The sequence below is a fragment of the Tinamus guttatus genome, unplaced genomic scaffold (assembly GCF_059628265.1).
Source record: "Tinamus guttatus ecotype Peru unplaced genomic scaffold, ASM5962826v1 Tinamus_guttatus_pri_ptg000045l, whole genome shotgun sequence".
Lineage (NCBI taxonomy): Eukaryota > Metazoa > Chordata > Aves > Tinamiformes > Tinamidae > Tinamus > Tinamus guttatus.
This window is the reverse complement of record NW_028288579.1, coordinates 1,208,491-1,272,987: the sequence shown is the minus strand read 5'-3', so window position 1 is coordinate 1,272,987 and position 64,497 is coordinate 1,208,491. Positions and strand designations below refer to the sequence as shown.

Genomic DNA, 64,497 nt, shown 5'->3' with positions numbered 1-64,497 from the left:
TCTCTCCAAGGGCGGGGGGGCCCGGACACCTGCCTCCTTACAGGCGGGCCGGGAAGGGGTCACTCCTCGTGGCTGGCTAGAGCAGCAGGCCCCTCCACCCTGCTTACAGGGAGGCCAGGCTGCTCCTGGGGACAACGGGCTCCACACCTCCGCACGCCCGCCCTGACTACAGGGCCGTCACGCCGGCCCCGCGGCCAGCAGGGCAGGCAGCCACACGGGCACAGACCTGGGCCCCCGGCTGCAGGTAGGTCTGCTTGCCCACACCATTACCTAGTGGCTTCGCTCTGCCCGAGGACGGAAGGGGCAAGGCGGAACTCCCCACCTCGAACCTGGCTCACGGAGGAGTCCCCGTCTGCTGCTTCGCAGGGCTCGTCTTTCCGTTCTGGGAAGCCATAGCTAATACGCTGCAGCGCTTTGTACAGGGGCCTAAAGCTCACACACTTCCTCACTCATTCGCACCAGGGCAGGAAAGGGGCACACACACGCATGGCTTTCCAGGAGGGAAAGGGAGCCGAGGGCAGTCAAAGTCAGGGCCCCTGTCCCGAGCCAGGGGAGGAGGAGAGCTTCCATCCTGTCCCCAGGCTGCATGGAGGGGCTCAACAGGCCTAGGAGCTTCTCGTGTTGCCAAAATGCTACTGCTGTGACACGCCCCGAGGACAGGGGGTCACGCTGGCCAATTGCCAGCAGGGAAAAAGTGGTTTTTTGTTGTTGTCGGTTGCTTGGGTTTTGTTTTATTTTTATTTTTTTATTTTTATTTTTATTTTTATTTTTTATCTTTTTTTTTTTTTTTGATGGGGGGAATTGCCCTGCCCTGCTTACGGGGCTGGCATGGGTTCCGGGGAGCTCCCCGTGGCCCTGAGGTGTGGAGAAAGGGACTCTCACCCTCCTTACAGGGTCGCCCCTCTCTCCAGGCAGCCAAGGAGCAAGGTGGCAAAAGGCCAAGAATAACAAAGCAAAGACCTGAGCCCTGCTTACAGGGAGGTCGCCCAGCACAAGGGGAGCAAGGCCACCAAAGGCCAGCTGTGCTCCTCTGTGACCGCAAACCTGCTTGCAGGTTGGTCCCTTTGCCCAGAGTGCCTTTCTCTTTCCTCCTCTTCTGTCTTCCTCATCCTCTCTTCCTGCTTGCTCTTGACTCGCAGGTGCTCAGGAGTCCTCCGCTTTCTTCTCTGGGAGTTGCTGCAAAGCCAAGCAGAAACGCTTAGGAAGAACTGCTCTGCCTTTGTCCTACCTGAAGGACAGAGTCTCATGGAGGAGTTCTCCCCCTTCATAGGGCCCACAGTCCCTCTCCCTCGCTGGAAACCCAATTCCAATCCTACGTGTAGGTTCTCCCCGCCCACCACCCCTCCTCGCCTAAAACCTCAGAGGTAGGTACTCTGGGCAAACTTCTGCCACATAAGCCAGACACATTTAGGGCCAAGACTGGTCACCACCATCCCTCATTAAGGACCAATGCGCTTCTGGGTACTGCCTCCCTTCTTCTCTGGCTTCCTTCTTATAGGCCATCCCCTTCATAGCAAGAAAACCCCTTGCTTAACTCACCAAGTGCTACTGCTTTTCCTCTGTCTTCCTCTAGGAGAGAGGGCATGCAGGAGTGTTTTGTTTGGTTTTTGATTAAAAAGCTCTGAAAGAAAAAAAAATATATAACATTAGTCAGGTATTAGAATATATTCTTTTGTTGGAAGTTACCTTTATTTCTACCATCATTTGGAAATCTGCTCTTTCAGCACAATTACATATTAGTACCAGGAACAAAGAAGCAGCACAGAATCTATAACTGTTCACTCAGCCTGTCCTCTTAAGAGCTTCATCCTACTACTTCCAGTATCCTCATTTTGCCTCCAAGGTTCCCTAAGTGACCCCTCTTAAGAGCCTTCCATTTTGCCTCTGGGGTCCTTCAACTTCTTCAAAAACACCATCTCCCTCCCTTCACAATTACCTCAGGCTTTCCCTGCAGAATTGCTCACTCTGCCCCCTCTAAGCTACCACATCTTCATGCCATGAAAATACCAGCCCTTTTCCTTCTCAAGTATTTTCACCTTTCCCTCCAAAATGGCCACCTTGTCCCCAAAAAGTACCCCAGGTTTCTTGTGAAAATTATCACCCTCTTTTCTCTGACGTACCTCAACTTTTCACTCTCCTCTGAGCTACCGCACCTTTTCCCACCCAAAATCTCACTCACTCTCCTTCAAGTTACCTCAAGATTTCCCCTCCAAAAATAGTTGCCCTGTCTCCTCTAAAGTTACCTCTTTTTCCCTCAGAAATCTTCATTGCCCCAATCTCAACTTCACCTCAACTTTCCCACCAAAAACCTCAGTCTCTCCTGTTAGCTCACTTTCTCCGTACAAAATATTTGCTGTGATGCCTAAATTTTACCTCAGGTTTTCCCTCAAAAAATCTCTCTCAGTCCCCATCTCAAGTTCTCTGCTTTTCCCACTTAAATTCTTGACCTCTCTCCTTCAAGTTAGAATTTACCTCAGAATTTACCTCATAAAAGTTCACCCTCTCCCCTCTGAGCTATCCTGACTTCTCCCTTCTAAGTTCTTGACTCCCTATCACAGTGTTCTCAGCTTTCTTTCTAAATGTCTCCTCTTTACCCATTCTATGTTATTTCATTATCTCCTTTCAAAATCTTCATCATCTTCTTTCGATGATGCCTCAGCTTTTTACTCAAAAATTCTGCTTCATTCCCTATTCAGGTACCTCAGCCTTTTTTCTTTTCTTTTTTTTTTTTTCTTTCCATAATGCTCCTCCTCTCCACTCTGGTAATACGTTTCCACTACCCTCCACAATGCCTGCTCTTTTCCAATTCAAGTTGACACCACTTTAGGGCCAAGTCTAATTGACATCGCTTTTCTTTCTGAAATGCTCATACGTTCCCCACTAAGGTGTCACGGTTTTATCATTCATCTCTCCCTAAAGGTCTCCCCAGGGTCCCCTCGCCATCCCTCAACCTCCCTCCATTCCCCCACCCTCACTTCAGCCCGCGCTGCGCAGCGCCGCCGCCCTGCCCTGACTGGAACTGCGCCTCCGACGGCGCGAGCCCGGCTACGCGCGCGGTGCCTGAGGCGAGAGGCGGCTGCTGCGCGACGGCCGTTTGGGCGGGAAGAGCCGCGCGCACCGTCCTGAGGCGAGAGGCGGCTGCTGCGCAGCGCCCGACGGCCGTTTGGGCGGGAAGAGCCGCGCGCTCGCCGCGCACCCCCGCCCCTCATCAAGACCACAATGAAGCGCAGTTGTCAAACACCAGCCCTTGTCGGCATGTCCCTATGCTACCCCAGAGCATGTCCCCAAGACACAAGTCGCCCATTAGCCATTTTTTAAAATCTAATAAGCATTATTTGCTCCAATACAATTCCCTATTTTTTTCTACCATATGCACCTACTTAGGCTGATATATATATATACTTTTTACATTAAAACATCCTCTTTAATCTTTTCCACATTTGTTCTGCTGCCTTCTGAGAACAAATGCTGCAGCAATATCATTTCTCTGCCAGTAATGATTCCAAAGGGAGTATGCTATTTTGCATTGGAAAAAGTAGCTGGAAATAGCTATAAAAATTGAGGAAATAAGGCTGTTCCTTATGCATCTTAAAATATCTACTTTTATAGATCTCTCTGGTCTTTCCACCTGTACAGAGGTCCTCATTGTTAGCAAGCAATTTTTTGTGCATTTTCCTTCAAACAAAATTCTGCCTTGTAAATCTGTCAGTAATACACCCCTCCACTACCACCTTCCTGCAAATGCCTAGCTGGTTTGCTCAGGCAGCTACAGAAAGGAAAATTTCCTATGAGCATTGAGAGTTTGAGCACACTACCCATATAGAGATGACATTTTACTGTCCCCTATGCTCTCAAATCCCCCTTAGCACAGTTAGTGGGAAAAGGAATTTTGTGTGTGTCCTGCAGGTAGGCTGTCGAGACAGCCCAAGAGCACATAGGATGGTACTACAGACACACCACTGAAGCACTAAATATTTAGCAACTCCAATGCTAGGTGGGATGGAGCCTTGCAATGCAGCATTCACGAGCCAGCAAAAAGTTTTTTTTTTACATGACAGCAAATTGGACAGAAAGAAAAAAAAAAAAGTCCACATGTCTGGATAACATCTTTGTTAGCTGGTGATCAACTAATGCGCAACTCCAGTACTAATCAATCTGTAACTGTGCTCTACTACAGCTATACTCTAACAAAACACCAGCAATTTTACTGTAAGGGAACAATCCACAGCAGGGAGAGCACTTTGTTGTGTTTTATTTGTGGACGCCAGCAAGCATATGTGATGCCAGCATAGAGAAGTGCCTCTCCCTCAAGAGTTATTTTACTAGGTTTTCATTTCTATTACTTGATGACTAGTGAACCCTTGGAAGACACAAAATGACAAACAGGCCTGACACCTAGTGATTTGTCCCTGTGCAAACAAGGTAGCTCAAACCCAGCTAAGACACTCAGTGCACTCCTTTGATTTGTTCACATCTCACTAAAGAAAATTGTGAGATTTACCCCAGTGTAAATATATTAACTGGTAGCCTAATTAAAATAAATAAATAAAATTGCTAACACAGGTTTAACCACCCAGCCACAGCCTCTTCACTCTCCTACCCACCCCAGAAGACTACTTTAATTAAATCACTGTTTGCCAAAAAAACTCCATGCCCCCTCAAATAAAATAAAGACTTTTATAATGTCAGAATATGTTGACATCTCCTATTCACCCAGATACTTGTATCTACCTTTCTCTCTGAAGCTCTGATCATGAACACATAAAGAACTACTGCAGCACACCTCAGCTCGCTGGCATCAAACTGCAGACTGCCCAATTAATTGCTTATATAGGGTTCCCAGCTGCAGTCCCAAGCTCTTGGGCAGATGCCCTCATTGGCAACACCTGTGGGACAGGTAACAAGGCACAGCTTGTTTTCTAGGACAAAGCCTTTTACCCTTGATTTACACAATCTAGAGCTGAACTCTAAACAAAATATCCTCTTTCTTTTTTTTTTTTTTTCCTTTTTCTTTTTCCACATGTAAACATTATCATGATGCAGTACATGACCAGGAAGTTTTTTATATTTTTCAGTGTTTTCCTTGGTGTTTCGTAAAATAATAGTAACTTGTTACAAAACCCCTCTTCTCTAGACTTCCTGTGCAAAAGTAGGAAAAAATGTGATATATATACACGTGTATATATATATATACATATATATATATGTGCTGTCTGTCTCTACCTCTGCTTCTCATGCCTGCATCCTTCTTTTCTCCGCAATTGGATTTGTACTTTTCCACAGGCTATGAAAATCCTGGATTCAGAGCATTGGCTGGTCTTATTATCACCATTTTCTCATGAATTGCTAAAACTAGGCCCTCTGAAATATCCCAAGTCTCAAAATAAGCTTAAAAGTCATGAGCTCGTAAGGGAAATACATGAACCATCTATTTAAGCACAGATGATACCTTAGGAACCTTTTTAAAAGGTTACATTTTTCAGCTCTTTGTTACCAAGTGAATCAAGGTAGTTTCTTTGTTACAAGTGTAGCTGGGGGTGTTTGGTAGGATCCAGCCATAGTATGTTACATGTTGGTTTACTGTTTCTATATTTGTATTTGTTGTTGTTGTCAGTGTGTTTCAAGGAGAGTCAAATTTCAGTTAAAAGGAACTTTGGATAAGAGGCTTGGTAATGATTAGGAAATGACAGCCTGCCATCTATGCTAAGGGAAATAGAGAAAATGGACTCAAGGTACACATCATTAGGTTCTATGTAACTGTTACCAAAGAGAAATACCTTTAATACATTTCTTTCTTGGCTTTTGATAAAATAAGACCTCTCCATTCTCCTGGTATTTCTAAGCTCGAAGCAAGTATTTGTAGGTATGCTCAAGACCACACATGAGCCAATTCAAAAACTCTAGAGAATAAGTTGGCAAAATTCAAAGAAAACAAGAAAAGCTTAGTTAATAGAACTCAGAATCAGGGGGAAAAAAAGACAAGCAAAGTAGGAAACGTAGCAAGAAAAATAGGTGGAAACCACATATTATTAGAAGAAAGTGTTATTATTTATAAACATGCCTCCATACAAACACAGGGGAAAAGCTTAACTTAAATGCAAGCATACGCCTAAAAATATTTTAAAAAAAAATAAATTAAATTAAGCAGTCACTTATTTACTACAGCCTTGCAGAGAAGATGAACACAAGTATCACAACCCAATGGTCTTTCCAAACTGCTCCTAACTGATGTAAAACGCAGCTGAACGGACAAGGTGAGGCCTCTTCCTTGCTTGCACCCGTAGCAGAGCAGAAGCAGAGCTGGCCTTTCAGCACCACCCTCCCTTGGAGAGCACCCCTTGAGCCCAGCTCTGCGGCCGCTCTGCGGTGACAAGCGCAGCGATGGCAGAGCCCCAACAGAGCTCGTTGCACCCCAGGGCCCACATGCCCACAGTGGACATGGGAGTTGGACTTGGCCCCTCGGAGGCGGGGCTTCCACCTCGGGTTGGGGGCTGCCCTTCTTTCTTACTTTTGCCCAGTTCTTCCAAGCCTCAAGATCAAAATTGAAATTGTCAATTTGCGTTGCTCTACCGGTTAAGTAGAGATAGGATCACAAAAAAGCCTTTTTTTTCTTTTATTTTTTTTTCCTTTCTCTCTCTCCTTTTTAGTTCCTTTTCTATTTTACCCACAAACATAACATTGAAAAACATACCACTGATACCTACACCCAACAAGGGCAGTGAAAACACTTTTTCCCCCCCCATTTTAACCAGAAAAAGGAGAAAAATACCACCATCCTTTTTTTTCCTTCTTGTGCAAAAGTAGAACATGAAAACCTCAATTTCTGTCTTTTTCTGCTTGGCATAGCTAGGAGCTTGTGAAAACAGGAATTTCAATGTTTTCTGACATTAACCCACACACAGAATAATGAAAATGACATTTGATTTCAAAAAGTTTGCTTTATCAAGAACCAAACCCTTAAACACCCTTTTCTTTCTCTTTCCTAGTAAAAAATTATTATATATTCAGGGTTTTTGCCTCATTTCACCTACAGCCCGCAGTCGCACAGCATTGGGGCACCCACCACAGTGCCCTCAAGGCCCACAGCCCTGGGTGATGCCCTCATGTGTCAGGACTGCAATTAGGTGTGTGCTGAAGGCATTGCAGCCCAGCCAGCCCTAGCAGTAAAGCTGCAACAACCCAAGTTTCATTTGCTGAAGGTAATCTCAGTCTCGACCAAGCTACCGTGCTAACTGTACCCCCTGCAGCTGTGACTAGCTGTATCAGAGCTACCCTGCTCTCCTAGTTCTTGAATCTATGTGCAAGGACAGATGTGGACCTTTATGTCACAGAATTATAGAAGTGGCTTGAAGGTTTTGAGGGTAGGACTGGAAAGGTCTTGCTCACTGAGCTGTTACCTGAAAGCCCCAGATCTCCTGACCCCCATCATCAGCATCATCCTGATTCTGCTTGTGCTGGAACCAACTCTGAAAAGCTTGGAGGCAGCAGGGAAAATAAAAACCAATGGGCAGAATGTGTTTATGGCAGAGTTACCAGCAGACTGGCTTTTCTTGCTAATTTGGCTGGACAGACATTGATGCAGCAGATGTTTGGTGGGACAAAAGGGCTGCACGGCGACAGCGCAGGCCGTGTGTAGGTGTGCGCTGTGCACACACGGTCTCACTGCACTCTGTTTGGGTACAGGCACCATGAAAGCAGCACTGAGTCCTCGAGAGCCATCTGCCGGCACTTGCATCCGTCTGGGTGACAGCAGGACATGAGCAGAGCTGTGTCCTGTCCCCCAGCCAGCCTGAATGTCACTGAAGTTTTCTGAAATTTGCTCCAATTAGTCTTTTCTTTTCAGTTTTTGATTCTGACTCTGAGCCAGCTGCTGCCATTTAACAAGCTGTTGTTTGTGAGCAGCCCTCTCAGAAGAGCTTGCCAAGGTCAGGGAAGAGCTTGCAAACGAACGCTCTGCTTCCTCCCAAGTTGGATTAATGCTCCTTATCTTGTCATTCTCACTCTGGCAGACATCCCATTTCCTTGACTAGGATTAGCGATCACACTTACCCTGGTAACAGATCGCTCACTGCAGGCATTCACAGGCTGCTCTGCCACATGTTCTGGCTAGGGAGGCTGCTCTTGCTGCCTCCTTGAGGCATATGGGAGTCTTTAAATTCTTTGCAGTCGGTCTCTTCAGCTAAGAACCACAGACCTGCATCACAGAGAGCAGAGGGATTAAAATTGGAAGGGAGAAGGGAGACGTTTTTGCCATGCCTTTATGAGATGCAGCACTAACAGCAATTCCTCTGTAATTAACTAAAGATCAAAGCATATTCTGATGTGAGAGATCAGAACAACCCAATGTGGTGAGGAGGAGACCTGGTGGTGGGGAGGGTGGGTTCCTGCACAGCCTGGTGTGTGATCAGTCCACAGAAGCAGCTCTCCTTGGGGACCCTGTGGAGGGATAACATCCAGCAATGCAGGCTCCTCCAGCTCCTGGCCTGTTAGCTGTCTACCCTTTCATGCTAGAGGAAGGGCTTTGAGGAGAAGTGAAACAAAATATTACTATAATAAATACACTCTCAGCAGTGAAAACTTGGTTCTCATTCAAACAGAGAATGCAGGAAGGCACCCACACCACTTATGGGACTGGAGTGAACTCAAGGCCAAGGTAACATTAGCTACTGCAATCAATAACCTCAGCGTGGATGCCCCTTCTTGACTTCTTTGACAAAGCATGCTAAATTGGGGCTGGCTCCCAACTTTTTCAAGTAATTTAAATAGTGATTCCCATTACTGGAGCACATGAACGTCTCAAAGTTTGCATTCAGTCTCAGCCCAGAAAGTGTTCCTCCTTCTCCTGCTGATGGGAAGCTGAGGCAAAGGCAGGCTACGTGACTTGCCACACGAGAGGTGGGAAATCAGTAGCACAGCAGCAAACAAGAGCTACATCTCCCAATATCTTGCTGTTTCAGCTTCAAGGGTTAGAGCATGAGAATTAAAAAGCCTATATTGCACTGATGCAACAGACAGCACACACCAAGGAAAACTTTGACATTTCAAAGACCTTTTGTTTTTAAAGTGGGTTCTTTCCATCTGGGAAAATGTTCTATTATCTTGAGGCAGAAGCAGTGTTTAGAGGAGGAGGGGAGCACAAACTTGCATCAGAAATCACTTGATTCTCTGGCTGGTTTGTTGGATGTCAGTCCAGGCATTGTTTGGATGTCAGTCCAGACCAAGAATAGTGGATCTGACTGACTGTGTGACGTGTTTACTTCACCACCTGCTTTCAGAGAGGAGCACACAAGTCAATGGTTTTTTTCAATGCTTTTATGTGTCTATTTAACTCGCGACAGAACTATGTCACAGATGATGCTGTAAGAAGCAGTTTTTCCCAGACTGCCAGTATGTTAAAAGCCAGGGAACTTAGGCTACTTCTCAATGAAAGTATTTACATTCTGTTGCAAAACAAACACTGATTGTGTTTCACATGTGTTCCCGGAAAAGAAGTCAGCAGTAGCTGCACACTGTCTCATTGCTCTTTAAAATTAGTTTGCGTCAGAGAGATCTTACAAGTCAGAAGACTAACGTTTGCAGATGCCGGGGCAGTTCATGAACTGCTGGAGCTGCCCAGAGGTTGTGTGAAGTCAGCGACACAAAACCAAGAAGGTTTGCATACGAACTGCAGGCAGTGGCAAAGACCTGCTGCTCTCCCATCTCCTTTTCTCTCCCCAAGGACTGGTCTCCAGAGAGTCTTTTGTGCACGAATGCAGAGGCAGCCCAGAGCCACCATCCATAACCTCCTGCATTTATTCCTATTCCCACTCAGAGTCCCCTAAATTCTTTTGGACTCATGCATGGATATCTAAGCAGAATGCTGACAAAAAATATGATCAGGACTGGGTCTTTAGATCTAGGAAGGCTGTTTGTGGAGCAATTCCCTCACTCCTTAGGTCAGAAGAAAGGAAGACACTGAGTTCAGCTGAAACAGATGGCTGGATGGCAGTCAGGGGCAAATATCCACGTTAGAATTTGCTTAGGGCACTGTGGCTTTTTCAAAGTGCGGCTGGGCTCTTCCTTAATAAATCCAGGAGAGCTCCGTGATGTACCTGAGATAACCACAGCACGTTGGCTGCGCTGCCTCACACTACGGGCTGGTTCAGCAGTTACTCCGGAGGCAAAATATTCCCAGCGTCGCTCCTTGGGAGTTGGACGCTTTCCTCTGGGAACCACGCTGAGCGCAGGGAGGCCGTGTTCAAGCAGGCACGTCTTGCAGATGTAAATGGATTCCCCGACCGGCCTATCTCTAAGATCTGGGCACTTCAGGGCATTGTTTCTTGGCTCTTGGTTGCTCTCTTTGAGACTCACCAGTCCTTTTCTTCTTCAAAGTAGCATATGGAAATGATTTGAGATCTGCTGCTCAAAGCAAACTTGTTCTACTCTGGGGAACCTTTCACACAGCTGTCAGCCCCACTGATGTGTGGCAGGACCAAAATGGGCTTCCACACACCATCTTCTCAGGGACCAAACATATTTTATCTGGATATTTAGTCCAGATATTTTAACTTATGGCACAAGCCATAGTGGGAAGCCCAGACTGTATCTGTCAGATTGTTTGGTTATCACTAATACCGACTCTTTTCTGTCTTCCTCTATCACCCAAATTATTCTTTCATGTGGCAAAATTACAGATGTTGATACCAGACTTCTTTACACTTCGTCTCACCCGGAAGCTCAAACTACATGGCAAATATTGTGCCCTGCTGTGCAGTGTGCAGCAGGCACCGTGTTTCTCTCTGTACGCACAGGTAAGCACTAAAATCTGCCAAGTTCACAGAGAGAGTCAAGTCCAGAGCTTGGCATGAAACCCAGGAGCCCTCACCAAGTAATCTGCTGCTAAACTGTCTAATGTTTTCTCTGCCTTTTTGGCAGCTAATCTATGCATCTGCCTATGATCGCACCATACTGTCTCAGTGGGACATGATGTGCAGCAGTGATAGACAGTTATAGCTCTACTAGTTAAAGCCTGAGCAAAATTACTAGAAATATGCTCAGAGCACACAGCACAGATTCTGCTGTGAGCTTGCCACTGTGTGCTGTGAGCTCATGGATTTTTCTTCCATCGACTCTGATTTCTGGTAGATGTGGGTTGTATATTCAGGGTGATAGATTTACATGATTTAACATGTAAAGTGTTCGGCTCAGGTGCTTTTAACCACAGCAGCTTGTCTGAGATGGTGGTTCTTCACGAACAGAAAATGATGCCAGGTTAGGATGGTATCTTTAGCAGAAAAACTCACTTCCGTAACTACTGTGCAGCACTCGAGATAGCCAGCAGCCCTGCTAATTCTGTTGCCTCCAAAATACCTATGGGGATCCTTTTCTATTTCCTCTGTCCACACAGCAGGGGACTCGACTTGTAAAACTGTCTCTTCCGTGGCCTCCCCAGCAGTGCCCACTATTATTTCTGGACGAATATTTTGGATGCTTCTAAAGGCAAATGTATTGGTCTTTCATGAGACCAAGAATGTCCTGCATTGCCTTAATGTAGAATGAAGATGAGCCAGGTGCCTAGGAATGGTGATGTTATCACTCAGTTGATGAAAGAATTGTGATGATCTTGGGGAAGGCTTCTAATCTTGAAAATAGTTATGCTGAACCCCTTTTTATGAAGGCTGAAACAAAAGCGGACCAGCTACATAAACCTAACAGTAGTTAAAAAAAATGGGTGGACATGTTGGACCAGGTACTCCAAGGTACGTATGTAACCAGCACTTGACTTGCAGGGACCTAAATATCCTTGGATGTTCTGAATCAAAGATTGCAACACATCTGCAATATCTGTCACCTTGTGTCCTGCTTTAAGGGAATGTGAGAAAAATGTAACTGCTGTGTAAACCCGACTCTAGGCTTGTCGGAACTGCTGATTTCTGTGGACTCTGTCCCAGAATCAGTTTGGCCTGTGACATTTGCCTTTGCTGTATTCTCGCAGAATTCTGGTATCCGCCTAGAAATATCCTACCTCAGGCAACGTTTCTTGTTTAAAAAATGAGAGCAATCAGCGTGCTAAAATCTAGAAGGTCCCAGGCGAGGAGGCCGAATGCTCCACCACTGAGGACACGCAATGGATGTTGCCTCCATAAGAACCAGCCATCCTTGGTGGTTGCCACTGGGCTTGGAAATGACAACCTAATTGTAGGTTTGCCTAAAAAGCAACTTATAAAAGTAGCTTCTCTGCACTACAATGTTCTCATTGAGCAGCGAGAGCCGAGGCAGCCCCATGGAGCTGCGGCCGGGAGCTCCTGGCAGGTCCTCGGCAGCCTGGGGCAACCACTTCCCTCATGAGAAACTGCAGCGCCTGGGATTGAAAGCTGTGGGAATGGTGCTGAGGGTAACTGCATTATTGACTTAGGAATGTAGCACTTAATGTTTAGTACTTAATGCGGCAGTTAAGGCTTGGGCTTGACAGTCACTTAGGCCCAACGCAGCGGGTTTTGTTTTTCACCCTTCTCTCTTTTAGCAAACAGTAAAAAGACCAGCACGTGGCAATGAATCACTGTGGGCTCATGGGGTGGGTGATCTTTTTGGTTTTATTTATATTTATTTATATTTTTCTCCCACTTTTGGTAGTTTTCAAATTTTGCCTGGTACTTCAACACGTCACCTCAGGAGTGGGCAGACATGGCGCTGCCTGCAGCTGCCCCGGACTCTGTGGACAAGTCACTAAAACTGAGGATTCCTTGGGATTGCTACCCAGATGGGGCTGACTTTTGGTGAAAATATCCATTTTCGCTCTGAGTTGGAAAACTGCAGACCTTGGCTGCCAATTCACCCCAAAGGGAGGACACGCCATCAGCTCACGATTCCCTGCATGGCCAGGCACAAGGGGCCTCACCAATCTGGGGCATTTAGGTGGTTTTTGGTCACTTTGCTGCATCAAATCATCTCTGCTGCAGGCGCTACCTAAGATAGAACCCTCCATTCTAATTTCCTTTTTACAGTGAAGGACCCGAGTTTGCCTCGCTGTATTGAAACCCACTGGCTTACCCCAAATAGACCGTGTCCTAGCGGAAGAATATGCCTGTTTACTGAGGCTCGGAGCAGCCTAACTCCCCCCACAGTCGCCCCACACGCGGCCCCTTTAAGGGCACTCGCACTCCTTAAAGGCCAAGGCGCCTCTGCCTTGCTTTAAAGCCGCGCCGGGAGGGCGTTGCCCTCTTAAGTTCCGGTGGCCCCACCCCCTGCTCCGAGTTGGAAGGGGTCGGCGCCTCCTGCAGCCGCTTTAAGTGGGGCGGCCGCGCCCACTGTCTCCCTCCCTCGGCGCTTGCCCCTTTAAGGTTACCGCGGCGACGGCTCTGAGCGAGAGCGAGGCCCATTGACGTCACGCGGCGCGGCCATTGGCCGGGCCTGCTGGTTTCCGGTGGGAGCCGCCGTTGCCGCTGAGGCCGGAGCCGGGAGGGGCGCGCGGAGCCGCCGCGGTGAGTGGGGCCGGGCCGGACCGGACCGGACCGGACCGGGGCTCAGGGAGCGGCCCGGTCCCCGGCACCGCGCCGGGACTGAGGCACCAGAGGAGGCTGGGCTACCGCTTCCCTTCCCCGCCGGGCCCTGCGCCCCCTGCGTCCCGGGGCTCGGCCGGGGGCTGGGGAGGGCGGCCGGGGAAAGGGGCCCCGTTTCTTGGGAAATCCTGGAAATGGAGACACGCAGGAAAAATCACCCTGCAAAAATACTATGTTTGTGGGGGCAGAATCTCTCTGCGTAAATACTGTATTTTTGAGAACATTTTTTTTTCCGTAAAGCCCCCCATCTGGGGGTTTGCGCTTATTTCGTACCCGTCTTGCCCGTCTCGTGAGCTGTAGCAGCTCCTACCTGTGCTCTGTCAGCACGATGGCTCTTCGTCAGGCTGTGGGTTCCATTTTATTGTCGTGATGACTTTCTCTTTCTGGACTGTAATTTACAGGCTGCTGTGGAGCCCCTGAGCCCCCCTGGGGCTGCTAATTAGTGTTGACCTTCGCTGTGCGAGTTGCCAAAACAAAAGGAGTAACCAGAGAGCTCCAAGGCAGTGTTTGGGCCCCTGTGAGCCCCATACTTGGTGTTTGCAGAGCACATAATACAGCTGTGGCTGGGCATGCTTAGGCAGGGATTAGCTGGGACAAGAATGAAGCCTCTTTGAAGTGTTGGCAATTTAGTATTAACGCCAGGCCTCCTGTAATCTCTCGCAACATAACTCGAAGGGGCACAACGTTATGCTGCCTGCGTGGCCCTCCGTGCTGCCTAAATAGGGTAAAAATGGTCAATGTGACCATGCTGCTTGACTCTTCGGTGACTTGTCATCTCCCAGGCTTGTTTTATCTAATTTCTTATCTCTTTTCACTTTTTAAAAGCTGATCCTGGGATCGACGCATCTTGCTGCTTATTCATAGCTGTTGCCACCACCCTTGGCCCAGGTAACTTTCTTTCGATTTCATTGAAAAAGCCCTGAGAAATTCCTGCCTGCTTCTTTAGCCATCTCAGTGTTGAGTGTTTTATGAAGAAAAATGAGTGAAATGGATTTCTGAGTGTGTATATAAATATATACAGATGGCTGTCTATGTACACATACATGTAATGGTTTTATCCTCTAAAAGAGAAAAGGGGACTGCTTAATTCCCCCCCCCAAAAAAAACAGGTTTCTGTTGCTGACACTGTAAAGTTTCTTGAAAATTTGGCATTAAAAGATGAACATTTAAATAGGTACTCTTGCTTATGAACAACTGGAGATATATTTGGGGGGATTGCAGTGTATTCGCCAAAATGATGTGAAACACAGGTCAATTTAGAGAAGCTTTTCAGAAGTAACACCTCTAATTCCACAGCTTGTTACTGGACACTGCCTGGGTATTTGGGGAGCTGCCTTTAACTTTGTCCCTAATGTTTCTGTTATTCTGAGTATTTGCCTTTCTGATTCCCAGCTTTTACCTGTCTTTTGGTTGTCATATTGCTGGCACCACAGAGCACACAGTTCTGCCTATGAAGTGAACTTCCGATCTGTGAAGTCTTAAGCGGAGAGCTGAGCTGGAAACATGTGATAAGCATCTCATTCCCTGACTTAGAGTGCTCACACAGCATAAATTGCTGAGGCCTTTCCAGCTCAATCAGGTGCTTTTCCTCGTGGGCTTGTGGAATAGTCTGTAAAGCATCCCAACTTCTTATTTCTTTCCTCACACTAAGTAAGCTTTTCCATAGCCCTGGTAAGCTGAAGATGAAACTGCAGGATGTAGTGTCTCTCACTGGGTAGTTCATAGCTTTACCAGTTTAGCTTGGTTACTAGTCTTACAGCATAGAGATGGGTTTATGCTGTGATATTATTAAAATGACAAAGCAACCTAAATTTCTTATTAGTCCGCTGACATACCTGAGTACATCAGGCAGCAGCATCTTCATTTCCACTGGTTTATTTAACCCTCTCTCTTTCCAGCAATGGCAGCTTCCAGCAGCAGCAGTGAGGAGGAGCGTAGCCTTCGAGAATGTGAACTCTATGTCCAAAAACACAACATCCAGCAACTCCTGAAGGATTGCATTGTGCAGCTGTGCACCGTGCGGCCTGAACGACCCATGGGATTCCTCAGGGAATACTTTGAAAGGCTGGAGAAGGTAAAAATAAGTGCTGAGAGGGAAGAAGAATGGAACAACCTCAGTTTACAATTTCTCTATGGGATTTTAGAGGCTGACCTTCAAATATGGCCAGTGTTCGTGTTGGTTGTTTGAAAATGTAACTAAGGGAAATAGCTGAGTTTGGTGGTTTTTCTTCTTTGTTGTTCCGGCTGCGGTTGTCTTCACTTTTTTCTTTTATTTTTTTCCTTGAAATTGGTAGAAGCATCCTGAGATCTTGAGGGTGGAAAGAGTTTTGTCAATATACGACAGTCATCTCAATGCTTGCGTTTGAAATAATGATTTCATGTTCATATGGACAATTAATTTTTAACTCCCAGTATATCTAAGCAGACAAGAAAAGCAGCTGTTGTGAAGGTGTGAGGAATTTGAAGACTAATGCAGAGGAAAGGTTAGATAGAACTACCGTAACTGTGCCATTATACAGCAGTCATTTGTAGGTATTTCTTGCCTTATGTCAGGTGTGTGTTTGCCTTTCCTTCTAGGTAGATAACAGAAATCAGAAACGTGTAGTGAGAATTGTCTTCTAATGGTTCACACTAGGTACTGGGGTAGAAATCAGCGGATTCTGTAGATTGATCTTCCTTTTAGTGATGACCTTAATAAATTATTTCAGAATACCAGCAGCAAGCCAGGTAGTACTCAGGTTTTTGAAATCCTTGTCCCTTCCTGTTGTGCTGCTTTCTTTCCCAGCTTGGTTTCTCAAGTTTTGAAGTACTAATAGATTGCCAACACTTACGCTGTTACTGTTTCAATAATTATCAAAGTAAATTACCTGCACATTCCTGCACATGGAATAAATTTTTAGCCCATTCATGTGCAGGTTTAAAGTGGGAATGGTCAGATATTTTCCTTTGGTGAGCCTGACATGCAGCATGTAATATTTCATCTCAAAACTTGGTTTATCTTTAGCAAGAGAATGAACCTAGTTCAGAACTTGATTACGTGTATTTCAGGCTTTAATAACTAGTGGTACTTTTGGTACAAACAGCTGTCTGAGTGCTCTGTCAGCCAATAGGAAAGCTGAAAAAAAAATTCTTTTGGTACCTTTTTTACTCCTAAATTACTCCTGTATTTTTTGGTCAAGATCTTTCATTATCAGGCATGTTGGCAGAGATTACATGCATGAGTCATTGCAGTTGTGTCTAGAAGGAAAAGAATTGCATTCGTCTCACCTTTTGAATTCAAAAATGGCTGCAGCTTTCTTTTTAAGGTGTAATTTCACCGTTCAGTCTAATGGATTGGTCTTAGTTCAGCTAGTTAAGATAATGCCTTAGTATCTGTTTAATAAGAGCTGTGGATTCCTGCGTTACCGGAGCAAACTTTGACATCTGTGTCTGGAAAGAATAAATGCTAAGCACTGTTATTAACCCATTCTACCCTGGAACTTAACTCTGGCTGAGGATAAGAAATGTGTGAAAAGGAAATTGTCCCTTTCAACTCCCAAGGATAATGTCTTTTGCATCTTTAATGAAACAAAACTGCTTTTCAGTAACCTGCTGCATCTGTTCCATGGAGTGAAACTGGGGCTGCATTACTGTTTTGTTTGAAGGAACATAATTTAAAACTGAAACTTGGTTGTTTTTCTCTAGTTATCATGGCAGGTCATCTCTCCCCAAAATGCATACAGTGGTGACTCACTATGTCATGTTGCTGAAATGCATTGAACATATTTAAAAATGCTTCTGTTTTTTGTTCAGAAACACTAAAATTACTGCCTCTGAAACAGTTATAGCTCCTTTAGTAATTCAGATGTGCCCTCTCCTGAGTTATGACAGCTTTTGTGTGAATCTGATTACTCTGCATTAGTTGTATAAATGTTCATATTTTTTTTTTCCTCTTTGTGGAAGACTAAGGCTTCTATTATTCTTGCTGTGCAAAGATATCTGGTAACACAGTGCATGCTAAAAGCTAATAACTATGCAGTTCTGTGCCTGGCTACATAATTTGGTTTGAGCTATGGAAACCCAATGTAGAGATCATTGTTACAGCCTGCAAGATAAAAATTAGATATTGGCCATGGCTGTCCACTGCAATAGATAAAACTATTACACACATAACAAAATCACATACAATATTTCAAAAGTTTAATAGAAAAGTGCAACTAGGTTTGATCAACACCTTTACTTGACTTCTCTCTCACTGCGTGTAGCTTTCTCTTAGGAATCTCTTTAGGATAGCTGGTAAATTGCAAGTTAATATCCTAACTTAGCCACATGTAGCTTGTTTGTGTATCTATGTCCTGTCTTAATCTCTGTGTCTGTGATGGTGCTTTATTTAGTTAGACCCCAGGTGTTACCAGCTGTATTTTTTTTCGGTAAATTTCTGTTACTTGAATAGACCTACTTGGAGTCATTAGCTGAGCACTCCTCTTTGGTATCCAGCTCCCTAGCTAAATGTCACTAAAGTGCTTCTGTCTTTCAAATTTACATGTTTTGAAACAGTGTTTTTTATATTTAATCTTGGAACAAATAGGGCAGCTGATGTTCACTTAAAATAGCATTATTTTGTGAGTTGTGTCAAGAAGTCTGTGAATGGAGAGTATGTTTCTGCAGTCGGTGCCATTACCTGCTATGTAGAACAGTGGTTTCACCACTGCTCAAGCTATTTTTTAACAAGATCTTGTGCAATAGATTTCTTTCTTTAAAATAAAAAGAGCAACAAGGCTTTAAATATCTCTTGCCCATACCATTTTGAAATGTAGCGCTATTTTATTAATGGCCAAGAATCAGGAAGTGAAACATAACTCACCCTAGCAGGGCAGCTTCCTTGGCTATCTGAGAAGTACAAAATGTGACCCGCAGGAGTGCTTGTCTGATGGTCCCTTCCCCAAACCCTTTCCTGTTCCACACAGAGTCTCCCTATCTCCGGAGCGGAGTGTGGCAGCCAAGCAGCCTGCTGCCCACAGCGGAGGGAACAGTTTGATCAAGGACACAAGGACAAACTCGGCTCTTGAAAGTGCTTGGAGTTCTCCTAAAGAGATAATTCCTTGTTCTTTTAGGGCATGTCCCAAAACCCTATTCCTGTAACGCTGGGAGAAGTGGCTCTTAGCTGTCATGATTCAAATGCTTTGGCACTAGGATTTTTGCTTTTGATCAAAGTCTTAGTTAAATATGGTGAATCTCCAGGAATGCAAAAGAATACAACTTCTGTGTGTGAGGTTAGTTGGACTTAGTTTTATTGCAAGTACACCAGTCTTCTATAATATTAGTAGGAACACAACACAGAAGGTAATTGAGGGAAATTCTGAAAATGGGTGACATTGTGTGAAGGTGACAAATCTGGCTTGGTCCTAAACGATTTGGCCTCTAGCATCCTTATATGGTGCTCTAGTAAGCAGTATTCATATTTCTTTCTCCTAAAATAATTGATGGTTATTAAATATCTAGTTGGTTTCTGACTTGCTCTTGTCTGAAAAGCCTCTCATATAGCATGGTTTTCTCAGGAGTCACTCTTCTGTCTTTCAAATCGAGAAGGCTTAACACCTCACAGCTGAGGGGAGGCACTTCTGAATCTTGATCATCTCTAGAACTTTTTTTGCCTGTTGAATACACTAATGGACAGTGTCTGCTTATACTTCTAATTAATTCAGTTATTAATGTAACTTAATAAATGTCAATGCGGTGTGAATGTTATGAAAGGCTTACCTACTATGTGCTTTAAAAGGCCTTTGATCTCGACTGCTGCAGTCTCCCGTTTGGCTCGATTTGGGTGTAACAGTACGCAGGAAGCTCTCTTGCGCTGGCAGGCTCACTTGGAATGTGATATGTGACTTCTTCTCACTTTCCTGGCTTTGGTGACACAGGCATCCCTTCCTTCCTGTTTAGGAGGAAACAAAACAGTTGTTGAATCAACAGAAGTCTGGGTCACGCTCGGACTCGCGGGAGGATGAAATCTCCCCTCCTCCTCCTATGAACCCGGTGGTGAAGGGCCGAAGAAGGCGCGGGGCCATCAGTGCTGAAGTCTACACGGAAGAGGATGCTGCGTCCTATGTTAGAAAGGTCTCAGCTACATCTCAACTATTCATAAAAACTGTGTCTGTGATTCAAGAGTTGGTCTAAGACCTTCTGCTATCCCATATGTTAAATAACATTAAGATTGTGTGGATCATGATAGCTGTAGACAGCAGGCCTGTATATATAGCTCTTAGGAGAGTAAAGAACTGTCATGACTTTAAACTGTTTTTTCATAACTTGCACTTGTAAATATATATAAACATACACACACACATATAGTATTTCTGATTATCTCATAGCTGGAACAACATCATGTTTAGCCTAGTGGCTAAGCATATTGGCCCCTTTTCATAGGGAGGTGTGGGTTGAACAGATACTGGCACATTATTGAAAAAATATTCCAAACTTACCTTGGAATAATGTTTTCAATGTTGTATAAAATAATACAAGATTTTGCTTTCAATAGCCTGTTGTAAACATTGCTTATACTTGTTTCTAGATTAACAGTGCTCCAAAAACTGGAAAATGTCACCTTATATTTTGTGGCAATTTTAGTAATTTATTTGGTCTGGGGAATGGAGAAGTCTTTCTCCAAATTTATACCCATTACTTTTTTGTTTGTCCTAGGTTATTCCAAAGGATTACAAGACTATGGCTGCTTTGGCAAAAGCTATTGAGAAGAATGTGTTGTTTGCCCATCTCGATGATAATGAGAGGAGGTAGGAAGGGGTCTTTAGTCTTAAAGTACCCTACAAAGTGCAGACTTCAGAAGAGCTCCATATGTCATAATGTCCAAAGGTGCACAACCTCTTTACAGTCTTTTTAACTGGGGAGCGATTACAGGAAAAATATTTATTTGCAGACTGCAGATACAGATGTGTATGAAGGCCTGCATGCATGGCAGGTGACCAAGCAGTGGTCTAATTTTGATATCCTTCTTTCAGTGACATCTTTGATGCAATGTTCCCTGTCACCTACATTGCAGGCGAGACTGTGATACAGCAAGGTGAGTGGCGGTGACAGCTAAGTTAGGGATGAGCAAGCTGTGACCTAGTGCTCTTGTTAGTACCCTGCTCTGAAAATAAAACACTGTCTGGGTCCAGTGACCCTTTCTTGTCATGTTATGTGAAGCAGTGGTCACACTCAAGTGTGAGGATTGGAGCCCTTGTATGGAGTTGAAGTTTCTTTGTATATATCATCTGTTTGAAGGCTGCTGGCTTAGTGGCTATGTGAAACATGCTATGAGAGTTTATGGGTCTGATGCTCCTTTTAAGTAACCATGCAAATGTTGCTGATCTCCTGTGTACCAGCAAATGTTGTCTTTCACAAGATTAAAATATGGAGTTGGCAGAATATGAGGTTTCCCCCTGCAAGCAGTGCAAAACTTGTCTTTGACAACCATGTTATTACAAATACCAAAGCTGATTCCAGTTTTGTGAAACATAGATAGTTGGATAAATGCTCTCCTCCTTGGTGTGCATTAAATTTTTGGGTTTTCCCTCTTTTTCTTTTTTAGGTGATGAAGGTGATAACTTCTATGTTGTTGATCAAGGAGAAATGGATGTAAGCACTTCAGGCCTTCCTTAACTGGTTACCTCAAGTTCTTGCTTGTAGAAATTTATTTTTTTAGCTGCTTTGCTCCGTATTGGCAGTTCAGTCTGCACAGAGTTGCACAGTTTCAAAATGAAACAACACAAATGAACACAAACAGAAGATTTTAATGCTTTGCAAGTGAGAAGTTGAGTGTGGGATAGACTTTCTACATCAAATAATTCATATTTCATTCTTTTTCTTCTGAAAACATCTTCTCAGTCCTTCTAGTTCTGTGTTGCATAGAGACTTTTATAATGGTATTTTATTTCTCATCCAAGAGTTTCTTGGGAACACATGCACAGCCTCTCTTGTGTGTGATGCAGGCAAGATTTCTTTTGCCAATGAATGTAAAACTGGCCAGCATTGGCCCTGCAACCCTGCAGTGCTGAAATGGTCCAGTTGGACTGTACAGATGCTGGGATTTCTCCCTGGAAAGGAAAGGGGTAGCAGGATCTTTGCAGTCTGTCACCAGCTCACCATGGGCTTGGGCTCACCACCATGCACTGTCTTTCAGGTTTATGTGAACAACGAGTGGGCAACTGGTGTTGGTGAAGGTGGCAGCTTTGGGGAGCTCGCCCTGATCTATGGAACTCCCCGAGCTGCCACTGTCAAAGCAAAGACCAATGTGAAGCTGTGGGGTATCGACAGAGACAGCTACAGAAGGATCCTGATGGTAAGTGTTTTTCTGGCTGATGCTGTGGACTCAAGTAGCTATTGAGCTAACCTGGGTTGTGGTTTTACTGTTCGCTCAATTTCTGCTGGTTATTTGACCTTCTATCAACTCTTGTCTATTTTTGGAGATATTTATTATAATTCCTGCCGTTCACCACGAATAGTGGATGGGGGTAAGCCTTGGGTTAGCAGAGCAACAATTCCAACTTTACAAATGCAATGTTAAATTGAACTACAAATATCATGCTTGCTGGTTAGCTTCTGTCAGATGTTTCAGTTCTGCTCTGTGTTTTACCCTGCTAAGTTTAAGTGATCTGTGTGAATGACAATTGTAAGTAGCGTGGGCAGGTGCTGGGAATTTGGTAAGGTTATACAGTAAGAATGCACTTCATAAACACCAGGGTCATAACAAATGCTCAAGTGCTTTGTGAAGATTGCTGAAATCTTAAGCAATGGAATTTGAAAGCCCTTGATCTTGTGGATTAGTGTGTGACACAGGATGCAGTAAGTCTGGTTAAACTGTATTTTTGCCCTTGAATTTTAGTTGAAAGACTGTTGTCAAACATGAAGTTTGAGAAACTTACTTTGCTATGTGTTTGTGTGTGTTTTTAATAGGGAAGTACTTTAAGAAAGAGAAAAATGTATGAGGAATTCCTTAGTAAAGTATCTATACTGGGTAAGTGAGAAGGTTTTTTTTTTTTTTTTTTTTTTTTAATGGGCTAAATTAGCATAATAATGCTGGATAAGAGCATTATTGTTACTTGTTGTGGGGAATTGTTTAAACAGACTGAAAAAATGTGTATTGCTTTCCTGGACCATTCCAAGATAATTCCTAACAAGCTCTTGGTGTTTGTGCACATGTTGCTGGAATCACAAAATAGGCTGATTTCTGTATGAGAACAAAAATGGGTTTTATGCCTCCAAGAAAATCTATTAATGAATTGGTGGCTCTCTAGAATCTTTGGACAAGTGGGAGCGTCTCACCGTAGCTGATGCATTGGAACCGGTACAATTTGAGGATGGGCAGAAGATTGTGGTCCAGGGGGAGCCAGGGGATGAGTTCTTCATCATCTTGGAGGTAAGCAAGGCCCAAATTCAAGGTTTGGAAGCTTACTGATGTCTCACATGGCTTAGTCTGCCTTTAAATAGACCTTGGGAGAAAAATGAAATTTAAGAATATACTTCTAGATAATTGCTAATAAAATATAATCTTACTGGACATGCAGAAGTTTATTTTTAGTTTTGCTATTTTTACAAATGGCAATTCCAGGAAGAACTAGCATTTCTGGCTTAAACCAGTTTTCTCTATTCCAAAAGAAGAGACCCATTTTAGCTAACTAGTCAGTCTTGCTAGGGTTTCATTCTATGTGTGCATTTTTGTGTTTTTTGTTGCTTTTGTTGCTTTTTTGTTTTTTGGGTTTATATTTGTTTTTGCTAGTCATGCTGTTGTAGTCCTAGTGTTATGAGAGAAATGGGAAGAAATCAGTGGTGTAGATAAAGCATCTTGGATATTTACTGTTCTTTTTTAAAAAAAGAACAAGATATATTTATGGAAGAATCTAGTGATCTGTGCATAAACTAGTGTTTTTGAATATTGAGATATCAAGGGTTATTTCTGCAAAATAGCTAATCCTTTTTTGAATTCAGTGTTTCAAGTGATGCTGTAAACTCTAGTTGTTTAATTATTGTGCTTTATTAAAGGGCACAGCTGCAGTGTTACAGCGTCGATCAGAAAATGAAGAATTTGTTGAAGTGGGCAGACTGGCACCTTCTGATTATTTTGGTGAGTTACATAGGGCTCTATGTAAGCACTGTTGTCACTGCCACTGTTGTACCTTAATGCATTGATGGCTGTTGTTGATAATAGTCTTGGCATGGATTACCTTAATTGCTTTTTTGCTCTCATGGTTTGGCTCAACTTTGGGTAAGTATCCAAGTCATTTAGCTTTAAGCTGTTTATGTGCATGTTACAAAAAAGTGTTAGTCTAGGATTACTTCATGTTTGGAAGGCCCTGTGGTGATTCAGTCCAATCCCTCTGCTCAAACCAAGGCCCCTTTGAAGTTACATCAGGCTGCCCTTGAATGCGTCCATTCCAGTTTTCCTTGTCTCTCAGGATGGACATCCCACAATCGCTTCCATTGACTGTTCTCATTGCGAGGAATATTTTACTTAGACCTAAGGAATTCTCTTTTTTGCAACATGTTGTTTCTTACCCTCTGAGAGCAGTCAAGTTCCCTCCTTTTAATCACTCCTTATGTAGTTGCAGACAGCTGTCAGATTCCTATCTGGGCCTTGGCTGCAGGTCAGACTCGTACAGCTCTTTCGTCATTTCTTTGTGTCCCCTGTCCTGCAGCCCCTAAACGACTTTGGTGGCACTGTTGGACTTGCTCTGTTGTGTCAGTATCTTGTACTGGGGAACCAAAAACTGGGTGCAGTTTTTAATAAATGCTAATACTGATTTATGGAGGCTTTGAGATAATCTTCCCATGGAACTAATCGCTTGTCTAAGATGCAGAGATTTATTCAGGCTTGCACAAAAGGCCTGGAGAGGCCTATCTGCAGAGCATTCTTGAGTAACAATTTATCACTATTTAATGAGGCATTCCTGACTGACTAATTTGGGATTTTGAAGAAAAGTGGCTCTAATTTTTGAAACAAAACCAAGCTCAAAAGAAGGTGTGCAGATGCTATCATTTAGTGTGTGAATGCCTCCCTCAATAAATAAATTGAGAACAGGTTTAAGATGAGAAAGATATAGGGAGAGAAGCTGTTCTCTTGCAAAAATGTTCTGGCTGTTCAGTTTTCCTGCTTTGCAGATGATGCAATAAATAAACCCTCTGTTGCAAGGCCTGAATTTGGCTGTGCTCAAGAGTACAGTAAAAGTGCTGGATCTGATCAAAGATCTATTTAACACAGTGTTGAGGACATGATGCTTCCTGCATGTGTGCCAAGTTAGTCTTCTCCAGCCCATTCCTTGATATATACTCAGTTTCTTGCTGCTGAACTAAAATTTGCCTCTTCCATTGTGTTCAGGTGCTGCAAACCAGTCTCCCAAGGGTTTGTTTTGTTTTCCCTTAGAACCTACTTATCTTTTGCAGCCTGTGTTGTGGAGACCAGTGAGTTCAAGAGTTTTAATTGGGCACAGAGGAAAATGGTCTTTCCTCATTTCTTTTAACAAGCCTTCCGATAAAGCATGCAGAGAAGATTCTTTCTCAGAAAGGCACAGAGTGATTTCTACAGTCTAGAAGACAAGTATGTTCAGCCCAGCTGCTGAAAAACAGGAACACTCCAAAATTAATATTGGGCCTTTTTTACTCTTCCTAGGAATGCTAGGGGTAACTGTTGCAATGAATGGGTGGGAAAAAAAGCTTGTTCAAAACATAATTTCTGAATTTGTTATTACAATTGCTAAGCACGTATTTGAAAGAGTTTGATATGTTTATATGACTTCATAGTGACTTCACAATTGTGTATAATATAATAATACAGATTTTTGTTCTCATCAACACTAAACCTTGAAATATCTTCTTACCTTCCGTTCAATTCTTAACTGTTTGAAGCATGATGGGGTAGTTCTCTGGCTCTGTGGTGCGTCTTGGTTTGTTTCTGAATGCTGTTCTCCCTTTCCCTGCTGCCGTAGGTGAAATAGCTCTGCTGATGAACCGTCCTCGTGCTGCCACCGTTGTTGCTCGAGGGCTCTTGAAGTGCGTCAAGCTCGACCGACCCCGCTTCGAGCGCGTCCTGGGCCCCTGCTCCGATATCCTCAAACGGAACATCCAGCAGTACAACAGTTTTGTATCGCTGTCTGTCTGAAATCCTCCTCGTTCTTGAAAACCTGCTTCACAAACGCAGACTGCTTTATTACCCTTGTGCAGAGCCACATTGCCACTGGCATTTGCAGCTTCCTGTTTGTTTTAAAAAGAAAAAAAAAAAAGAAAAAAGCTTTTCATGGCACTATTTTTAATTTCAAACATATTAGCTCTGTGCTCTGTCCCATTATATAAATAGGAAAAAATCTATGGAGAATTTTGCTGTTACAGCTTCTCTCTGTACAACATAGTGTCCAACTCTGGCACATGCAGCCTTGCTTTAGTGAGGGGTGAGATCTCCTGGCATCTTGCCAATTGCCATAGAGTAAGGAGGTAAGAGTGGAAAAAATCTTTAAGGTTTTCTGGAATTTCTGGATATACTTTAAGGCTATGGTCATAATCTGCTATAATTCTCCTCAATTGAGAACTGCCCTTTTAACTGAACTTCTTGGGGTTTGGGTTCTTTTTAATTTTTGGGGTACTGTAACCCAGGGCTCAATCATGAGGCATCAGCTGCTAAAGAAAGCCACAGTTGTAATTCAACAGTATCTTTGTTCCTGTGTCTGCTGGTTTGAGATTGCTTAGTCACGTTTTTGTCAAGTGTAAAGCAAACAAAGCTTTCAAGGTTATAGTTCTGGTGAACTACTAGAGTTGTTCCTTAATTTACTGACTTGCTGCAACTATTTTTTTTAAATTCAGCTGTGGATTTGCCATTTTACTTTTTTCTTCTTCAAAGTGGCAAGAACCAAATGTTGCATTAAATGCCTAACTTTGGTCTCTAGTACATAAACTGGTATAAGAATAGCACGGCTATCCAGCTGTTAATATTCAAATACTAGATTGGTGCAGAAATTGGAAGCATATGTTTTATTTTCCTGTAACTCCTGCTTGCATATTCCTCAGTTGGGTGTGTGGTGTTTTTTTTTTTTTTAAATGATCTTCAGCTTACCCTTTGCTACCAGGTAAAAAAAAATTAAGTATTTATGGCCAGCAGAATCAATTGTAGGAGGAGATTATTGCTGGTCCCTTTAGATACCATTATTCTTGGTAGAAAATGTGAGACAGAAAAGGTGAATGTTACAACTTTCCAGCAACACTCAGTTGTTTTAAGTATGTTTGTTTTTTAAATCAATCAATTTATAATTTTTAAACTTGTTGATTATAAATCTAGTCTAAATACAAAGGTGCATTTGTTCCTTGCCTGTTGAATTTACATGACACAGATACTTCATACTTGCTCTCTTTTCCAAGTCCAATATGTTGCAGAGTCTTAAATGTACTTAAGCATTTACTAGCTTTGTGTTGCATTACTCTGTGAGCACCAATACTTCCCAAAAGTTTTTATTGAATTCCATGGTTCAATAACAATAGGCAATTTTTAGGGTTTCCTTTAAACTGTAATTTATATAAAGTAGTGTAGGTTTGTATCTGGGAGTGACAGCAAGCAGTTTTGCATTTGTTGTGCAACTACTTCTGACAATGGAGCCCTTGTTTTCTTTCTTTTCCAGGGTGATACTGATACAAATTCAACAGTTTTTCCTCTCGGGCTTGTAGATGATTAAAGACAGTCTGCTAATTGATGCAAAACCAGACTGAGGATACCAGGCCTTTACAAACGATTTTAGGGTGTTTCTCACTGTGAAACCCCACTAGTGGAATTTCAGTGCTTACACGGTGCAAGCTCTCTATTCTGAAAATATTGAGTAGAGGATTTCAGCCAGAGCCTGTAATGAATGAGCAAATGCTACTCTTTTTTTTCCTTTCTTTGTGAAACAGTTTTCTTCAGTTTTGACTATCAAGGTTTTTTCTTCACATGTGTTCTTCATGTTACTTTAAAGCACCAAAAACTGTGTGAACTAGTTAGAGCTCCACAAAAAATGCACATTTTTTTATATGAGGCTTTCTAATCAAGTTTCACTACTGCATCTTTTTAGCTTGCTGATTACTCCCTTTTGTAGTTTTACCTACAAGATTTTAAGATAAATCAGCTAAGTCTGAGTTTAAATATTAATCACAGTTATAGCTTTACCTTTGTGTGCAATTTAAATACATTTGAAACCATAATTGGCATAGTTTTGCCTTAGCTAACATTCGGGGCTTTAGAAGTAATTGTTTTGCTAGCCCACCTGTAGCAAATTTACAAAGTCTATTGCCCTAGAAAGCTATAGTCAACCAGAGGACCATTTTTGTATTGTTATCTGACTATATAAGTCTGATTTACTGTATGTGCTAATATATTATATTATATTCCTTTTGTTATAGATTGTCCTAATGGCAGGTAAAGCAATAAAATGATTTAAATTCTTAAATGTAACTAGCCTCTTTCTTTTCCCCTCATCCTTGTTGTAATTTGTTTTCCTTTGGCCTTGGAGGATGATTTATTAATGAGCTGGAGGAAAGTGGCTGAATGGGTTTAGCTTGTTGTTAACCCTGGGAGTCTGAGTGCAGACTGCAGCTCTGACCAGCGTGTGCGAGTGCTCTGCTCCCCTCTGTGCACAGCCTTGGTGGAAGTGTTGAACATGGTATTTAGTCAGGAGTGGGTTCTGGTGGGCTTGTGGTGAGAAACAGAAGAGGTAAATTCATATAAATCACCAGCAGGGGGGGTGATAGGAGTGTCATTTATTTCGTGCAAGATGTGGCTGTTATTGCAGGATCAGGCATGGAATTTCCAGAGTTCTATTGATTGATGGAGAAGGGGGAAAGAAGTGGGGCACAAGGGGCTCTGTAAGCTAACAAGGAGACATGACTGGACTCTCTAAAAACCTGCTTTTGTGAAAGCTGGTGGAAGGACAGCTAGAAGAATATGGTAAAATAGAGATCAGGCCCAAACAAATTAGTTTTTTTCCTTTCTCTTTCTTCTCACTACCAGTAGATGCTCCAGAATACAGGAGGAATCTCTGCTAAGTAGAAACAACTTCAACCCTCCTCCAACACAGAACTGAACAGAACAGGGACCTGCAGGGGCACACTCAACCTGCAGCTCCAGCCTCCTCTGCAGCTCTGCAGTGCGTGGCCGGGCAGGCAGCTTCAATCCACCTCCACAATAGCTCTAACCTTCACTGGAGATCCACGTGGAAGATGATAGCTGCGGCCAGACAAGCTTTCATGCTTCCTTGCATGATCCAGGCATTTGCTGCCAGTGTATCCAAAGGCTCTTTGGGTTGGGCAAGACTTCAACCTGTAAGAAAAGGAGCTAGCGCTGAAGTGGCTGCTGGAGAACCAGCTAAGCACTCCTGCCTTTGATTTTGTATCCTGGGAATGTTTGTGCTGTGGCTTGGGGGTTTTCCTTGGAGAGCTGCAGTCTTGTTGATGGTGTTTTGCTTAACTTAAAGGTTAGTTTAGAATAGGCTTGTTGTAGACTGATTGCTTTTCTTCCTTAAGGATGATAAATTATCAACAGTTCTCATGCTTTCCCTATACTGCCAAAAAGCTTGGTGCAGTCATTCCTGCACAGTTAAAAAGCTATTAAAGAGCCTCACTAAGTGAGCTGTTCTTAACCTTGTCCTTGGGAAGAAAGGGGAAATTACAAATTCAAAGATCTCCGAAGCTGCACTGTCTCTTGGCCTTTAGTTCCTATTGCATCCCCTTAAAATGCAAAGAGGGATGGTGAGTGTGTGAGACCCAGTTCTGGTTTCCAGGGGAAAAGCCTAAGTAGCTTAGCTGATTTTTAAAGCTATGAGAAGATGACCTGAGCTAGAACAAACCCCCCTGCCCTGCAAAAGTGTTTTGACTGGAAGTTGGTGGTTTCCTGAACTGTAATTGCAGCCCCATCTCTCTAGGTGCATTTGGGGAAGGCTTGTTTGGTTTTAAAACAGCTGCATTTGCAAGTCAAAGGCAATGCCTTCCTCTTACAACTTTCTTTCACTTATAGAGTGATCAAAAATAGCAGTGATTTTACTGCCTTGTGAAGTGGGGAGGGGCTTTGGGGCTGCATGTACAAATCCAAGTGGAGCAGGTTCATTCTTTAGACTGGAGAAGAGACCCAGGGGACCTGGGCTCTTCACACTGACTGTGCTGACCCAAAGCTGCAGGTGCTGCCCTTGTGAAGTGAGGTTGCTCTTGGCTCAAGTGCATTCTCTTGGTTACAGAACACAGACCGGAGAAGAAAACACTCTTAGCATCTCTTTATTCAAGCCTCATCCTTAGATGGAGATGTCCTTCACCAATGAGACCGAGATCCTGTGGAGGTTAAGCCAATGCCCATGTGTTTCCGCATCTCCTGGGGCAGGAGGACTCTGCTTTTCTGCTGCAGAGCTGGTCCTCAGGGGTAGAGATCCACCACAGTCAGACCACAACTTACCCACACACCTTTCATCCCAAACACGGGAGTTTTGGCCAAGCACTCGGTATAGAACTCATGTGAATCTTGACAATCTTCCAAGAATTTCCCCTCTCAGTCTCACAGGCTTTTGTAGATAGAAGGTAGCAGCTAGTCACATTTTCCACTTGCCTTGCAGAGCTATTCCCTTCCCGGGAACGGAGGCTGAGGACAGTTTTAACCATCTGGCCTCACCTTGTCAGACGTGGAGGCCTCTGGCTGTGTGGTGTCATTGGCCACCACCTTGCCTTCTCCATGGGTGTCTATGCATATCCTCACCGCTTTGAGGACCAGTTGGAGCCGCCTGTCCAGAGCCAGGAGATGGGGTTCAGTGAGGACGGGTGCCAGGGGGTCCTGCAGGAGGGACTCCCGCATGACATCGCTGAGCCGGTACTCAGGCTGAGCCAGGAGCTGGAGCCGTAACAGCGTCGTCCTCTTGATTCTGGGGTTAAAAAGAGAGGTTGGGCATCTTAATACAAGTTTCTTGCAGTATCTGGGCAAGAGCTGGCTGTCATTTTTTCTCTGAGTGAGATAATCCACTTCCCCAGACTATTGCAGAGTTCTGCCATGTTCCCAAAGATGCCTTTTATGGGGCTGGGGAAGGAGGGTAGAATGAAAAGACATATATATACATATGTGTCTATATATATATATCAGCTGATGAGTGCTGAGGAAAAATCTCCCCTTACAACTCTAAGTAATAAGGAATATTCAGTGGAACTGATCCAACAGTGACTTCTCTCCTTACAAGATACAAATATTTAAATATTTTCCTTTTGACACAAAAAGTGATGAAAAGTACCTTGGAACACTTCCAGGAATATAACTAGGTAAGTTGGAAATAATTTGTTTAATCCCCAGGAAAGAGTTTATCATCTATACTATTGATATTAATCGGTGATTTTAATTATCGCCTATTGAACACTGGGGAAAAAAAAAAGAGCCTCTGCTTATGGAATTGCTTCTATTGAACTGAGCCAGGCTGTTCACAGGTGGAAAATGCTGCAGTCAGAAACCTCTAGAATTTGCCTTTGCGGGCTCCTTGTTTACCCAGGGCCTCGATCAGCAGGAGTGACCCTGCTCGCTTTAATTGCAATGGGGCTAAAAGGCTCCCTTGCCCTGGCTGCCCACGAGGGTGTCTTGCATTAAGATTCCTGTGTGATTCCAGATGAAACCACCCAAATTAATGGGCCGAGTGCTCGGGCCAGCGCTGAGGCTGTAGACTGGAGGTCGGCGAGGAGGCTGTGCCGCTGTCGAGAGCCGCAAGCTGCCGCGGGTGAACACAAACAGCAGCTGGGTTTGCTCTGTCCAGCAGCGACCCTGCTTGGAGACGGGGATCGGCCGAGCCCGGCTCCATGGGGAGCAGCATCCTTAATGCTCTAGCACTTACATGGGAAAGAAGTATGAGAGAGATGGGCAAGGAGAGGGGTCGGGGAAGGGTTTCCAGCATCGCGTTGCCTCTCTGCTGCACTGATTTGTTCAAGGATGTTTGACCTAGAGTCTTGTAGGGGCTTTATCAGCCAAGCAGATGTGCATGTCAGGTTATTTGGGGGCTATTTTGAGGCTTATCTGTGCTGCTTTTAGGCTGTTCCCCTTCCAGAGAAAGGACCATCTCTTAGGTGCATTTGTGCTGTTTACTGTGTTCAGTAGCAACAGAGCCAAGGCTGGCACAGGAGACATGGGCAGTAACCTGAAGTAGCAAGGCCCTTACCAGGAGACTTAAATCTGCTGGAAGCCAAAATTAGGGAATAATTCATCTTGGAACAAGCCAACCATATTTAATGGGGAAATGAGTAGTTGACTGTTGAGTTTCACCTATTTTGCTAGCCCACCTATTTTGAGTGGTCCCTGGTGGCTGGAGTTGCCTATAGGTCTCCTCATAAATAGGAAATTCAGTCTCCTAACGGGCAAAATCAAGAAGCCCTTAGAGCTCTTCGATTTCATTCTGCTGCAGGATTTTCCTCCTGCCTAGATGTACCTGGCTGGATTTTGCCTAGCAATGAGTAGGTGACTCAGGACAGGCTGAAATCTATGCCTCCATGCTTACACAGGGAAAACTCTTTACTTCCTTTCCTAGGGTTTTTGGATGTTTCCTTACTCCAGATGGATTGTCTGTTTGAAGAAGCTGAGTTTCTTCGCATCTCCCTCCAGTGGACTGAGTTGCTTTTACACTGTTTTCAGCCCTAGTTGACTTATGAAAAGCTGTGACTTGCACGTCTTCTTTTGACTACCTTCTACAAAGAGAACTAAATTAAGAACCGCTCCTAGTGGGTGAGTCTGGAAGAATAGGAAGAATCTGACCTGTGGGGATATTACAGCTCGGATCAAATTAAGACGCAGAGTTAATTTAAACCACACAAAATAGGAGTTCATCGGAAGGATTCACTTGGTGCATGCAATTATAAATGACAAGTCACACTAGGTGCAAATAACAGGTTTTAAAATTAGATCCAGTCATATAGATGTTTGGAGGGGAGAGCAGAATTAACTTCCCAAGGCTTAGGTGGAGCAGGAATAGCAACGAAATAGGTTAGACATCTCCTAAAGAGAAATCACAGGGAAGAGCAGCTTTTTCTCTGTCTCTTTAATTTAACTTTCAGCTGTTGATTTATGTGAATTAATAAAGGAGCTGCCGAGATAGGGTTCAAATAGTAAAATTTATGAGCTTCTCCTTAATGCCACGAGAGGAGGAAACCTGATTAACTGTCTCAAGGTTCTCTCAGGAGAAAACCTTTTTGGATGGAGACTTGTGAGCAAATGGGTCAAGAGCAGCTCATGTCCCCTGGCTAGGAGATACCAGGAGACTCTTCCTGAAGGGCAGGCAGTGTTTCCTGGCTCACTGGTCTCTCAGTGGACCCTTTCAAAGGTTTGGTGCCAGGCATGGGGACTTCCAACAGCAGAGCTGCCAGACCCTCACAGGGAGAAGAGGACCACGAGGCCGGCACTCACATGCAGCACTGGGAGAGCGGCGCCAGGATGGATATTTCGTCATGGGAATGTCGCCCAAATCTAGGGGTAAGCAGAGAGTGCAAGGCTTACGTCCTGCCCGCGTCCTCCTCTCCTCCCCGGCGCCCCGGCGGAGCCTCACCCCCTGGCATTGTCCAGGTGCAGAAGGAAGCCATCGTCCCCAAACTTGGTGAACATTTCATAGTGGTGACGGTCCATGTTCCCTGGCAAAGGGTAGAGAGGAGATATGTTTCTCTTGCAAGTGACTTTCTGGCCTAGCCTGTGTTTTCTTTCAGACTTGTGCGAAATATTTGCAACGATGACAACGCTGCTGGCACGCATCTGCGAGAAACACCGCGGTGTGGGTGCGAAGGACGGTCCCACGTACCTATCAGGAAGTCAAACACGGCCATGTCGATGATGTTGAGCAGCCGGTTGCTGTTGCTGTAGGGGTAGATCTCCCTCACCGTGTTGCAGTAGAGCGGGTTCACTTCCCACCTGTGGGAGGTGGAGAAAGGGGTACTGCTAGAGGAGGGGTGACAGCGACATCTCGTCTTTCTGAGCCACAGCTCAGCTCGTTACATGTCAAGAGACAAAGTGTGGACAGTCCTCGAATCTCTTCCTAGATATATCCCCCCAGACATACGTTTGCTATATGGACATGCATGTCCTGCTTGTCCCCCTTCCCACACGCTCCTCGCGATGCAGACATGGGAATGGGCCTCATTTACCCACTTACTCTTCTTTTCCATCAAACGAGTAGGAGCGGATCCAGGGGTTTGGGATGGAGAGCCGCGGTGCCAGGTTGAGGGAGGGCAGGAAGGCGGAGAGGGAGCCTTCGAGGAGGTGAGGGTTCCCGCACACCGCGTACTCGGTCTTGCACATGTAGGGGCACTTGGCGAAGAAGCACACGTTGCTGGCTGGGAGGAGAGTGGCAGAGTGAGGGCAGGAAGCACCTCTGCCAGGAGGTGGCAAAACCTCCCAAACTGCCCCCAGTCCTGGCCATGGTCCCAGCCCAGTGGATGCTCTGGAGCAGAGGTTCCCCTCTCTTGAGGGTGACATGGGCCGATCTCTTCCCCTTTGTGGGATGATGACTGAATTTGTTGTGCGACCAATATAGTTTTCTATCCTTTATGTAACCATGAAATGCCAGATCACAGTGGATACCTGGATTTTGGTCAATGGAGAGACTTAGACGCATGCTAGGGGAAAGGTTAGGAGAAGAGGGCAAACAGCAAACAAATAGTTATGGCAGATACTTCCAAAGGGAGGCTGTGAGACGGATGCTGATGCTGTAACTGTGTCTTTGAGCATCTGTTTCTGCCAGGAATTTCATTTTGGCACCTCAGCACAAGCCCTGCCTGGCCTTTTTCCATGCAGACCATGTGTCTGGAGCCTTGACTGGCTCCAGCACTCACCTACCCGGAGAGACGAAGAAGACACTCTGCAGGACTTCATTCTTGGTGACCTCCAGGATCTCCTTGGTGACGTTGATTAACCTTCCAACAGTGGGGGGGACACGCCGGAAATCCAGGATCCTGCACGCAAGGGAAAGCTGCTCAGGCGCCTGCTGGCAATGGCGGACAGCTCATGTCTTTGCAAACTGTGAGTCTTTTTCCCCCTCTAGGTAGCACCCCCAAACCTCTTTCTAGCAGGGAAGGACGTTATTTTATGTTCTGGACAAAAAGGAAGCTGAGTTTGCATTTTGGTATTTTTACAGCTGCCTCCTGGAAGAATCTGGATGTTCTTCTCCAGCAGTTGCTCCCATGTCCTTGCACGCTCCCCTCGCATGCAAGCAACATCCTCCAGGAGGGAGAACAGCCCTGCAGGCCTTGTGCAACATCGCTCTGACACCTGGCCCTGAGGCAGCGGGAGGCAAAGGGGGATGGCCCCCATTCGCAGGCATGGCCTCCCAGTGGCCGGGTTTAGCCTGTTACTTATTGAGCAATATTTAAAGAAAAAAAAAATTGTTTGCATGTTGCATCTTTTAACTCTTAAAACTGTGGAGTGCTTCAGCAAAGCTGTCAAGCCCTGGTTGTCAGCTGGGGAAGCTGGATGGGGCAGCCAAGCTGACCGGGGCCAGCAAGTGAAGGCAGCAATCCAGGGGCAGAGCAGGAAACGGAGCTCAGCTCTGCTTGCGCCCTAGCTAAGAGTCCAATCCGCATCACTCACCACCTACACTAGGTTTGGGAAATGGAGACCTGGGTGTTAAATTCATGGCTGTTAGGGCTGTGCAGGAGCGGCGGCGCGGTACCTGTCAAGGTGGAAGGCAGCGATTTCCGCGTTGTGCCTCTGGAAGTCCACGAAGTAGAAGAAGTCCTCAGGAGTCTCCTCGTCCCGCTTCTGCCTGGAAGAGAGCGCGGGTCACGTCTTGCGTGCGGCCACCCCACGATGCCATCAGGTCCCGCTCACCTCATGGGCTTGAACATGGTCTTGCCGAAGTCCTGCAGCCTCAGGACCAGCTTCAGGTGGACGCCGCTGGGCTTGACAACTGTGGGAGGAAGACAGGGCCATCAGCCACTGGCTGCCTGGAAGAGCCATCCTAGGGCGCCAGGCACCTTCCCACCCCAAGGAGTCCCAGGATGCTGCTTCCTAGCTGTTTCCTTCGTCTCTACTCCACTCCAGCGTTCCCAAACTCTGCTTTTATTGCACTACTTATATCTTTTGGATTGGGTTGAATTATTTCCCTTCCAAGAAAGGAAAAACCCATTGGTCTGTATCGCTCCTGGGGTGGCAGACAGAGGTGCGGGATGATCCAGGGGATTCGTGGGTGTACGGCTGGGGCTATCAAGGGGCCAGGGCTGCTTTGCGCCCGCCTGGGGCAGGGGACTCAGCACCGCGCTGGGACCCGACGCGCTCGCTCACTCTGGGCGCAGTCGCAGGCCCCCAGCAGAGCCTTCTCGTCCTGGCTGTAGTCTGCAAGGACAGGAGAAGAAGTCGTAAGGAAAATGGGGATATTCCCACCTTTTCCGCCATGGTGCGTGGCTGGTTGTTTTCCCAGGCAGCCATGGGGCCTTACCCGCGCTGACGGTGCTCAGAACCTGCATATCGCGCAGGAGCTGCTCCACCGCGGCGCTGCCGTGCGGGTAGAGCCCGTCGCGGCTGATGCCGAGCTGGAACTGGAGCCAGCTGGTGTCGGGCCGGAGCTGCGGAGCCGCTGGGGCCGTCGCATTGCGTCCCTCGCGGTGTGGCCGGCGTCGCCTGCAAGAGAGCAGTGTGACACGAGGACGCGACTGGGGCGCGGCCGCCATTTCAGTGCCCCCATTACGCGCTCCCTGCCCCGGCGCAGGCTGCAGGCCTGAGCTGCGAGTTGATGGTGGCCGCGCTGGTCTGCTTGTCTGGCAGAGCCACGAGGACAAGGGCAGTTTGTCCGAGTGGCCTCGTCTGTCTGCGGAGCTGGTGCACACAGAGCGGCCCTGTCTCTGCTGGCCTCTCCCTGCAGTGGATTAGCAAAACCGCTCCATTAGGCTCATAAATTACCCTCCCTGACTCGACCTGTGGTGTTCAGCCCTGCAAATGGCTGCTGTGAGGCGGCATTTGCACCCAAACTTTGCTAAATTGCATCAAAAAAAAAATTGCATGTGCAGCAGGGCCATGGCTTGGCACCTGGCAGAGCGCAGGGTGCTCGCTCCGCACCGGCGTCGCTCCTGGTAACTCTGTGTTCCCTGTTTGCGCCTGCTCTGGAAGCGCCTGGAGCACGAGTGGTTCATTAACCAAGCAGGATGGGCCCCCTGAGCAAGGGGTCAGTGAGGAGCTTCCAGCTTTTTTGTTGTTGTTGGATTCTCCACGGAGGGACCCCGTTTTTGGGGGCAGAAACCTAGGAAACAGGACAACAGGGCATATTCCTTTCCTGCAGCTTCTGGCTGGCTCCGTGATGGGCACTTGTGTCCCAAAGGTTTGGCAGTGTTTGCTCTCCTGCTTCCCAAACACCGAGGCCTGTCCCTCTGCATGGCCGTGAGCGACGCGTTAGTGATGGGGAAAAAATGTGGTGGTTACGCAAGGGCGGCCGGTGCCTCCCAGCCCTGTGGCTGTGTGTTTTGCTGTTCCTCCGTGCCCCCTTTGAGGCTTGAAATCCTCAAAGGATTAGAATAAATTTTGGAGTTTTTCAGGTATTTAATTCTTTTTTCCTCATGGTTTTGAAGGGACATCAATGTTTTCTGTTATTGCCTTGCCTTTCCAGCTGGTTTTACATCCTGTGATCAAGCTGCAGCTCCAAACCGCCGGGCAAAAGGAAGGTACTGGGATGCAGCTTTCCCTCGCCTCATGTCCTGGCGCCTGAGCTCCCAGAGACCTCCCCGTGCTCCTGGTCCAACCTTTTCCTTGTGGCCACCAAAAAGAAGATGCTTGCGCTATGATATTGAGAACAGAATTACACTACTGCTTGTTCCACTCAAGGAGAGTAACCGGCTGCTCTGCAAGGTGTTTTGCGAGCGCTCAGATCTGTCCATGATGCAGAAATGGGCCCTTTCTGCCGTTCCAGCCCGGCACAGGCTGCCTGATGCCGTCACGTGCTGACCCTCTTCTCCGGCGCGTACAGTGAGCGCGGCTGCATCTCCACTCAGCTCCCGTTGGCCTCCGCCTCGCAGCCTCCCACCCCTCTGCTCCCTTTGCTGGTTAAGAGGCAGAGTAAGTCGTGCAGATCGTTGCTGTGAGCAGCGGAGAGCGCCAGCCGCCCACCGGAGCTGGGACGGGGAGGAGGCCTTGCCGAGATGCTGTTCTCCCGCTGCTGCTGAGGCAGAGCCGGCTTGTCCCAGCCCTGCTTCCAGCCTGCTCCAGAGGCCGCCTCGCACCACCTGCACCAAAACCTTTGCCCCTGTCTGGCTGGGGGTCGCCGCGGCCATGGCAGCAGCCCCCGCGCGTGTGGCGGAGCAGGGGGAGCAGGAGCCAGGGCAGCACCCTGCCCGTTGCCCCCTTAGCAGGCTGCTCGGGTGCCGCGTCGCTGTGTTTTCCGTATGCGATGGGAGTTTGTGCAACGTTTTGTTATTTTTAGTCGCTGCTGTTTAAACAGCGCCTTGAAGGGCAGCCGGAGCACTGCTTTGCGACGCGGCAGCGCAGTCCCCTATTTGCTTTCGGCTGCCGGCAGTGGCGCTGGGACTGCTTGGAGCTGCGGGTGGTGGGGTGGCCACGGGGATGGCGCAGATGCCCCCGGCTCCCCCGCCTGCAACCTGCAGCCTAAACCCCCCGTTTTCACTGTCCGCAAGTCCCGCTGCAGATCCCGCTCGCTGTCCCGATCAGAAGGGTGATCCAGAGCCACTGGTTGAGGCCCGTTCCAGACCCACCACACCGACCGAGCACATGTAGGGAGCTAGGGCAGGTTTGCAAAGGCCCTGTGGATTCAAGCACGGACCACGGGCTGCCCAGTGCTGCTGAGGGCCAGACTGGCAGCGAGGGGAGCCCCTTTCTGCCCCAAAACAGAACCTCCACTCTCCTCACTTTGCTCCCCAAAGAGTTTTCCACCTCACAACAGGGAACTCGTCAAGGGGAGCAGACTGGCCAGGAAGGGGAGAGGGTGCTGCCCCAAAGCGGACTCTGGTCCCCATCGGGGGACACACACAGAGCCCCCAGGCCTCCCCCAACCCTGGCAGCCCCTTTCTCCCTCACTGCCCATCCTGGGGGTCTTGCAGGGAGCCTTGGGGGGCAGCCCCAGCCCTGCACGGGACACAGGGTGCGATGGAGAGGAGAGCCCTGAGGGAGGGGGGTGCCTGGAGGGGCGCTGGGTTGCGGGTGCTGGAAGGAGTTGTCTGCGGAGGGGATCCCAGACAGGCTGCTTCCCAGACAGGGGAGGGGATGCAGAAAGGAGGTGGCCGGGAAAGAGGTGCTCATTACCCGTGGATGGGGTGCCCAGAAATGGGCCACTCCAGGGAGAGAGTATGGGAAGGAGATACCAAGGCAGGGGATGTCCAATGCCCATGGACAGGGTGCCCGGGAATAGGCTGCTCTGGGGCAGGTGCTCAGGACAAGGGTCTCCAGGAGGGTCCTCAGGACAGGTCCCAAGTGCGGGTGTCCCAGGGGCCCCTGGCAGGGTTCCCAAGTGCAGAGGTCCTGAGGGTGCCCAGGTGGGTCCCTGGGAGCGGGAGATCCCAAGCGTGGGGATCCCCGGGAGGAGTCCCAAGCACGGGGGTCCCGGTGGTCCCGGGGGAAGGTCCCAAGCGTGGAGGTCCCAGGGGTGCCCAGGCAGGTCCCCAAGGCAGGATCCCAAGTGCGGGGGGTTCCAGGGTGCCCAGGCGGCTCCCCGGGGGGTATCCCAAGCACGGAGGGGCCCGCGCGCGGGTGCCGAGCTCCGCGGGACGCACCTGCTCCAGCGGGCCGCCTTACGCCGGTAGTAGCGCAGCGCTTCGCGGGCGCCCAGCAGCGGCTCCGCGGGGCTCCGCGCCGCCGCCGCCCGGGGGAGCGCGGGGTTCCCGACGAGGCGCCGCAGCGCGGAAGCGGCGCGGGGCGCGCGGGGCGGCAGCGCGGAGCGGCCGCACGGGCAGCGCGGCCCGGGGGGCGCCGCCAGCCCCCGCCGCGCCCGCGGCCACAGGTGGAAGTAGAGGTCGGCGGCGAGCAGCGCCGCGAGCAGCAGCAGCAGCGCGGGCCGGTCCCGCCGCGGGCCCGGCATGGCGGGAGGCGGCGCGGAGCCGAGCGGAGCCGCGGGGCGGCACCGGGGCACGGCGCGGGGCCGGGCCGGGCCGGCGGAGGAGGCTGCGGGGCCGGGGCGGGCGCAGCGGGGCTGGCGCCGGGTTGCGGCTGCAGGAGCCCGCGCTGCGGGAGCGGGCGGCGGGGCGGGGGGCTGGGGCAGCGGCAGGGGCTGCAGGAGCCGGGCAGGGGGACCTGGGACCCCGGACACAGGGATAGGGATCCCGGGCAGGAGGTTTGGGGACCCCGGGAAGGGGATGTAGGACCCGGCCGGGGGGAGACTGGGGACCCCGAATATGGGGACTTTGGGCTCCGGACAGGGAGATAGGGCGAGAGGCCGGCGGGGACCTCGGCGAGCGTCTCGAGGGCCGGCACGGGGCAGGGGCTGCCCCGGAGGTGGAGCGGGGGAGCCTGGCCCGGGATGGGGAGCGGGGTCCAAGCAGCGGCACCGGGGATGGGGAGCCGGAATCGGGGATGGGAGCTGGAATCGGGGAAGGGGCAGCCGGCACCAAGCAGAGGGGACTGGTAGCCCCGCACCCCAGGATGCCCAAAGGGCCGATCCTGAGCGGGCTCCGGAGCAGGTGGAGCCTCCGTGCTGCTTCCGCAGGCGGCTCGGGGCTGCCCTGACCCCCAGGTGCTGGGGTCTGGAGTGGGGCGAGGTGCCAGGGTGCAGCTGGGGGGTCTGCCCGGGGCTGGGCTGGCCCTTCCTCGGTGTCCCTCAGCACAGTGCTCGGTCTCTGCTTTGAGACTGCACCAAACAGAGAGTTGGGGACCACAGCTTGTCCCCAGGGTGTGGGGCAGGGACCCGCGAGCTCGGCGCAGGGAGGAGCAGCTTGGGAAGCTCGGAGCTGAGGCAGGAGACGGAGGCGAAGCTGGCTCTGACCCCGGGACGGAGCGTGACTGGACTAGCCTGGCTGCAGCGCCGGCTGACGGGAGAACAAAAAAACAAACTGCAGAGGGAAGAGGCAGCTGCGCTTCCCACTGCCGGGAGCAGCGCTGCGGAGGGCTGGGGCCAGGACACCTCCGTGGAGGTGGGGATTCCCCCTTGGCCCAGCGGGGGAAAACGAGGGACCTCTGGGGCTGAACAGGGGAGATGCAGAATGGGGACCTGAAGGATGGGGGAACTTGGGTCCCCCAAAACGCTGTAAACCAGCAGGGGCGATTGCCCTGCGCCCCCTCAGCTCGCTGCGGCCCTGCAAGCGGCGGGTATTGGATGCTCTCCTTTTGAAATGTAATTTCAAAACTGCCCTGGTCTGTCTTTCTCTAGTTGCAGCGTTTAGGTTTTAGATTTTGGTGTGTGTGTATGCGTGTGTACGTGCTATAATTCCCTCCTATAAAGCCGAGTTTGGTGTATTTTTCATAGTATGTGAAATAAATGAGAGGCCTGGCCATAGGGCACACAAGAGCTCCCCACCGCGCTCCGCTTCTCTTGTTCTGAGACCACCGGCTGTGCCTGCAGTTTTGCGCCCTTCAGGGACAAAGTTGGAATAATAATTGTGCTGGGATGAGCTTATGTCCCAAAGCAGACACGACCCCATGGTTTAGGGTGTTAGCAACAGGGCAGCAGCATGGGAGGAAGTCGAGTTCCCAAGGGCCCTTGGCATTTTCCCCAAACCAGTGCCATAATAACCTCTCTGTAACGAGCTGGGGCAAACAATGGGATTCATTTCCTTATTTGTTTGTGTTTTTTTAAGGCGATTAGCCCGCTGAAGTTCCTACAATCTAGAAGTTCAATGAGCCAGAATGAATCAGCAGGAGCAAACGCAGTCCGTGGATCCACAGCCTGGCTTTGGACTTGAGCAGCCTTTGACGAGTGCCCATCAGACACTCGCTCTGCTCCTAATCCTCCCTGAGCTGTTGCCCCGTCACTAACCTCGCCGAACAACTGGTATTAAATCCTTCTGTGTTTGCAACCTTGCTGCTAAATGACTGCACTGGGAGAAAACCATGGGCTGGGCCCATTGCTTTGTGTTGCTCCTATGCTCCCTAGGAGAAGCACTTAACTTTTAATGAGGCTAATTAAAAAGAAATAGAAAATAATGCATCAATGTCATTAATCTATATAAACTGAAACACTGCCTCCTTCCTCTTCCTTCTTCTTCCCTATCTGCTATTTATTAAATGGTAGGACTTCACATCTTGTCCAGGACTGTTCTTGCCACCTTTGCTGGGGCTGCTTGAGGTGTTTGGGTTTGCACCAAGGTGCTATTACTGACACGCGGGATGCGAAGCTGGAGTCCAGCATTCCCTGGGGAATATTTTCCCTGTGCATCCCAGTGAAATGCCCTTTGGAAGGGAGGAGTGACGCCTCCCGGCACTCGGACCAGGCCCCCTTTGGCCTCGGTCCGTCCGGCCCCCTTGTTGCCCTCCAGCAGAAGCTGCAATGTTCAGGGCAGGGACATGGGGACACCAGCTGCACCCTGGGGAACGAGGGCTCCGTGTCCCGACGAGAAGGTCAGCACCAGTTCCCAGCCTGCCTTTTCGAAGGGCTCTTTCAAGCACTTCCTGAAACAAGATGTTCCTAAAATTAACCTGTAAAAACAGATTCGACGGGATACTGACGGCGAAGAAGAAACCAAATTATCGTGTGGAATTACCATGAGATAATTGGCCTCATTTACTATTTTGAGACTGAAGAAGGCTCCCTCCTCCAGACAACTGCAATGGAGAAATATTCAGGCGTAGATAATGTCCCCAAACATATCATTAAGAGCTTTAAATAAATGTGCAATGACACCTCGTGTTGAGGAAGTCTTCCTTTGTACTGCAGACAGGAACTGGCAGGTCATTTTCAAAGTCAGATGTAATAAATCAAAGGCTTTCCTTTTGTTTTCCCCAATACGCGGTTTAAAACTAAATATTTGGAGATGTAAGAATGCAATTTGAATTCTTTTACACACTATTGATTTAAAAATCATCCTCCTTGGGGATACCTCCTCCTTGCCAAAAGGTAAACGCCTCTGTGTGCTGGGCTCTGTCTGTTGACTCTACTTGAAGTGCTGCAGAAATCACACGGGCTGATCCAGCAGATTATAATGTTTGTAAAAGGCAGAGGGAGATGGGAACTCTCCCCTTCTTGCTGACTGGCTCATTAATTACGAGGATTAAACGCAGCCGCACAGCAGCACGAATATAAATAGGAAACACAGAGCCAAGTTCTGCATTTGCCGTTTAGCTACCGCAGCACATCCCGGCATGGGATGCTCACCCAAAACCCGGGCATGGGCACACGAGCATCTTTTTTATTCCCATGTCCCTTTGCGGGTGCAAATTAGTGGCACTTCCAGCCTGGGTAAGACTCTGCCTCTGCCTGTGCAGAGAGAGGCTGGTTGCAGGCTCCTTGCATGGAGCTCACAAGGGTGCTTCTGCTTCGTGCGCTTGGTAAGGAAGGAGAGAAGGCTGCGAGGAGCAAGGGAGGAGTGGGACATGCTGGAAGGGGAGGCAAAGCTGCAGCTTGGAACTGCCCGAGGGAAAAGGAGGCCAAATGCAGCAATTCTGGAGCGCCAGTTAATGGTGCTGGAGATATTTGCTGTTTCCGACTCTGTGACGCAGCTGCTCTCGGCTCTGCTCGCTCACACGAGCCGCAGCTGGAATTTCTGTGCTCCTGGCTCTCCTGCTCCTAGTGGCACAGCCCAGCCAAGCCGGACCGGAGCAGGCGAGCACATCCCGCAGCCGATCCCAAGGGAGCAGCTCCAGAGCTGGTCCCAGGCCGCCGTCCCTCCTCTTCCATGCCCATCCCAACTGCAACGCACTCCAGAAGACGGAGCTGCTGGCTTGGGCTCTGTGGTGACGTCGGATGTGGAGCAACTGCATCCGACCACGATGTCTGGCAAGGCAGGACACCAGATCCAGCACAGATATGAATGCGTGAGGAGACACTTGTGCCAGGACCTGCGATTTCACCCTCTTCCTGTGACAAGAAACAGCTATGTTCAAAATGCCCGTTCCTGCACCTACCAATGTGTGCAGTTTTAGGCAGTGGAACCTCCATACAAGAAACAACCCCAGCCCCTTCCTGCAGCCATGAGAGGTTTCCATGAGGAGGAGGAGCCAGGCTCTGGGGGAGGAGCTACAGATGCAAAGCCCCACCCAGGGGCGTGGCCAGAAAGGGCCAATCAGGAATCGGCACTGCCTATAAAAGCTCTGCCCCAAGGTGTCACCCTTCCTTGGTGGCTGAGGACCACAGATGCAGGAAGGGTGCTGTGCTCCCAGGTTGTGCAGGGCAGGTGGATCCCTGCTGGTGTTTGCTGTGCTGCTCTGGTGGGGTGATCCTTTCCTTGGCTAAATACAAATGAAGTATTTGGAAAAAGTGTTCACGCAAGTTTCTCTTTGATGACATCACAGAGAAGAGTCTTGGAGACCCGGCAAGAAAATTAGTGCTTCTCAACTTGCACCAGAGATGAGTGTTTTTGAGAGAGGAAACCAACTGACTTTAGAGATTTTGAGGGTACAAAAATGTGATTGTAGAGGCAGAGTTTATGAATGCAAGGAAGAGGCTGAAAGACTCCTTTGCTGGAGGATGGAGGAGGCAAGAGATGGCATGACCTTCCCTAACTTTGGTGCAGGTTTCTCCCTTGCCTGAAATTGACTGAGGCCTCTTCTGCCTGACCTACCTGTGCTCTGGCAGCAGGTATGGTCTGCTCTGCTCTAGGTATTGTCCTCTTCCTTCTGCTTCTCCTGGTCTTGGCCTGGGTTTTGACAAGCTCTCCAGTGCTCTGGGCCCAGGCAGCAGGGCGGTTCTTATCCTCCTTGCCAATTAGCTTTTGCACTGCTAAGCACAAACAAGTTGGGGATGAAACTGCTCGTGGAGCTTGTGAAGCTGATGTGTATGACATAGACCAATGGTTCGGTTGGCCAAGGCAGATGCTTCATGCTCAGCCAGACCTGTGTGAGGAGGGGTGAATGCTGGTGGAGCCCCTTGCGAAACCCTCGCCCAAGGCATAGTGGCTGAGAGGCTGCACTGGTGCTTCCAGCACCAAACAGGCCTTTCCTCGGTGTGTAAGAGGAGAGTGGATGAGCCTTTGTAGAGTGACGCTCATGAAGAGTGATGGTGCACCCCGCAGAGTTGGACATGTAGACAGTACTTTCTGTTCTCACCGCTGTGTGTCCGCCCCCACAAAGGCGAAGACACAGGACTGTTTTTCTTGGATGTATTGGAGTGGACTAGAAAATGACACTGACCTCTTAAGCAATACTGGGTTCTGGCCATGAGGCTCAGCTTGCATTTGATTTATGAGATCTGATTTCCAAGATAGCGAAAACAAAACAAGGCTCTTCAACAGCCTATCTCCCTGGTCGTTGCCTTTGCCAAAGAGGACAAGAAAAGTGCCTCTGTTGTTAAAGGTTAAATAACAGCAAATTGCATCTCTTCTCTCCTAATGGTGCTGGGTTGCACATATGCATTCTTTAATCAGCATTAAGTTTGTTATTTGTTAAGTGACTTTTATTGCTAGTTAACTGTGTAATGGTCTCAGTGGAACATCTGGTCCACGATTTGAAAAAGAATATTCCTCAACACTGAGTGCAATTATTTTTGGATACAAGTGGAGGCTTTAAAGCCATTAAGAAGATAAAATGCAGATTGTCTGCAGACTTTCTTAAAATTTTAATGGCTTTAAAGGAGAAGAACTCTTTTTTTTTTTTTCTGTTGTTAGCAGGCAGTATAGTGGAAGCCAAGCAGGAGAGCTGTGAATCTGAGAGGAGGTGGTGAAACACAGATGCTCGTGGGTTTCAGGCTCCCATTGGCTTGGCCAGGACCCCATATTCTAGGATAGGGGTTTGAACTCCCCTCCAAAGCTGCTGTAACTTGGTTTTCTGCAGTGGCTCATTTGTCAATCAGTTTCTTAGTGAAACCACTGTGGGCTGGTTTGGCTCTGAAGTGATTTCTATATAATGATTTCAAAGCACATCAGTAAGTGGGACAAGGACTGTTAACAAAACAGAGTAAATTAAGGACTTTATGCTTTCTTTCATTGGTGGGAGAGTAATAGATGGATCCCAAACCTCCTGACTTCCAGCCCAGCAGCTGTTCTTCCAGACCATGACCCAAAATAGCAAGTCTTTGGCCAATGGATGTACGTGGTAGGCTGTGACAGCAAACAGGACACCTTTATCCTCAGGAATACACGTTTTTGAAGGGAATGCACCATCTTACCAGCAGAAAATCAGCTGCCTCATGGATTGTGTCCTTTGCACGCTATGATATTTTGGGATAATCGAAAGCAAGTTGAAGGAGTAATTCTTTGCTTCCCACTAGGTAAGGTCAGGGCTTGGGAGAAATCCTCTCACTTCATGTGCAGCCTTTGAAGCACCACATTTGTGTTCAGATGTTCCTGTTTGTTTGTTTCTACTTGTTTTTTTTTTTTCCATTCTTAACAGTGTTCATCTCTTTGCTGCTCACCAGGGCCAGTGCAGATGGGGTCATCTCAACCTTGGCTTGAAAGTGGACCGCAGGACAGCTGACCATAGTAAGTTGTTTTGCAATGACTTTTCTGGGGAAGCTCTCTGCATGAGTATGGGATTGTTATAGAAGTAACAATTTTGGAACAGAGTGTTCAGGAAGGGAGCTACACCACAACAACTTATTGAGTAGCTTATTCTACAATAAATGCAGTATAAATGAAAGAATCGGAACAAATGGAGCTGGAAAGGACTTCAAGAGGACAACAGCTCCATTCATAAATATGCCTGGATCTCTGCAAGCAGCATTCAGACTGATTGCCTACAGGCTCCTCTGACTTTCTTGCCTTCAAAACAGCTTGAACTATCTGGGCCTTAACTGCTTGTCAGCTTTGCTTCCTGTTTTCTCACTTGGTTGGAAGTCAGCATTAATGTGGAGGGCTTTTCCCCTTGCCAGTGGGAGCTGTCAGCAGTGGAGCTTCCAGGGTGTTGGATCTGCAGGCATGTGGTTGCCGGAGGCAGAAATGTGAGCAGATACCCAGAGGATGCCACATGCCAGTGCCTGCAGCGGGCCCTGCTCTGAGCACCAAAGGCAGCAGAAGGCTCTAAGCACCACTGGGATGAGAAATTGAAAGGGAAATTGTGACTCTTGGGCTGGCAGGATACAAACACCCTGCCGAAGAGCTGCTGAGCCTGTGTGTGCTTGCGTGGAAGGAGCCTGTGTCTGTCTTGGGTAAAATCATGCATTCAGATCAAGTTAAGATGCAGTTATGGCACTGGGGCTTCTCACAGGATAATCTCTGACTTATCCTGCCCTTTCTTATCACTTCAGGGGTCAGTTACTATGGCAGGGTTTGTTCATTCCCTCTCTTCGTATAGGGCTGCAGCACACAGATGCCATCTAAAGAGAAATAATTGTTTCTGGGAAATAGGTTGCATACTGAAGTAGCTTGTATTCCTGATAATCCTGGAGAAAAGCACTTGAACGAAGCTGTTGAAGTGCCTTTTAAAAGGCCCGGATGGCTGCCAGGGGCCACTTACAAAAAGGGGACACAGGGACAAACTCATAACCTCAGCCAGGGTGAGCGTAGGCTGCCCTGGCCATTGATATCACAGCAGGATATTAGGGAACCAGCCCTGTGGTAGTTTTTACCTCTCAGGGAGGACAGAGGTGATTTAATTTTTCTCTTAAGCCTGCTTAGAAATGCCACTGCTGTGCTGTGATTTATGGAGGTCCCTCGCAGCAAGGAGCAGGCAGGCACCGTGGCTGGTGCTTTGCTCCGAGGCAGTTCCCTCGTCCAACCTCCCTGCTACTGGGAGGGCAGGGGCAGAGAGGCCCCAGCTCTGGGAGGCTGCGGAATCGAAGTGCAATGGCAGAGCTTTGTTCTGGGAAAAACACCTCCAAAATCACGGGCTGTCTTCGTGTTTGGTATGAGACTCACCCTTCCCAGCCAAGTGATTCAGGCTGTGGCCAGCTTGTACGGGTAGAGAGGGGAAAAAGGGCTGAGCTGTCTTCTCTCGACCTCATCTGGAGTTTCAGATGTTTAACTCTTTGTTCCTACCTGGCATATTTCCTTGGGGATTAGGACAAAACTAATCACTTTCAGACATGTCTTAGTTCTGCTTGTGTTTCTGCGCTGAGAGTCCCAGCAGTGTGAAGTTTTGGGTGCTCAGGTGAAAGCTGCATATCACAGTTCATTTAGGGTGTATGGGCAGGGCCTGAGAAGGTCTCTCTTCTCTTCCCAAGACCTCCAAGAATTGAAAACATTTTTGACCTCGTTTCTTTCTGTATTTTCAAGTCTCTGCAGTCTGTGGCAAAGAGCATAGGTAGACTTTCCCATCCAAGCATGCCCTGCTCTACAGGGAATGCCTTGGAGACAGGTGATACCATTTTTAGGACAAGCTCCTGCAACAGAAATAGCTCTTCCTGAGCAGGCACTTAAATCTTAGTAAATTATATCTCAGGCTAAACTATTCATTAGCGTGCCACAGGGGAGTTTCAGGCTGGCTAGGTGCATCATCACAGGAGATAGGCTGCAAATTATAGCAATTTGGAAAGAACATGGATTTGAATCTTATGGCCTGTGGTGAAAGTCAATGCACAATGAATTATTCCACTTAACAATTCATGCTCATGCATGGATTCAGCTGGAGCCTGGGTAAGTCTATAGCACATTATTTCTTTGATGAGCTATCAGGCATATCACAAGAGATCTTGTGGGAGACTTTTTGTCCTTGCCCTTGGGTTCACATTACTGCCTTCTCTGTTCATTTGGAGGTAAATGGCTTAGAAAAGGGCTTGTTCATTTGCTCTGTGCAATAACCACAGAGGAGAGAACATTTCTTTGTGCCTTTGGTGGTCTTCTGTGATGATGGCAAGCAAAAGGCTATAGAGTCCTTGTCATTTGTGCCCTGGCTAGTGGAACTGCATGCTGATGTATAGAGTTGTCTGATCTGTTTATGAAAAATGGTCAGGGAAATAGCCTGACTGCACTGGAAAGCCTCCAGCTATTTCTGTAAACTGTGTAAATTGCCTGTTTCTATCGACTAGCTGGTGTTTTCCTGGTGGGAGTCCCTACAGTCTCCATGTTCCTTTTGGCTTTCAAGAATCGTAAGTAATACCTGGGATGACCTTGCATGCAAGAGGAAAAATAGCTCATGCAAACTGTCTGCTTCATCACTTTATGAATTGCAGCTTTTTTGAGAGGGAGATGCCAGCCAGTGTGGGCTGTGTTAGCACCAATCAGGAGGTTTCTGTTGACATGACTTTATTTTTTTCTGGGTGGGAATTGCAATTGTAGGAGGTCTGTTTTGTTTTGTAGAACAACTTGGGCTTTGCTGAACTGCATTTCTAAGCACACGGGAAGGTTTCTTTTTGGATAGGCCCAGAGTTAATGTGTACCTGCCTTATGCCAACGGTAGCTCAGGACTTCCTACCTTACACTGCAGATACATTGTCCCCATGGTGGAAGAGCTACGACCCCCAGCCTGGTGTCACCTCTTGGCGTTGCCTTGTGTCTGGGCACCAGGGTGTGATCTTTCAGCAGATCTGCTCTGGGGAGTGCTCCCGTTTCAGTCAGGTGATGCTACAGCATCACTGGATGGCTTGTTTCATCTAGGTTATAGAGGAAAACAGCTGATGTGAAAAGATGTTGTGAATAGCTAGAAGAAAAACCCTTCTGAAGTAGCCCTGAGAGTATACAAGAGGTATGTTTACCTCCTCACCCTGTTGCCCCTGCCACTTCCCCAGCACCTTGGGTTGTTCCTCTCCAGAACTTCACTTTCAGGGTTTTCAAATGACATTTGCCAGTAACTTTTCAGTGCATAAGACACAAAAATTTGGTCCATGTCTCCAAGTTAAGGTGAAAATAGCAAGTTTTGGCCTTGGTGCGGGTGCCCTGTTGGCTCAGACTCTCACATTCTGATAGCTGTTAAAAACATCTGCGAACAAAAGGGCTGAAGGAGCAGCAAGAGAAAATATTTCAGTTTAGTTGTGCTCGAAATCTTTTTAATTACTCACCTTTCTTCTCAGGCCTCACTTCACACTAAGAGATCTCATAAGCATGTTGCTCATATGGCAACGGTTTAACTTTAGTTGGAGACACAAGCAGAAAACTTTCAAAATGCATCCCAATTACTGCAGAATTACAAGGGGAAAAATCTTGAAAATCGGATAACTGAATCTTTCCTTGTCTGGACTGAACTTGCCCTATGATACTCTGGATGCTATTCTGAGAGCTGGCACAGACTCCAAGGGACATTAGGAATGCAAAAATAGCACTAGGTTTGGCCATACTCAGGCCTGGACTGGTGTTCGTGATGGTTTAGAGAAAGGGCTGAGGCTGGTGAATCAATTCACTTTTGCTCATCACAGGATCTCACACCAGGTTATCTTTTGATATGAAAGACAGAAAATCTAAAGTTTTCAAAGCAAAGTACAGAGAAACAGTTTTAAAAATAACTTTATATGCATATCCAAGGTGAGTGTAGCCCTGAGGCCAAAGAGTCGTCATGGCAGGCCAGGATGAGCTTCTGGAAAACCAAGGTGTGTTCCAGAGGCTGCTGGTGCTCTCAGTACCTGCCTTGTGGGAGCAGGGAGGGCTACTCCGGGAGCAGGGAAGGCAGCTGGCATCTTTTGGGCCGTCTGCTAGACGGGAGGCTGGTTTTCGTAGGGTTGACCAAGGGAGGAAGGCAGGTTGTTTTAGTCTGGCCTGCTGCTTTCTGCTTCTCCTTCAGACTAGGTGTTTCTGTTTGTTCCCTGTCCAGCCTGGGGAAGGTTGGTTGTAAAGCCCTTACGTCTGACTCCATGGTGCAAACAGTTTCCTTGTTCAGTACTTGGGAGGTCGTGGGTGCATCTTGTGGTACAGTTAACTTGTGCATCTCCTAGGGAACAGAGATGACGGTGAGCATGCAGGGCACCCCCTCGGAGAGATTGGTACCGCGCGTCTTTCTGCAACATCCATCACTTTAGCACCTGAATGCATGTCGGGGTATATGGATTCTCCCCAAGGGTGTAGGGACAGAGAGGATTTCTAATTATAGCTAATTGCAGGCTTGATAGCCTCTGGATTTAGTCTGATACACGTCAAATGATTTCCTGTTATTCAGCACTTCAGACACATACCCAGAGGCATCAGGAGGGACAAATTTCCTAAAGGCATTGAGCCAGGCAAACACACGCTCTTCCCTTTCCTTCCTGTGCATATACCTCAGTAGAGCAAAATATTCCACCACAGGGTCACTCTGTGGTCTTGGACAACGTTAACACTGTGTTTTAGTAAATAGTGTAGCGATACCTCAACCAGTTGAAATGGCTTGGTTTAGTGGAGCAATGAGAGCTCCTGGGAGGAGCAGGATGACTTGGTCACGCTGAGCACTGGGCTTTTGTGGTCACTTTGCTTTAGAGCAAAGAAGCTCCCTCGGTTAAACACATTTCTCTGCACTGCCCTGTAGCTGCTAACACTGACAGTGCTTCACACTGGTCACTTAAAACTCTGGCACAGAGGTATTTTCTGACAAATCGGAGCCAAAAAAATTTAACTGTGCTCCCTAGAGTGGCACTTTATGCATTAATTAGTTAAATATTTACACCATACTTTTAAAATCAAACATGGGGTATGTTCTAAATATTATCCTAAGTAATTAAATTCATAAAACATAATGGAGACATTAAAAGTGCATTTCTGTAGTTAAGAGTCATAACATTGTCTTGCCAAAGAGCCCAAGTGATAGAATGGGAACTCATTAGCACAAGTATTTCATACAGAATAAGATAGGCAGATTTCACACATAGAAATAATCAAAGTTAAACAAGGGTTTAGGAAGAAAAGCAGCAGCTTCTTAAAAAGAAGCAAATTTGACTCCCTGTGTGATATATATTTTTTAAGCTTTGGTGTTCACACAAGCCAGAATCCAGAATGATGGTTTCATAGTTTTTAAAATGTTTCAAATAAGCGGCATGTAGGAAAAAATACCCCCTCTCACTGAGGTGTGCTCTGCAAGTTTAACCAATAGTCCTGAAAATCTGAAACTGATGCTGAGCAATTTATTTTTATCAAAAGTTCACAATGAGCAAAAATTAGCATAAAAAAGATTTAAAAATTATTTCAATGTCGGCATTGTAAGTCATACTGTAAGTAAGTATATTATCTGACTCTGGATCTGCTCAATGCTTTGTAAATGGATGCTACTATTATAACAAATGCTGGCCATATTTCTTTTCAGATCTTTGTAGGAAGCTAAATGAAGAAAAAAAACTGCTTTAGGAAAAGCCCAAAGTAAAACTGAATGAAAAGAAGAACAGGTTCTTCAGACACTACTGAGCAGCAGAGTTTGAAAGTCTAAGTCTTCCTGGCAGGAAGAATTTCAGTGGGGAAGGAGAGGTTAGGAGCCTGGGAGGACACTCACTGTGATCGCCAAAGTCTTGAAAGGGGAGTAGATGGTCCCAAACGGGTGGCATTTGCTACCACTAATGGTTCCAAACACTTGCTCACGGACTTTTCTTCTTGCTCTTCTTTCTGTCAGCTCATTTTCCACATGTCTGAAAAAGTTCTGGCAAAAAAAAAAAAAAAAACAGCATTTGTGGGAGAACGGGTATCTGAGGCATAAAGATGTACCAAAGAATATATAAGCACAGACACCTTTCGAGATTACTTTTATCATCTTTCTTACATTGTCTAGTCCAACTCTGCTGCCTTGCAAAATAATCCTTCTAGGAATCATCTATGATTTTTTTTCCAAATTGCTGCTCAGCCATGTATTTGCTCTTGTGTTTGTGATAGATTGGAATTGCTACTGTATAATTCACAGAATGTTTGATTATTGTTTTTTGGCTGAAGCAACTTTCACTGCTTTAGCACTTCATACATCTTTTAATGAATCTGAGCTCATGATAAACTCTATCACTTATCTCTTCATGAGGTTTTTGCCCCTGGTTGGAAGCAGGGAGAGAAGATCAGAGAGAGGAAGGTGACCTTAACCAACTCACCTCGTGATTTCTCTGGTTGGAGGTGCTGTCTAACAGCTGTGGAGGGGACAGATGGCTTGGCATGGTTCTCTCTGAATAAACCTGGCTGTGTGATGCTGACTCAGTGCGGGGATTAGCTCTGGGTAACTGGGTTTCTGCAGAGAAAGAACACGGTCATGAGAGACACAGCTCAGCATCTCTCAGGGGAAAGGGGTGTCCTGTTGAGATCCTTCCAAGGAGGCCCCATGAGAAAAAGGAGCAATTACATATAGCCAGTGCTAAATGGCATAAGATTAAAGTGGGGAAAAAATCACACCTCTTTAATAACGAGATTTATCTCTCAGACTGTCAGGGCCTGACAACTATCACCACATGCTCATCTTCCCAGCTGCCTTATTGACTTCTGGGACATCCTCATAACTGCCAGTGGTAGAAAATGATTCCCCAGCATCTGGCATGTGCTAATATTGATTCAATGCACTTAAGAGGGTATGTGCTGGGTATGCAGTCAAGGGCAGCCTAACATAATCAAAAAGATCATCATTTGTTCCTATTTTTCCTTTGAATTGCTGTTGAATAATTGTTTCTTTTCCACTGGACCTTGCTACAGTTTGAACAGGTAAAGGAGGGAAGATGTTGGCCACATGTCATGTCCCTTGTCTGGCTAGGAAGTTGCTGGCCCAGCTGCCCCCAGCCTTGCCTGAGGGTTGTATTTCAGAAGCTGCTGAAGTGCTTTCTAAGCATAAGTTCATGAGTTTCAGCTCATGAAAAGTTCATTTGACAGTTAAGGCCCAATAGAAATCTGCTCCTAAATTAAAGCTACTTCTGTTTTATTTTTTTTGTTCAAAATCTCTGGCTTTCTTTGAAGCTGACTGCAGATACCAATAAGCACATCTGCTTGGCGACTATTAAGCCATGTGTCTTTTAATGGAGGAGGGAACGTTGTTTGCAGATCCATGGAGATAGGGCAATTACAGGCAGGTGGGTTTCTGAGTTGTAGCTCTCTGGTCACCTTGGGGTTAAGGAGAGATAAAACTATTTAAAGATGTTCAAGAATTGCCTAGCACAGCTTCAAAGGTACCTTTTTCATTCCAGGTCAGAATACAAACATGATTTTAGACAGTTTAATTTTTTCACCTATTTCTTCCCCAGAAAAGCCTATCAGCAAGCGCAAGTGTAGCTAAGTGACTTCAGTTGAGGCATTTGGTCAAATGACAGAATTTGTACTAGCATGTGTACAGAAATATCGGTAGCGTCTGATCTTCTAGGCAGAGTTTTGAAGGTGTTTTTTTTCTGAGGGAGATAATTATGCAAAAGAGTCTGTTTGAAGAAGGGAATTAAGTATTTTTCCCATTCCTTTGCTGGTTTAGGAATGCTTCTGGGTCTTAAACAATACACAAGGGCAGGAAAAGGCGTTCTTCAGCCTTGCTGAGATCCCGTACTGTCTAGACTTCATAATGCAGCGATACACAGCGCCCTGCTTTGAACTCCTGCCATGACCTCTCAACACTTCCTATAAATGGCAGCTGAGAAGCCTTCACTCTGCCAAGCCTCGGTCAAACTAATGAGGCCCTAGTTCCTGTCAAACTTGGCAATTTGTCCCACTCAACCAGTGAACTTGTAGCAGGTGGTAGCAAAAGTCATTTCCAAAACCACATCCTTCTTAAAACAAAAAGCCACACTTGACTCCCCATGGTGGGATGACAACATCTCCCTCCAGGTTAATGGAGATGCAAGGGGACAGGCTTGGCAGAGAGATGCTCCTGCAGCGGGTACCTAGAAGGCATCCCTCTGCAGAGGTGGTCTTTGGAGAGCGCCATGGCTCTTAAAAGTTTTTACTATCCATGTCTTTGTGGAGTGGAGAAATACGCTCTCTGTTTTTACCTTCAGACAAGATAATTAAGTTATTACCTTCAGCCAAGATATTTAAGTGATGTTGAACAAAGCTGGGAATATATGACTGGGGCATGAAATGACTCTACATCTTTCAAGCCCAGCACCCTCATTCCAGTGCCCCCTGTGCCTGATTCACAGCCACTTATATCCAGAAATGGCATAGCACTTTTAGTCAACTCATCTGACAAGCTGTCAGCAGAAACACTGCTCTTATTAGTAGGAGATTAAGATCTTAGCTATTGTATTTTAAAAGGTGGTCTTGAAGTTTCCAAGGGTGCCCTGTGGTTTCTGTGCTTGCAGCTTTGGGTGCCTCGGAAGATACTTCTCAGCACCATTTTCCAGAGGCTAAGTCCTGAGCAGCGTGGGTTAGATCTATTTCTCTGTGTGAAAATGAAGGCAGAAAAGATCTTTTGGTATATGCTCTTGCACTTCATCAAGATACAGTATATTCCCGTGCAAAATGGTAGGCTATAACCAAATAGCAGAAGAGAAGCCAATGAATGCTGCAAATATGCCAGTAGACACACATCTCCTAATGTGAATCCGAGCTTTGGATTGACAAGCTTTTCAGACCTGCTGCAGTTTTTGGTTTGAGGTATTTTTGCATCTCAAGCTGACACGTTATACATAAGTCATGTAGCATGAGCAGACATGTCAGGAATCATAAGGAAATCACGTTGCCTGTAGGAATGGACTCTTCTGCCTGCTCTGCCTGTCGTAGGAATGGTAGAGTTGGTGCATAGGCTGAACAGAAAGACAGTGAATTAGAGCCTTGCATCCAGGATGAGCAGTCACTGCTTGCAGTTAGATTCAGGGAAACTTGCGCACTCTTCTGCTAAAGTCACACCGAGTCTGTGTGAGTGCTGAGAAAACCTGCAAAGTCCTGCTCCAATTTCCTGCTCTAACCCACACAAGAGTCTAATATCCAGGGCCAGGAGCCAAACACACTCAAGTCAATGGAAAAATTCTCCTTGACTTTAATGGTCTTTGCATAAGTGCCTAATTCCTTCCTGTTCTCAGGCTCTCTTGGACTTAGTTCTGGAAACAACTGCAGACAAAGTGCTGCAGCTAACTAAACCCTTCGAAGTGGTGTAATGGCAGATTTTTCTGTCTTCCCAGACAGTTGGAATGGCTTTTGCTTGACAAAAAGCCTGATGTATGTTCTTCCAACCAGTGCTGTGGCTACAGTGTGAATGAGAGTTTTAACAAACATGCTCATGCAGATGGGGTTTGTGGTCAGCCAACTAGGTTCTGGAGCCAAGCTGTTCCCAGCAGGATGGGAAGGCAGGGAGCTGGTGTCCAGGCTAGGCAAAGCTGAGCCTATGAAGCTTTGACAGGCCAGCATCCCTCAGATTTACAGTTTTGCAGTTTGGTTTCCTAGGGACCAGTTCAATTCATTGCCTACAAAGACCACATCACTGGTAGTGATTAGATGTTGGCCAATTTTATCATCTCTTTATGATGTATAAAACATTTTGGCTCAGAGTGTATCACTGCCAGCCATTTTCCTAGCTCGGACAGGGCTGGTATCTAAAACTGAAGGGGGATAGGAAATGAGATTCCCAGTTCAGCAGTGCTTGTGCAGCAAAAAGCCACTTCAGCCACTTTTGTGGCTCATTCCACAAGACTCTGTTTGGCAAAATGCTTAGAGGTGCTTAACTTTAAGGACATACTTAAGTTTCACTGCCTTTCATGGGGATTAAACATATTTGGAAGTGTTTGGCTGGAGAGGGATCCCAGAGCATCTGGCTGGCTGTGCATGGCCATTGAGGGGTATGTGGGGTTTTGTTCATGAACTCTGGGAGGGTCAACTACCTTCATTACACATGAGATCTACCTTCTGTGGTCTAATAATACAAGGACCAATGTTGGCAAACAGATGATTTAGTCTTTAAAAAGCCCACAGATTGCTGTCTGACTCAGAGGAATAGTGACTTTCACAATGTATCTGTTTGAATGTTTGAGAAAAGAAGAAACTATTTTCCATTGTGGACAGTTCCTCAGCTAACTGTCTAGGGAAAGGAGGTTCATTATGATTGCTGTTTCTCTTTCTCCAATCCCTAGAAACTTTATGGGTAGAACTAGGAGGTTAGAGGTTTTATTTGTTGTTGTATTTTCTTTTTTTTCCCTGATGTTCAGACACAGATTGTTTTTTGTTATGTTTCTTTTTTTTACATCCTCAAAGGGTGTCAGCACAGCACACCTGCACATCCCACATTCGTTGTTACTTAGCATGATTATGAATCTGACCTTGTTTACAGTGTAGCCTTAGTGGCTCAGATTCAAATTCAGATTCCTGGAGCCACGTTCCACAAAATGAACAGACACCTTACTTTTGCAGCTGTGCATTCCTGAGATGAAAAGGACAGCTCTGGCCCAGGCTGTTTCTTAGCAATAAGTCAGACCTGTGCAATCTATGGAAAAGTTTGGCAGCTGTAGAAAGCTGTCTGACTGTTAGAACACTTAGTGGCTCCATCTGGGTCTCCTCCTGATGCCCCAATTTGGGGGATACTTCCCCTAAGATTTCAAAGTTTTCAAACTATTGCCCATCAGTCCACTAGAAATGTGGCTTTTTGAAGATACCCAGTCCAGAGTCTTAGGAATTACAAAACGCTGGTCTGGCTCTTTCAGAATGTTTATTTGCTTTTTAAACTCATTGACTGCAACCTAGTCTGATCAAGCTATTGCAGGGGAAAGTAGGCAGCAGATGAGACATAGATGAAGTAATGAGTTCATCTCTTTGCAATCTAGCCAGGTATGTTTTTTTTTCCCCTGGAACTTAATTAAAATACGTACATCTTTCCTCACATTTTTTATGATGCTTGATGGCAAATGATGGTCATTCTGTAATTACAGCAACAAGAACTTATTTTCATGGCTAAAAAGGACATATTCAAGGGCAATGTTATGCCCTGGCATTAGATTACTTTGAGATGCATTAATTCCACCAAACAGTTACAAATGTAGGTAGTGTAATCTGGGCCAGCACTCCCATGGGCTACACTGTGCTGGTCAGTGGAAGACAGACTCCTCCAAAAGCAGTGGAAAATACATGCATTAGTCAGGGCTTGCTGATAAATCCTCACCTGGCTGGTACTTTTCCTGCTCTAATTTGCTGGCATTGTCACTGGCCCCATAGATTTGCTTTCTGCCTGGGATTCGGAGCTCTTCTGGCCTCAGAAGCAGCTCATCAGCCACTGCTTGTTGTCTGGTCACACTCCTGTCTTTCATGGCTTCCTTCTGATCTCCCCAAGGTTCCCTTACGAAAAAAGATGAAAAAAAAAAGGATTGAATATGAGTTACGTTAAGTATACCAAGCCACAAAACTGGTTATATTTAGTCAGAAAAAGTTAAACAGGAACCTCCTTGTGTGTCAGAATAGTCCGCTCTATAAAGAAAGCCACTGGCTCCTTTGTGGGAAGGATGTAAAAATTGTAGGTGGAAACAAACCATGATCCATGGGCTTCTCCTCCTTCTGTTATTCCAAACTATGATCAGCATAAAACTCATGATATTTTGCTCCATTTTCTCTCCTAAAGCCAATCAGCTCTATGACATCAAAATCAAATCTGGAATACTGAAGTGCCTCAAACTGCAGGGCATATATTGAAAATGGCTGTATTTTGTGGAGTTGCTGGGACAGTTACAGCATGAGAAAGGCTACAGAGCAGGCACGAACAGGTACAGAAGAGTGTGGTAGCCCAGGTGGCTCAGTAGTAAAAGTCTGATAGTTTGTGCCATGGTCCTGTCCCTTCTCTCTTCCCAGGGCACTGAACAGCTTCAGGTCCAAGATTTCCCTTAAGCGGCAGTCAGAAGGGGCAAGCTGCAGTTCTCTGCTCAGGGGTGGTGCTGGCATAGAGCGTGTGAGCCCAGTGTGGCTCTGCTGGTGTGTGGTTTGGGCCTTGGCCAAGGCCATGCGGCTGGGAGGATGTGTGTGGCTTCGCTCGAGTACTTTGTGGCTTGACCATCTGCAAGGAGACCGATTAGGCAGCATCTTTCCCATTCACGCCCTCCAATTTAATGCACATGTGGAAAAAAGCAGTGGTAGCTGCTGTCTGTTTGATAAATGTTGCTTCTAGGGCTTTTCTTCAGAGGCTCAAAGGCCTTGGCAACACTATAAGAACAGAGCTTAGTTTTGGGTGCCTCTCACAGATGTAGCAGAACAGCAGAAGAGGTGGCAGCAAGACCAGCAAGTTCAATTGAAGAGCAAATTGCTTAGTTTGGCTGACTATTTTGGGGATGAGTTAATCAGATATGTGAGCCCTGCAAGGCATGGTGATGAGCAGGAGCATACGGAGGGGGAAAGTGATATCGTTAAAAAAGCATTGGTGACAGCATAACAGTTTCTCACAGTGTGATTTATTAGACTGTGAAAGTGTCTTTCAAGGTAAGTGGCAGGTGCTTTATCATATTGGATGTTTAATGTAAGATGAAAACAGTTTTATTGTAGGAAATTGTTCTTTATCTGCAAGGGAGGCCCTGGACAAGCGAGACCAAGTTGGCATCTGTGTTTCTGTTACTACTGTAGCTCTCAATGCTCTCAATCAGAAAGGAAGTTTTTAAATATTTTATTTTAATGAGGTTCCTAATTGACTTATTGCTGCCCCTCCATGTGCACATACATTTGCTCTGCCTTGAAATGTGAGCTAGAGAGAAATGTTTTCTGGACATAGCTGAGCTGGAGAGGGTGAAAGGGGAGCAAATCATGACATTCTTTTAAATAGAAGATTGTAAAACACTAAAAAATACTTTAAAAAAAAAGAGAAAATAAATTATCTGTGTTTTTTTAAGCTAGTTTACATTCCTGGAAGTTGATGAGGCGCTGGATTATTATTATTATTATTATTATTTAAGATATCCTTCCATTTCTTAGGGTAGTTTGTCTAGTAGTGTGGGCATGTGTGGATAGAGACCTGGAGAATATGCTGAGGGGAAAAAGAAAGCTAAAAATGGTCATCAGAGGCAGAAACTGGCTGACTAAACATTTTTTAAAGAACTAAGAACTGCTAAAGATTTGGGGATGCAGAGATGGAGCACCAGGCATGACAGAGGAAGTTGACTGCATGCAGTAGAGCAATGGAGGGTATTTTGTGCTTCAGTCATTCCTCATCTTGTCTCTGTATGTAAACCTATGTTTCACTTTAAAAAATGTGTTCCCATTTATGCCATTTGGAAAGTGCCTAGTTCTGCAGTGAGAAGGGATGCAGTAAGGAATCTTAGACCAGCATGCTAGAAAGCTGATGGTATGGTGGCCTTGCAGGTTTTGTGCCACCAATAAATTAATGTTTTGTTGCTGTCTAGTTTTAGTGTCATCTTCTTTTGGCATTCTTGCTTGGAAAATAGTCATCTTCTTCACAATATTTCTCTTCCTTTGTGTTACTTGGGCTTTTGCAGAGCTAAGCCTGAATGGTTTCCGTGGGTTGCTGTTGCCTTTCTAGTAGTCCATCAAACCCAGAGTTAGTTCAGCAGGTCTCTGACTAGAACACAGGGAACATGGGCAGTGTGAGAACCAAGATCTGCTCTCGTTTATGTGAGTGTGTGGTAGCCAGAGCATCCTCTGGCTATTCTGCTAATTTCCTGAAGGTCGCCCTGGAGTTTTATTGCTTGTGCTAAAAGAAGCGTCTGGCTTGTGGTTTTAACATGTGAGAGGCAACTTGGAAGAAAAGAACAGTCGCAGCACCCGTGTCTGTGAAAGCAATAACTGCTTCATTCTGTTAGTACCCTGCCAGGATGTGTGCTGGTTTCCTGGGGAAAACGTTTCTACATTTGTGGAGACCTTTGCTCAGACACCATATGGTTCTGCCTGGATCAGAGGTGACAGTTACAAGAGGTGTGAGTGCCATAGCTGCCAGCTGAAAAAAATGCTGATTAATTTTTAACTCAAAGCTCTTCTGCACACCAAAGTTCTAGAGAGAGGCCAAGATCAGTTTGCTTTTCATGCTACCAAACCACAGACTTATGTTCCCAGTAAGAGTATCTAGTGGGTATATTCTTTGCTCATTGCTCCTTTCAAACGGAATAAGGCCTTTTTTTGAAAATTGCCGATTCACTGTCTTCCCTTTTTTTTCTCAGCTGCAAGATTCCTTGTAAAACATTAATATCTGTAGCTTTTTTTTTTCCAGCAGGTTAATTAATATTTGATTTATAACCTCAAAAGGTAATGGATATTTATCAAAAACACTGAAGGAAATGAATGTCTTCTAAAAGTAATTGTAGTACAAAAACACTGAGGGAAATGAATGTCTTCTAAAAGTAATTGTAGTGACACTAAGTAATGCTCACTAACCGCTGATCTCTTTCACCTTCCTACTGCTTCAGGAAACAAATTCTGCTTGCATCTAACCTTTTCACAGGGTTGATTTTGTGCTGGTCTGGCTTCCTCTTTTTTATAGCTTAATTTTACTTTGCAGAGATGCTGCCTCTTTCTGACAGAATACAGCAGCATTTGTGAAAAGAGACACAGACAGCATAGCTCCAACCTCGGCCAGCGAAGGCAATTGGAGACCTTGAGTGTTTGCACGGACTAGGATGTCTCTGGCATCTGTAAAACATTGTTTACAGTTCTGGCTATTGAAAAAAATCCCAGACCATTTTCAAAATATTGGATGGTCCTCTCAGAGTTCCCATCTGCTTCACATAAGTGGTGTTTATTGTCTTTGTCTCAGCTCTCTAGCTATTGTCATCAGTGACCTTAATTAGAAGCATTTTAGAAATCATGTCTGGTTTGTTGCTCACACATACACAATTAAAGAGTAGTTATTTACTTGTGCTGTTAACTTGCATGTTCCTCCTGGGTGCTGCTCTGCAGGCACAAGTGTGTCAACTCTTGGAGAAGAGTTCATCAGAGACAAAATTCTTGTTGCTTATTGTATTTTCACTCCTTCAAGGGTGAAAATAACTGCATGGGTCTTGGGAATCTGAACAAGGTGAGCAAGAGGCACAAAGATGGCAGAGAGGTCCTGGGGATCCTGCATGCCAACCAAGGCCTGATCCGTTTGAAAGTTCTGCTTTAGCTTTTCCCACAGCCCAGCCTGTCACTCACTGCTGCCCTTGGCTGGTTTGACACTGGACCTCATGCTCTGTGTCTCTGCTAGGGGTCTAATTCTGCTCTCATAGCTCCAGAGGGGCCAGCAGCCTGCCAAGAGCCATTCCAGCCTGGAGCAAGGCTGGGAAAAATACTGCTGACTGTTTCTAGGCCATTGACTTCACTACAACCCAGGGGACAGTGTGCCCTAGGGTCAGGGTGGTGGATTATTTGCCAGGCACTGTAGCAATGGCACTAGTTTTGAGGCAGCATGAAAGGAGCCAAGTGAGTTTGCTCCCAAAGAGGCAGTGTTGCTCACTCCTTTTTTTTTTTAAAAAAAATATATTTTTTATGATAAATGATGCCATTTGTGAGGCTACCTCCTGGAAACACCAGCCTCTGGAGCTGCAAGATTGTATATACATATATATATATATATATATATGAAAAAATCCATTTTCCTATCCCTCATGAAAATGTGAACTGAAAGCTTCAAGCCTAGAGTAACAACTAGACTTTTTAATGATTATTTTAAAAATCTATGCTGTTTTAGATGATCTTACTTTTTTTTTTTTTTGAGGGACATTGCCTCATGAATTTTTAATTCTTGAGCTTGGCAGTATCAGTTGAATTAGAGACAAAACAATTGATTTCAATTAGAGTAAGATTAATGCAGATGAGCCTGCCTGAAACTGTGATCCAGCTGCGGAAAGAGGATTTTTCTCACTTCACCTACCAGCTCTCTCCTTGGTGGGCTATTACATTACAAGCATTACCATAGCAGAGCATATTCTCATTACTGGTTGTTACCTGGGGGAGAGATGCTCATTGAATAGCTTGTTTTATGCAGGAGATTTTGCATGTTAACCCTTGGTGGCTGTCTTGGGCCCTCAGAAGTCCTGTAGGACTGTTGTTCTGTTGTAACTGCACAGCCACCAGCACCTGGGCTATCTTATTAATCCACAGAATAATGCACACGAGCAGGGACCTCAGGAGATCCAGTCCTTCCTTTTTGCTCAGAGTAGGGTCGGCACTAAATTCAGACGAGGCTGGTCACATGCAGAAGGAGGACTGTGCAAAGTGTTTGCCTGCGAGGTAACTTCAAGTGGCATGTCAAAGATTGGGTACTTACCCAGCATGGGTGAATGCTGAAGGGTTCTTCAAGTCCCATCTCTTTTCTTGACCAAAATTTCCCACAAATTTCCCATCTGTGGTCCACAATCTGGCGTTTTTGTCTGAGGAGCCACTGAAGATGAATGAATCTGACCCAAACATGAGGTGCTTAACACCTTTACAGCTGTTTGGCTGTAAAGTAAATAGGAGAAAGATGCTCAGCATTGCCAGGTCCTTACCTCTTACTGTTTGAGACAAGTGAACAGAGAGGATATAACCTGGGACCGCTCAGAGACAACAGGGCAATATTGGGTTGTTCAGAAACCTAGCTGTTGCCTGTCTGCATTTCTTTCTCCTACCAGCATTTGTGCTTAATCTTTTCACTCATCATGACCTGTCCCTTGGTGAAATGCTGCTGTTTGGCTTGTCTGATAAAGTGTGTAGGACACTGGATCGTGTAAGCAGCAGTTATGGCTAAGGCAGCATTGGTGCCACAGATCACACTATCTGTATTGGCCAGAGCTCTCCTCCTGTTCTAAGTAATGTGTTAGGCTTAATACACCTGAAATTAGATATTTATATTGTGAGTGATCTTATTATCTGAGTCTGCAGTAAGGAAAGATGAGGGAGGCTGAGCAGAATTAATTTCATTTGATTCTGTGGGCAATAGGCGGCTTTATCTCTCTCTCTTTTTGTATGTTTTAATCAGGTAGCACTTTTCAGAGGCTGAAGCACTGTGTTTTTTGCCTGCTTGAGATGTGGAGCAAATGTAGTTAGTGCATTTATGAGGGCCTTACCGGGCAATGCTTGGGATGGGAGCCTCTGCCACAGGGAACCCAATGCTCTCCCTATGGCTCCTGCCACGGTGCGGCCTCGCTCTGCCCTGTGTTTTCTTCCCCTGGGGCTGAAGGATGCTGTTGGGGTGGCAGGATGGCCCAGGCCTCAGTGGCCGTTCCCCAGGAAACCTTCTAGAACCATTCCGACCTGTTGCCCATTATTGTTGACGGAAAATGGCGGTCCCTACAAAATGGTGGTATTCACAAAATGGCGGATGTCTCAGGGAGCTCCCTCAGTGAGAAGGAGCCTTCCCCTGCCCAAAGTGGTGCAAGTTTCCAGGGTCAGAACTAAGAGCAACTATGGCCTCCCCAGTATTTTGGATGCTGGACTGGATGCGAGGCATTGGGGTGTGGCGAGGCACCCAGATGGCATCTGCCAGCATGAGGACAGTATTTGGGAGGTTGGCTACCAAACCAGGGATGAAGCAATGAGAGAGGCTTGAGGGTGGCTGCCGAGCTCAGGGGACATGTCCAGGCACCTGCATGTCCCAACAGGACAGACCCTGCAGCCTGTGCAGAGGCAGGAGATGGTGGTACCACCCTGCCTTTGCAAAGGTTTATCCTGAAGCTCTGCAGGATCATTTTAGCTTAAAATAAGTGTATTTTACAGAAAAATTCCCCATGTTGTTTATATCACTTTCACCCAGTCGGAATTATTAGCATTAGCTCCGCTGCCAGTGGCGATGCCGATGATTTACCTCATCGGCTGCCTTTGCTGCAGCGATGAAGGACAAACCAATTTCACCTTTTGATTAGCTGCCCACACTGTCATTCTGCTCATGCTGAAGCAAAAATCTACAAAAAAAAAAAAAAAAAAAAAAGGGCTGTGGCAACATCAGGAGACTGCAGAAAATCCCCTCCAGTTACAGTTTTCTTGGAATGTATCAAAAATAAAACACCACTAACCCATTTCTCCCCAAATTTCCCCCATTATTTTTTTCCTCTGACCAATCTGAGCAGCTGGATGAGGTTTGCTGCACGAGCTGGCGCCGTCGTGCTGGCTGCACCAGCCCGTCCCCTTGCAGCTGCCCCAAGACGTGCCGTGTCCAGCATTGCACCATGGCCGTTTGCTGTGTTTTGCACTAACTCTGTCCCGCTGCTCCTATTTTTAGTGCCAAAGTTTATGGCCTTCTCTTCCCTGCACAGCGAGCAGCAGCCGGGGCTCCCGTGCACCATGACTTGTTGCAAGGTATTAAGTGAAGCGCACCCAGGCTCGGCACCTG

General features: G+C 46.5%; 3 protein-coding genes across 4 annotated transcripts; 1 reads left to right on the top strand and 2 right to left on the bottom strand.

The window, feature by feature from the left end:
- The first annotated feature begins 13,427 nt into the window (after positions 1–13,427).
- On the top strand, positions 13,428–26,537 carry PRKAR1A (protein kinase cAMP-dependent type I regulatory subunit alpha). 2 transcript variants are annotated; one of them, XM_088537616.1, is made up of 12 exons: positions 13,428–13,460; positions 14,364–14,426; positions 15,437–15,612; positions 19,458–19,631; positions 20,214–20,305; positions 20,531–20,592; positions 21,103–21,149; positions 21,694–21,852; positions 22,467–22,527; positions 22,808–22,929; positions 23,553–23,634; positions 25,493–26,537. In XM_088537616.1, the coding sequence occupies exons 3-12, from the start codon at positions 15,439–15,441 to the stop codon at positions 25,663–25,665; spliced, it is 1,146 nt and encodes a 381-aa protein (XP_088393742.1). In that variant the 5' UTR covers positions 13,428–13,460; positions 14,364–14,426; positions 15,437–15,438; the 3' UTR covers positions 25,666–26,537. The 2 variants fall into 2 exon arrangements, with proteins under 2 accessions (XP_088393742.1, XP_088393737.1); XM_088537611.1 differs by lacking the exon at positions 13,428–13,460 and adding an exon at positions 14,248–14,262.
- A 3,371-nt stretch (positions 26,538–29,908) lies between these two features.
- Positions 29,909–39,598, bottom strand: FAM20A (FAM20A golgi associated secretory pathway pseudokinase). Its single transcript, XM_088537797.1, has 11 exons — positions 39,219–39,598; positions 35,945–36,126; positions 35,791–35,841; positions 35,338–35,416; positions 35,180–35,272; positions 34,348–34,463; positions 33,665–33,845; positions 33,314–33,423; positions 33,068–33,149; positions 32,929–32,988; positions 29,909–30,421 (listed from the first exon to the last, which is right to left on the bottom strand). The coding sequence occupies exons 1-11, from the start codon at positions 39,521–39,523 to the stop codon at positions 30,157–30,159; spliced, it is 1,524 nt and encodes a 507-aa protein (XP_088393923.1). The 5' UTR covers positions 39,524–39,598; the 3' UTR covers positions 29,909–30,156.
- A 10,442-nt stretch (positions 39,599–50,040) lies between these two features.
- LOC148595935 (uncharacterized) lies at positions 50,041–62,600 on the bottom strand. Its single transcript, XM_088537254.1, has 5 exons — positions 62,458–62,600; positions 57,388–57,560; positions 52,423–52,560; positions 51,847–52,001; positions 50,041–50,322 (listed from the first exon to the last, which is right to left on the bottom strand). The coding sequence occupies exons 1-5, from the start codon at positions 62,598–62,600 to the stop codon at positions 50,041–50,043; spliced, it is 891 nt and encodes a 296-aa protein (XP_088393380.1).
- Positions 62,601–64,497: the final 1,897 nt, after the last annotated feature.

What these genes read in the sequence shown, in the direction of transcription:
- PRKAR1A (XM_088537616.1), top strand. Translation starts at nt 15,439, where the DNA reads ATGGCAGCTTCCAGCAGCAGCAGTGAGGAGGAGCGTAGCCTTCGAGAA. An exon ending in CGAGACTGTGATACAGCAAG is followed by an intron (nt 20,593 to 21,102) that starts GTGAGTGGCGGT and finishes TTTCTTTTTTAG; the next exon opens with GTGATGAAGGTGATAACTTC. An exon ending in TTGATCAAGGAGAAATGGAT is followed by an intron (nt 21,150 to 21,693) that starts GTAAGCACTTCA and finishes ACTGTCTTTCAG; the next exon opens with GTTTATGTGAACAACGAGTG.
- FAM20A (XM_088537797.1), bottom strand. Translation starts at nt 39,523, where the DNA reads ATGCCGGGCCCGCGGCGGGACCGGCCCGCGCTGCTGCTGCTGCTCGCG. An exon ending in TGTCTTCTTCGTCTCTCCGG is followed by an intron (nt 33,846 to 34,347) that starts GTAGGTGAGTGC and finishes CTCTCCTCCCAG; the next exon opens with CCAGCAACGTGTGCTTCTTC. An exon ending in CGTGTTTGACTTCCTGATAG is followed by an intron (nt 33,150 to 33,313) that starts GTACGTGGGACC and finishes ACCCTTTGCCAG; the next exon opens with GGAACATGGACCGTCACCAC.
- LOC148595935 (XM_088537254.1), bottom strand. Translation starts at nt 62,600, where the DNA reads ATGTTTGGGTCAGATTCATTCATCTTCAGTGGCTCCTCAGACAAAAAC. An exon ending in CCAGAGAAATCACGAGGTGA is followed by an intron (nt 52,002 to 52,422) that starts GTTGGTTAAGGT and finishes GTTTTTTTTTTT; the next exon opens with TTTTTTGCCAGAACTTTTTC. An exon ending in TCAAGACTTTGGCGATCACA is followed by an intron (nt 50,323 to 51,846) that starts GTGAGTGTCCTC and finishes TCTGTTCCCTAG; the next exon opens with GAGATGCACAAGTTAACTGT.